The sequence below is a fragment of the Silene latifolia genome, chromosome X (genome assembly GCF_048544455.1).
Source record: "Silene latifolia isolate original U9 population chromosome X, ASM4854445v1, whole genome shotgun sequence".
In the NCBI taxonomy this organism is placed as follows: domain Eukaryota; kingdom Viridiplantae; phylum Streptophyta; class Magnoliopsida; order Caryophyllales; family Caryophyllaceae; genus Silene; species Silene latifolia.
The window spans coordinates 264,240,647-264,312,735 of NC_133537.1; the positions used below are offsets into that span (position 1 = coordinate 264,240,647).

The 72,089-nt window shown below is 36.7% G+C and overlaps 2 protein-coding genes, 2 long non-coding RNA genes and 1 pseudogene across 9 annotated transcripts; 1 reads left to right on the forward strand and 4 right to left on the reverse strand.

Moving 5' to 3' along the window:
- Positions 1 to 6,316: 6,316 nt before the first annotated feature.
- Positions 6,317 to 10,615, reverse strand: LOC141623963 (uncharacterized). Of its 4 annotated transcripts, none has more exons than XR_012533775.1 (4): positions 10,294 to 10,615; positions 9,831 to 9,954; positions 8,300 to 9,736; positions 6,317 to 6,531 (listed from the first exon to the last, which is right to left on the reverse strand). It is a non-coding gene; the product is annotated as an uncharacterized LOC141623963 (long non-coding RNA). The 4 variants fall into 4 exon arrangements; XR_012533776.1 differs by having other exon boundaries at positions 8,300 to 9,583; positions 9,664 to 9,954; XR_012533774.1 differs by having other exon boundaries at positions 8,300 to 8,409; positions 8,508 to 9,954.
- Positions 10,616 to 14,849: 4,234 nt separating this feature from the next.
- LOC141623964 (pentatricopeptide repeat-containing protein At5g61800-like) lies at positions 14,850 to 23,135 on the forward strand (annotated as a pseudogene).
- On the reverse strand, positions 17,368 to 18,568 carry LOC141623966 (uncharacterized). The gene is made up of 3 exons (XR_012533778.1): positions 18,473 to 18,568; positions 17,559 to 17,642; positions 17,368 to 17,473 (listed from the first exon to the last, which is right to left on the reverse strand). It is a non-coding gene; the product is annotated as an uncharacterized LOC141623966 (long non-coding RNA).
- LOC141623965 (wax ester synthase/diacylglycerol acyltransferase 4-like) lies at positions 18,641 to 22,781 on the reverse strand. The gene is made up of 5 exons (XM_074440124.1): positions 22,560 to 22,781; positions 21,722 to 22,297; positions 20,901 to 21,254; positions 19,638 to 19,775; positions 18,641 to 19,063 (listed from the first exon to the last, which is right to left on the reverse strand). The coding sequence occupies exons 1-5, from the start codon at positions 22,779 to 22,781 to the stop codon at positions 18,911 to 18,913; spliced, it is 1,443 nt and encodes a 480-aa protein (XP_074296225.1). The 3' UTR covers positions 18,641 to 18,910.
- Positions 23,136 to 36,604: 13,469 nt separating the features above from the next.
- LOC141623967 (transcription initiation factor TFIID subunit 14b-like) lies at positions 36,605 to 38,494 on the reverse strand. 3 transcript variants are annotated; one of them, XR_012533779.1, is made up of 3 exons: positions 38,167 to 38,470; positions 37,084 to 37,271; positions 36,605 to 37,001 (listed from the first exon to the last, which is right to left on the reverse strand). XR_012533779.1 is itself a non-coding variant. In XM_074440125.1 (3 exons), the coding sequence occupies exons 1-3, from the start codon at positions 38,210 to 38,212 to the stop codon at positions 36,889 to 36,891; spliced, it is 249 nt and encodes an 82-aa protein (XP_074296226.1). In that variant the 5' UTR covers positions 38,213 to 38,476; the 3' UTR covers positions 36,605 to 36,888. The 3 variants fall into 3 exon arrangements, 1 of the variants encoding a protein (XP_074296226.1); XM_074440125.1 differs by having other exon boundaries at positions 37,084 to 37,173; positions 38,167 to 38,476; XR_012533780.1 differs by having other exon boundaries at positions 36,605 to 37,301; positions 38,167 to 38,494.
- Positions 38,495 to 72,089: the final 33,595 nt, after the last annotated feature.

Consider the following 72,089-nt stretch of genomic DNA (forward strand, 5'->3'; position numbering starts at 1 on the left):
CCCATCCATGAAGGATAGTAATGCGTGGTATGCAGTATTGTCCACCAATATGTCGATGTGTGGTAGAGGGAAGTCGTCTTTGGGGCTTGCTTTGTTTAAGTCCCTAAAATCAACACAAACACGGATTCTCCCATCCTTTTTGGGTACAGGTACTATGTTGGCTACCCAGTCAGAATACTCGGAAACTTTGATGAACCCGGCTTTGAATTGCTTGTCAACTTCTTCCTTAATTTTGAGAGCCCATTCCGTTCTCATTCGTCGAAGCTTCTATTTTACAGGTTTGAAACCTGGCTTAATCGGGATTCTATGTTCGGCGATATCCCTGTCGATCCCTGGCATGTCTTTGTAGGACCAAGCGAAAACGTCTTTGAACTCGTTTAGGAGGTCTATGAAATCGGCCCTTTCGGTAGAGCTCAAGGTAGTCCCTTTCCTAAGTTCTTGGGGTTCTAGTTTGGTTCCTACATTGATGGGTTCGGTGTCCTCTATTACTGGTCCCCCTTCCCCTTCCTGTAGTATTTCTTTGGCTACGTAGGGAGGTATTTCGATCGAGTCTGGGTCTTGGTCATCCTCAGTATCATCGTAAACAGAATTGCACTCAAGATAACACAAAGAGTAAGCAGAACCTGATTTATTCATATTAAGGTTTGAGTAAAATTGAAACAAAGAAGCCATCTGATCCATGGTCAGTGGCGGCAAAGGGACAGTGGTTGGGACATTTCCCGAACTACTGTGACTACTCGAGGCTAAGCTAGGAGAAACAAAGGGAGTGGGGATGACGACAGGAGAAGACTCCCTAATGACTTCTCTAGACTCCGACTCTGACTCCGACTCCGACTCGGACTCATCGTCTTCTGGTTCTCCTTCGAACATCTCTCCTTCTCCAGTGGTGAGCTTGAAGCGTCTTCCTTGATTGTTGGTCCACTTGATTGATTTGCTCCATCCTTTCTGCTGACTTGCGTTGGTTTCTGTGTCCAGTGTGGCAATGATCTCATCTATGATGCTTTCGGCGCTCTTGAATAAGGGAAGATCTTGGAGGTAGACATCTTCTTCGTTATCCGCCCATATCCCATTGATCGCCTCCTCTTTTGGGAAGATAAGATGTGAGCAATCTAAGATAGATTCATCACTTGTGATCATCAGAACTCCAAGAGGATTCTGAGTGTTGTTGGGTTTACCTCCCGGCGGTATTGGTAGTCGGCCATCTTCAATCATGTCTTGAAGCACATTTTTCAACTTGTAGCATTTTTCTGTGTCATGCCCCTTACCCCTATGGTATTCACAGTACGAGTTCTCGTCCCAGAACTTGGATTTCCTTTCGGGTTCGGGAGTAGGTCCAATGGGTTGGAGTTTGCCTTGCTTCATTAACCTTTTTAGAGCGTTGGAGTAAGTGTCCCCAAGATTTGTGAATTTCCTTGGTGGGGTACTTTTCTTGGATGGCTCGAGAAGGTTAACTTCATCGGTCTTGCTAGTGGAGCCGTATGAACGACTTGTTGAGCCTTGATATCCTCGACCTACCGTTTTGGACAAGAGCCCTTTACGGATGTCATCTTCAATCCTTGTCCCTAGTACGGTTAAGTCCTTGAAAGTCTTGATGTTTTGGTATCTCAAATGATTGGCATAGATGGGTTTGAGATTGTCCACAAACTTCTCCACAAGGGTAGCCTCATCCGGGCGCTCAACTAGTTGGGTACTAGTCTTCCTCCACCTACTTAGAAAGTCGGTGAATCCTTATTTGTCATTTTGGGTAAGAACCTCTAGAGTGCGCATGTTAACTTGGATCTCGGCATTATCCGCATATTGCTTAGAAAACTCGATCGCGGCATCTTCCCAAGTAGCGACCTTCTTCTGTTCTAAGTAATAGAACCATTGCTTCGGGATGGTGTCAAGAGATGAAGGAAAGATCCTTAAGAACATCTCGGGTTTGATGCCTTTGATAGACATGTAGTCCTTGAAGGCACGGATGTGGTTCAAAGGGTTTTCGTGCCCCTTGAATTTAGGGATATCCGTCATGTTGAAGTTGGTTGGCAATTTGGAATTGACGGCCTCGTACTTGCGGTTATTCTCCCTATAAATATCATCCCCTTTAAGGTACACCAATTGCTCCTCTAAGTATTGGAGTCTTTTCTCGGCTACAGTTAGTCCCATGGGAGGATTTTCATCCCTGGATTCATCCGCAGAGTCACCCATTACTTCACTTTCATGAGGAGGCAACCTCCCCTCTATGGCATAGGTCCGGCCCTCGATGATTTCAAGGCGATCATGGACTTGGTCTTGGGTAACTTGGATTTGGGCTAGCGCGGCTAGGATTCGATCATTACCATCTTGAAGTTGGTGGAGGTTTGTTTCGCTGGATCCAGGCATCTTGAAAACTGGATAAGAGATCGATGACGAATCAAAACACGATCGACCATTCTAATACACTTGCTAAAAGAAGAAATGTTTTGACTCGTGAAGTGGTGTGTGCCACTTGTGTTGAGTGAGCTTTGAAGAAAGACAAGGATTTTGAAAATGTGTATCCTAGTCAACTATAGTGTAGTTGTAGGAGTGGACTCGAAGTGAGGTTTTGAAATGGGCTTGTGACCCGGATTTTGACTCGACAAATGGACAGAGTTTGACTGGGTTTTGCGCTTAATCAAATGGCCTTTTTCGAAATTTTGATTAAAAGAAGGATTTTGATTTTTTACAAAAATTGTCATGGTTTCGTTTAGAAATGGTGATCACGTAAGGTACAAACATTTATACAAGCATTATAACGGGATGCTGAGTGCATTAAAAGGGTTTTGGTTTAAAGAGTGGGTTGCCATACCGAACCATCAAACCCGAAGTCTGTGGAGAGGCTCGTACCAAACAAGAGTAAGGCCGATTCCTAGTCCATTTCCTCAAGTAGTGAAGGCCCTTGATACAAACAAGAGTAAGCATCATGGTATGGATGACGTCAATCGCTATCCATCCTTAGGCCCAAATAAGAATTAGGACCGTTTAGACGGGACGATTGGTCGAATGGGTTGGGTTGGGCCTAGGAAGGCCGAATGAAACGATCTAGGAAGACCGAGTTATGAAAACCGACAATTGTCTTGTACAAATTATTCCCTAACCTTGTTCAAGTTTCACCCTTGGCTACACGTAAGTGTATTATCCCCAGCGGAGTCGCCAAATTGTGGACAGCGGGGGGCCCACGGGGGCGCTTGGGAGGAAGAGAACAAGCGTTTGCATTTTTGTTGGAGTCGCCACCAATTTTTATGAGAAATTGGAACCGTTCGAATACCTCGTGCCATGTCAAGACACAAAGTAGAGACATGAATACTAAGCAATCGTTACCCTTAGCATTCTATGTCTAGAATGACTCTCGTGGATGCCAATGAACACGGGTGTTCACGGAGATCTGGAGTAAGGGGTGAGAGTACGTATTAGGAAGCTCTTTTGATCGAACACCTAATCCCGCCCGCCTCGATAGCGGCCTCTACTAATGATTAGGGACATCATTCGTACTCGATATATCGTCGGCTATATGCATGCAATGCTACATCCAAGTTTTAATCCTAGCATGTGAGAATTAACTAAGTCGGTGGACAATTAGTTTAACATACAATTGGGTCGAAGTAGGATTTAATGTTCAATTACATGTGAAAACATACAAATGATACAAGAAATAAGATAAATACAACAAAAGAAAATTACGATAATGAAAATTACAATAATTACATTGGGATAGGCGATTTATGTCGAAAATACCTTTAAAACGGATAATTTTGAGAAAACGAATAAAAGAATAAATCAACGAACAAAACAGAAGGCAATAATACGGATAATAGTCAATTATACGTAAACTAAATAAACTAAGTCAAGGCAACAACGGAGTTCAGAGGCAGAATTCAACTCGGAACAGGCGCAGCAGAACTGCGTCCTTTGGAATAGGCGCAGCAGTTGCTGCGTCTGTTCCTGACTTGAATTCTGGCTGTGAAGCCGGAATTGCGTGTTGTTAATGCTCGTCGGCAAATTTAATGATTGATTATGATTTTTACTCGGATGAAAGTGATTAATAGGTTAATTACATGTGATTAAGGGGTCATATAAAAGCAATAAACATGGATGAGACGGAATTAAACGAATTAATTATATGAAAGAATGATTGATTAATGACATAGGTGAACAAAATAGGCTAAGCATGACGAATTAATGACGAATATGCGACGAATATGACAATAGACAGACGTAAATATGTCAACGATGAATTCCAGAAACTCAATATTGATGAATTGAATTCCTAAAACCCGAATTGAGTTTAATGACGAAAACCCGCAAATATGAGATTATAAGGGATTTAAGTCTGATTTAACGATTAGATTACATGCTAATGAATGATAAATAACATACATATGAATTATTAGACTACTATGTCGAAGAATTAAAGAAAACAAACGAAACAAATAAAAGATTGACGAATTTCAGAGGACGAAGGAAGAAGAAAGGAAGCGAGAGGCTGCGGCGACCTCACGAAGAGGCGCGGCGAGAATGCGCTCCTTCAAGAGGCGCGGCGATTCTTGCGCGTCTTTTCTCGACGGTTTGTCTTCTGGAAGTCCGTAAAAAGAGGTTTTAAAGCATGGTTTTAGAAATCGGTTTTAAGAGGTGTTTTCGACATAAACCTTACATTAATGATTACAAAAAGTAAAGAACAATAATAAAAGAGAGATTTACACCCTCAGACTTACATGTTTGACGAAACGAGATGAACTAAGATATCGATTAGTGATGCTCGACGCGAATGTAAAGAAAGTACCCTCGTAAGAGGAAAACGATTAAGATTAGTTAAGTTGATTGATTGTGGAGTTGGTCAAATTGGTCGGTCATGCAAACGAGGCTGGTACTCAGAAGGATCCGAGCTTACGTTGTCGAAAGTTCAAGCACGTAGATGCCAAAAAGTAAGAACAAAGGTCTAGAATGCAAAGGGAGAAGAGAAGGGTGGACACTCGCGTGAGAAATATGAGGAGCGAAGGCTCCTATTTATACTACTCTTGTGAAGGAATAGGATTTCGGAGAGTATTTGGAAGTGAATCTCGGAAAGATATGAAAAAGATACGAAAAAAACGCAGAAAAGGACCTGGGAAGAGGCGCAGCAGCCACTGCGTCTCTTGGAAGAGGCGCAGCACTGCTGCGTCTGTTTCAAGTGGTTTCTCTGCGGAAGAAAGATTTTCGTGTTTAAGTTATGGTAGGACGGAATAATTTGGTTTTCCTTAATATTTTATGTGAATATTACGGGAAATTGTTTACCAAAGGATAAAGATTGTGAAATATTTATAAAAATATGGAATAGAAATATCCGGAACATTCCAGAACATTCTGACTCGGGATTTAACGGTTATCAGAAAATGAAGACGGTTTTAGGCCCGGACTCCAAATGTACTCTAATTATTTCAAAACGACCGTATCGGCACGTAGATGACAACTAAGAGGTAGACATTAGTATTTGAGCAATCACTTGACGATAAACTTACGAACTGTCACAAATCGTTCCGCGTAGCAAACATGTGGCCCAATCATCACCGGGTGGTTTGCGGGAGGTGCAGAAATGAGGTATCTACACAACCGATTGTATAAAAGTATTGATAACCAATTTAAATCTAATTGAGGCTATATATATTTTTTGGAGCTCTTAAAAAATTATGGGTTATAATTTAATTTTGTGACATCAAAACTAAAACTTGGTCCTCTTCATTACTTATTATACAACAGTATAAAAGTATTAAACCGTTTATAGGCTTAACAAAACCCAAATTTGATCTCGATTCCTCGTCATTCTCAAGCAAAGTGTTTTGATGTATAGCTACTTGTAAATTAACTTATGAATAAACCTAATAAATACTCCTCGCTGTGCAAATCTAGTAGCTTACTTGAGTGAATATGCAGATCCAGGAGGCATATTCACTGAGAGATATTTCCAAGATGTAAAATGCCAATACATTGCTACCTTCTTCTGTGAAGGTTTGCGCTAAAAAACATGGAAAAATATTTCCCATTAGCTGATCTTTGATTCCACACGTCCTTAAATTTTTATCCAATTAAACTTTGATCACCAAGAATAATGGAAGTATCATATTTTAATTACAATGTCGATGAAATACCCAAACGAATTTGTGACACCCTTAATCCTAGCCTTAAATAATTACGTAAATTCTACAGAAAAACTGGTAGGATATATTTGTAAATGGTTCAACTAATCAAAAACCTGCAATTTCAAAAATTTTCTTCCTAAACCATTCACAACCAATCCAACATTCCCAATAGACGGGTGCCAAAACCTGCAATTGCTACCATCTAACTTACTTAACGCCGCTAAAGATAGAAAATACATAATGATACAACCCAAAATGGAAAAGGGGGACATATGCCCCTTCAAATTATATACAAACCAAAACTTAAAAGGTTATTTACATAACCAAAAGATAAAAGGGTTACTATAAGAATAGCCAAAAACTAGGTCCAAGGTTCCTTGCTCACTAGCTCGTCTGTGACCCCCAACAAAGCATCAACAACCTGTCAATCGCATTTTATACAAACACGAAAGCCACAATTCAGTGGGGAGTAACTTCGAGTCCTCCCAGCCACGAATCGTCAAAATTAATGTACATGTAGTAAAACATGTAAACAAGATGATAAAGAATTCAATTATCAAACATTCTAACATATGAGCCCTAAACTGACCAAACTAAACTAACATGTGAAACATTTAACAAATTGTAATCCAAACTCTATCAACCATAGCCGGCTTGCATCTCACCTTCTATGATTCATAGAATCATCAAACAAGAAAGGGCAATATATCAAAGACAGCATAAGTTCTTAGTACGGTCAATAGTCACTTTGTAACTCGAGTCTATACCACGAGGTAGGGAAGGTAATCGAACCGGTATCTTGGCTCGGCGGTTACTATTAAGAAAACATGGCCAAGAGACAACACAACCCTAGCCTAAAATCTTGAGACCTAGACATGCGGATACACACCACCGCACCCAAGACCCACAACTTTTTTAAAACAAAGTGAAGTGAGTACCCTAAGGACACCACCGAAGGGTTGGCTAGTACTTAAGCCGACCCCATACTATCAAAATAAGTACCGAGGTCATGCCCCAACTTGGATATAAATCCACTAGTCAAGAACACAAAGGCTATCAAGCAGTGAACATATACTTTCGTCGGAGACTATAAAGAACTATCTATGATGAAGGCCGAAATACTCACCTAGGACCTAGTCCCAGCTAGTCCCAGCTTGAATACTTTAGCCCACACCACACACGACTCACCACACAAGTCAATTAAGACACCCACTTAACCATAAGAGAGCAAAAAGTCCCACTTACCAACATGAATTCTAACATTCTATCATGTGAAAGGCTATATAATATTGTCTATTCAGCAGATAAACCAACAGTTCCTCAATAAGTATTCAATACTAATTTCCAATCCTAGCAATTATAACAATATTTAAGGCTTTAGGGGAAACTAGGGCCATTACTACAAAATAAGAAGCTATTTAAATTCAACTAACTAAATAAGAAGCTATTTAAATTCAACTAATTACACATGTGAAATAGAGATATAATAAATGGCCTAAAACAAGAAAAAGGCCGATTATCTAATTCATTCAACCGAATTTTTTTACTCATGCAACCCCTGACTGCGACAGTACGGGTCAAATTGCGGCCGACCAATCACTCAATTAATCGACATCGCATCGTCAAAGGGACTAAAGGGACTAAGGCTCGCCAAGACAATCAACAAAACATTACAATTATCGCTATAAAATTCATTTTGAGCCTATTATTTACAAATTCATTTTGTAAACTATCCTAACATGTGACAACTATTAACATAAGCATAGTTTTATCATTAACATACTTTTTATTACTAGTATGAATCAATTCAAAATACTACCCCTTTGTTACTTATATTAGTTATAACATTACTCAACCTAAAATGACCAATAATATGCACGAAAACCGCAAAACAAGAACGGACCAACCCGGGCAGCCGTGGGCTAGCCGTGGGCCTGCCACGGCCTGCCGGCCTGCTGCCCGTCCCCTACACCACCTTATTTTTCCATTTTTGTTTAGTAAGAGACCGTCTGAAAATTAATTAATCGTCCCCAATTCAACTTTAATAATTTAAACTAACAAAAGGCACAAATTAAACATGCATACAACAAATTTATCATGTGAAAACTACTACTCAAGTAAAAATCACCAAACATACAAAAATCAAAAACATGTGACGATCTTTCGTCGAGTAACTCGAAATATGTTACCTTAAGCTAGAAAAAAGAGCAATTAGCACCTCAAACCCAAACCCTAACTAGCAACTCTCCGCTATCTTCGATAATATACGAGTCCCCGAACTCGTCCTCCAAATCTTCACCTAATTAAACAATAAAAACACCATAAATAAGCATATAAACCGAAATTACCGAATTTTGGTCTTAAAATAACTTAATGAAAACTGAAATTAGAACATACTAAGTTGTAGATCTCAGCGAGGGGATTCCGGAAAGGTAAATTTCGTGAAAAACCGATAAGAAACGAAGAAATTAGGGCGATTTTAGCTAGAAAAGGAACAAAAATGGTGTTTGGTTTGGGTTTTGCATGTTGAAGACGATGAACAACAGCAAAAATCAGAAAATAGAAGGGGAAGGGGCTGGTCACGCGGGAAAGGGAAGAGGAAAGGAGAAGAGCGGGATTTTTAGTCGGGATTTTTACGAGTCGGGTTTGACTCGTTTCAATAATAATTAAATCCGTAAGTCAAATGCAAATTCCGTCAAGACCAAAGTTTTTAAACACGAGATTACAATAAAATTGAGTATTCATACGACCCATTTCCAATTTCGTTTACCCAACGTTCAAACGAATTGTCATTTTCCCCCCGATACGCCCTTATTTCGAAATAAAAGATTTTACACGGTTTAAACTATTTTTAAACATTTCAAAACTATCAAAATAAATACTTTTCTTCAAAATATAATAAAATCATATTTCTTTGAATTATTTTTACTTTAAATACATTATTGTCAAATTTTACTTGATTAATTAATTATTTTCGAAATATATTAACGGTCCGAAATTTACGGGGCGTTACAGAATTGTTGTACAGAATAGTCAGAGCATATTATCCGGATTGTTGTACAAACCCAACTCCATCGCTTTGGCCTCCGCTATATCCGGATTCCAGCACTCCTTGACTTGTTGAACTCCTGCCGTAGAACATTTCCGCCATGGTCCCGAACTACAAACCTCAAGGACCAAGGGACAACCTGCTTTCCCTAAAACCGCCGCATCGACAGTCACTTCGTTATCCCTCCCCTGGTGGTTCTCATTTCCTACCATGTTCCCAACATGGGTGGGAATTTCTACACTGGACAGATTCTTTGTTACCTGATGCTCAGGTTCGCAGTTAAGAAGCAAGTATCGATGTTGAACAATGTTAACAAAGTGATATAGTGTATGATGATATAGTTACACTGTGACTCAAAAGCAATAAAAGAGAGATTCTGCAATGAAGTGCAACTACATTGTTCAACTTTGGGGTATGCTGATTGCTGCAAACAAACAAACGGGTATGAGATTACTATACCTCAAAAAGGGAGAAAATGCAAAAAATGAAAAGCATTCAACCCACTTTGAGTTTCTTGTGAATGTTGACAAATATCGAGGTATCAAACTCCCAAACATTTTTTTCTCCGCTCCAATAACTAAATTTTCAAAGCATTTCACCCGTGATTATTAGAATTAACTATTCGTATTTTACATAAAGGTAAACAAATAAATGAAAGTGAAAAGAAGGACCTGTGCAATCCTGCTTATTTTGAACACGAATGTAACTTTTCATATCTTGCTTGTCTTTGCCAACAACCTAAACACCTTCATTGAATCAGGCACTTGTATAAACTGACAAATGGGGGTGAAAAACCTTCATTGAATCGAAAAGCAAGAACTGAGCCAAATAAGTAAATACACAAAAAGAAAAGATAAAGAGATAACAGAGGGAATTGATGATGCTCAATATTGACAATAATCGAAAACACATATTGACTACTTAATTCAGTATTAATATAATAAACAGAGATTAAAGCATTATACTCTCAAAATAATCAGGTTCAAAATTGATAATAATCGAAAAACAGTCAAAATATGTACATACAAATCAATCTAGAAGTAATCGAACAATGAAAATGCAAGATGAAAGAGAACTGAGCGAAATTGATGCGTTCAAAATTCCGACCCATATCACCATATGCCATATTCTAACCTGATTGTTAAAAAACACCCGATCTTCATTCGGGGAAGCTGCTACTGTAATTGAAAAGTTTTTGCCTTTTTTGACAACTTATGCAGATGATGAAAAATTAGGGTGTAGATGTTTAGAATTAGAAGAATTAAAACATATTTTAGAATATTTGTCTTGAAGTATAATCTACTGTATCTTCTTTAGACGAAGTTTAGAAGAATTGGAATAGTAGCAGAAAATTTTAGATTTTGAAGAAGGCTACAAATTATGACGGCATGGAAAAATAAACAGAAGCATAAGAAAGAAAGAGTTTAGGTTTTGACATTAGTTGAGCGGGAAAAAAAAAAAAGCAACGTGAGAGAGCCACGTGTAAAGTCTGACGTGAGATGGTTAGATATATAGATATAGATATAGATAGATAAAAACAACTGTTACCTTAAGCAACTTTTTATTAGTTGAATATGCAACTCTTTTTACTATGAAGTTTCATGTGGCGGCCCTAAAACCCCATCTATAATCTATACAATCTAATTAAAGGGGTATTTAAAATGACAAATTTAATTAAATGTAACATGGAAATTTTAATGTGACGTGGATTATAAAGTTATAGTTACATGACATTGATTTCATTCACTCATCTATAAATAAATCTATACAATTTAATTAAATGGTACCTAAAATGACAAATTTTAATGTGACAAAAGAATGTAAATGTAATAAACTTTTTAGTTACCTCTAATCTTTATACCTATTAATAATTAATACATTCTACTAATTTAACATCTAACTTTTTTCTTAAATGATGAATTTTTGGCTTCCCTCTTCATTTATACTACCTATACATATTGTCATATTTTTGTCTACGATTATCATCTCTTGTGTTATCACAATATCTCTACTTGTCTACCTTAAACACCTTTGAGATTTTATTTTGTCGGTCTAAACACTCGCCTAAATATTTGTTGGAAAATAAACATTCATAGTCCATAATTTTTAAGCTTATTAAAACAATAAATTATTAACGATCCCGTGATTTTCACGGGCTCCAAAACTAGTTTTAAGATGAAAACCTTAATGTTTTATAAATGAAACTTTAATTTATGAGTGTAACTTTAATTATTTACAATTATAACTTTAATATTTAAGGTCATTTTATAAATAAAAATAAAAATTTATGTTATAAAATTTCATTTAAATATATAAAATTCATTTTTGAGTGTAACTTTAGTGTTTTATGAGTGAAACTTTAATGCTAAAATTTGAAACTTTATTTTTTTCCGACAATTTATAATATAAAAATTTGAATTTATTTAATTTTACTGATTTATAAATGTAACTTTAATGTTTTACGAGTGAAACTTTAATGCCAAAATTTAAAACTTTAATTTTCTTTTTGACAAAATCTAATATAAATATTTGAATTTATTTAATTTTTCTGATTTATAAATATAACTTTAATATTTTACGAGTGAAACTTTAATGCTAAAAATTGAAACTTTAATTTTTTTAGACAATTTCTAATATAAAAATTTGAGTTTATTTAATTTTACTGATTTTATAAATGTAACTTTAATGTTTTACGAGTGAAACTTTAATGCTAAAAATTGAAACTTTAATTTTTTTAGACAATTTCTAATATAAAAATTTGAATTTATTTAATTTTACTGATTTTAGTGATTTTATAAATTTTATGTAAATATTGTAATTTTATGGATGTAACTTTAATGTTTTACGATTGTAACTTTAGTCATAAAGTTTGAAACTTTATTTTTTTTAGGACGGTAACTTTATACTAATTTGAATTTATGTAATTTATGTCCTTGGCAAGTATAATTAGTCCATATCATAGCGTAACTTTAGTCCATATAAGCGTAACTTAGTTCATATAGCGTTGTAACTTTAACTCATGTCGCTGAAACTTCATTTTTATAACCACCCACAACCAACATCCTCACCTCCTCCAACCACCCGACCCAGGACCACCACCGCCGCCGCCTATGACCACCAGCCACCACATTCGCCACCATGACGCCCCCTGCAACAACCGCCACCACGCACCACCAATCTGGAAAAAAAAAGAGAGAAAGCCACGACATGACCACCACCACCATCCCCACAAATGGCCCCCTACAACCACCACCACAAGCCATCAGATCTGACCAAAAAAAAAGACAAGAACGACATCGACACCAACACCAAAAACAAAACCAAGCACCACCACAAAGCAACCACCATATCTGAAAAAAAGATAAAAAATAAATAAAAAAAGAAAAAGGAGAAAGGGGAAGGAGGGGCGGCAGTTGGCAGATCCAAGGAGAAACGACCCACCACCTCGACGACATCACCACCACCACCAGCCCCACACATGACACCTCAACAATAGATCTGGAAAAAAAAAAGACCCACCACCCATGACAACATCACCACCATCGAGAACTACCAACGACCACCTTCTTCTCCCTCGACCTTCCTTCACCACCAGCTGTTCTCCTCCCTCCACGACCACTCTCTTCTCCCACAACCTCCACGGCATCAACACCAACAAAATGCCACAACCTCCATGGCATCACCACCACCACCGTCAACAATAAACAATACCACCAATCACCCAACCACAAAAAAAAAATGAGATCTTAAAAAAAAAAGTTGACCAAAAACTGTGATCTGAAATGAGCGTGGGTCTAGGGGCGGTGTTGGTAGCAGTTGGGGACGGCGTCAGTGTGGTGGCGGCGTGGGCAGCAGATGGTGGCAGTGGTATTATCAGGTGGTGGCCGGAAATATTAGAGAAGAGGGAGTGATGTATAAGACAATAGTGAGTAGTGGCGGGGGGTGGTGGTGGTAGTAATCGTGTGGTGGGAGAGGGAGGGAGAAGAGGAGAGAGGAGGGAGTTAGAGAGAGGCAGAGAGAATGAAAGAGTGAGGGAGGAATTAGGGTTTCTTTGCCTTTTATATCTCTTCTCTTTTTTTTGTTTTAATCTTAGCCATCCATTTTCTTTGATCTAAGGGCTAAAAATAGGACTTAGAGACTCATCTAAGAGTAGTGAACTTACTTGATCCCATTCATATATATATATATATATATATATATATATATATATATATATATATATATATATATATATATATATATATATATATATATATTATAACGTTCACTTGTCATTATCAAAACATATCATATAACTATATGGTCCAACACAGCCTAAAAGAAATATGTCCAATGTGTGGGCGGGTATAACGTCTCAAGCTAAAACCATTGTGAGGGGGACAGCTACGGCCGTGGGCAACGGAAGACGGGACCTCTTTTTGGATCACTCTTGGGTGGATGGCATTTGTTTGTCCGACCATATTTTTGCTCCTATTCCAGATGATTCCCTCGGAGCAACAGTTAGTGACATGTGGTGTGAAAGTAATGGATGGAAATGAGACTTATTTGCCGACTTGTTACCGCAATCTATACTCCAAAAGATCGCTTCTATATCTCTCATTCATGATCCAGATTTAAAAGATACTCTTTCATTGGCAAGGGATATCATCTGGTAAATTTTCACTCCAGTCGGCTTTGGGTTATTTGCACGATAACAACATCACACAAGCACCCGAAACACCTTTATGGGGCACCATTTGGAGACTACCAGTTCAACAGCGCATCCGTATGTTTCCATGGCTTGCAGCACATGATCGTCTGATGGTTAATGTTAATCGGGTTAAACGGAATATGGGTGATAATCCTCTTTGCCCACGGTGTAATGAAGAAGAAGAGACTACCGAGCACCTTCTTCGGTCTTTCCAGGTTTCACGACATATTTGGCATCTTATTGGTATTAATCTCAGTAATAATTTCTTCTATAATACTCATTTTACCGATTGGCTAACGAAATGTGCGAGCAACGATGTCGAAGTGTCCGTCTTGAATTGGCCTATTCAATTCGCCGTCACTTGTTGATGGATATGGAGATGGCGCAATAATACTGTCTTCGGACGAGATAATGAAAATCCGACCTAGCCATGGTTGTTCTTTGTCCAGCAGTTCAAAAATACAAAGAAAGCCTTTGATAATTTTGATATTCTAATTCCTCCGCCAAGACCTTCGCATGTCGAGATTTTTGTTCAATGGACTCCCCCACCTCACAGGTGGATTTTGCTGAACACTGACGGAGCGTTAAAGGGTAATCTAGGGCGAGCATGAGGTGGTGGTATTTTTCGTGATGAGAAGGGTAATTTTGTTCCAGCGTACTACTTTTCGTGTGGAATTTGTACATCAATGAAAGCGGAATTATTTGCGCTACTAGCTGGATTGGAGATGGCTAAAAATATGAGTCTCTCGAGAGTACTAGTCAATATGGACAATTCTCCATGTGTGAAGCTAATTAATGAAGACCAATTGGTAAGCAACAACTTGAAGTTGATAGTTAAACGATGAAAGGATTTAATCCGACGCGCCAATTGAAATGTGAAGTTGGAGCATGTCTATCGAGAAGGCAATAAGGCAGCGGATATGTTAGCCAACAAAGGAATCAATTCAAGCACAATCCCTATTCATATAGATGCTTCTTTAGACGAGTTACGTCCCATCCTTCGGGAGGACATATTTGGGGTGGCTATTCCCCGTGTAATAGCTAAAACTTAATATTTTTTTCGGGGCTTTATTCCTCTTGAGCACCAAAAAAAAATTGAACACATTTTAGGTACGGGACGCAGGTCGAGATTTTCGGACTTGACCCTCGAAAAAACGGGTCGAGTTAATCTTAGTTGAGGAAAAACGGGTGGTTAACGAAGAAGAAACGATGCGTTTCGCGAGGACCCAGAGGCAGAGAAAGAAAAGCAGTGGTACGACGTACGACTACTCCCCTGGAGAAATTATGCGGACGGTGATGAATTTATCGGTAATCTTAGTTAATCATGTACTACATCATATCTTCAATTTCACTTTGTTTTAATGGTTGAATATATTGTATTTGCATAAATTAATAGTATGAATGAATTGTTTATCCTCATTGTCCTGAAAGTAGCTGATGGTTTCAACTTTCATGTTCTAAGGAATTTGCTTTTTTTTATCATGTTTTTGTTCCCTTTTCTTCCTTTCCTTTCTCTGATTTATAGTTTACTTGTGCAATCGTTATGTCACGGTTTCAAAGGATTATTCTTGTTAGCCGACCACAAATCATTTTGGGATTAAGGCTTTCTTCTTGTTATTTTGGTTTATTGTCAATTGAATTGTGGAAATTTGGTTCATTGTCAATCATAGTTAGGAATGGTCAAGGCATATCGCTTAGTTAACTTACACGGTATTTTGCTAAATACACAGGCTAGGATGGGTTTTCTTCATTGAGACTGCTTGATTTCTTGACAGGCTATATAGTATTAGGTGCATTCTGGTCTTTGTTTAAAGAATTGCTGGAAGCGAGGTAATTGGAAAAATATGATTATGTCAATGATAGAGCAACTCTTACTAAGATCTTTGAAGCTTTGCAAAACCTTTTCACAGGTCCATCAAACTCACGCGTATGGTATTACCACCGGTGTTCTCAGTCCGCGCAACTGTTTTCTCCTCTCTAACATTTTATCCACAGTTGCACAGCTTTCTGCAGCGACGAATGTCACAGCTTCCTCTGATGTTTTAAATTATGCCCTCTCAGTGTTCAATCACATTAACTCACCGACTTCTTTCAGCTACAATACGATGATGCGAGTCCAGATACTATTGTCCTCTCCTGCATCGGCCATATGCTTCTTTACTCAAATGCGCCGTGTTTCCATTCCTCCTGATTTCCATACGTACCCATTTGCCATTAAAGCCTCTGGGCTTCTCCACGCACCTTTGATTGCTGCCACCCTTCACTCAGAAATCTTGAAGTTTGGATTCATTTCTGATATATATGTTCTCAATTCCATAGTTCATGTATATGCTAAATTGAACTGCCTTAGTGATGCTAGCTCATTATTTGCATGTAGCGACCATAAAGATGTTGTATCCTACAATGCAATGATTGATGGTTTTGTAAAGGCTGGAGACTTTGAACAAGCACATGCACTTTTCGATAAAAATGACAATTCGTGATGAAGTGTCTTGGGGTACGCTAATTGCGGGCTATGCCCGCATGAACTTTTGTCAAGAGGCCATTGACCTCTTTAATAGTTTGCTTCATTCTTCCTACAGCACTAGCCCTGACAATGTTTCATTAGTGTCTGTTCTTTCTGCCTGCGCAAAACTTGGTGATCTAGAGCAAGGCAGAGAGATTCATAATTACATACTCCAGAACAAGATTAGAGTGGATTCATTCCTGTCAACCGGTTTGGTGGACTTTTATGCCAAGTCTGGCTGCATTGAAATTGCGATAAATATATTTGAATCGAGCTCTGCAAAAAATTTGTTTACATGGAATGCATTGTTAGTGGGCCTTGCTATGAATGGCCAAGGTAAAGTATGCTTGGAGTATTTTTTCAGGATGATGAAAAATGGAATTCAACCTGATGGAGTGAGCTTCTTAGGAGTCTTGGTTCGGTGCAGTCATGCTGGTCTAGTTTCTGAAGCTCGTAAGCTTTTCCAAGATATGGAAGCTATGTATGGAGTTCGTAAAGAGCTAAAGCACTATGGCTGCATGGCTGATTTGTATGGACGTGCTGGTTTAATTCGGGAAGCATTACAGATGATTGAACAAATGCCAATTCAGGGCGATATCTATACTTGGGGAGGTTTGCTTGCTGGCTGCAGAAAACATGGGATTATCGATGTTGCTGAGGAAGTTGCCAAGCATGTAAAGAAGTTGTGTCCTGACGATGGTGGGGTTTAGTCTGTGATGGTTGACATGTATGCTAATTCTGACTTATGGGATAATGTGCTCCAGACACGGCATTTGATAAAGACTAAAAGGGTGAAAAAGAATGCTGCTTGCAGTCTGATTAAACTAAATGGTACAACTCATGAGTTCGTAGCCGGGGACAGTTTGCATCCTCGTACTGATGATATACATTTGGTTCTGAGTGGGATACAAAATCATCAATTTGGAACATGATGGTTAACATTTCATAATATGGTCCAAATCATCAAATGGCTCATATCATCTGAATGAGATCCATGATCCTGTGCTTTTGTCTTGAAATATCAGTTGTTGTGACTTGCGATGTGTATGCTCCATGATACTTGATCTGCTCTTGCTACAATGCAGCTTGTTATATGTACTCTGCTACAAAGGAGCGAACTGGAGAATATTGCAACATATTTAAAGAACTGGGAGCTGGATTCTTGCTTTAATGAATACTGTTCATAATGAAGGTATCCTCTACCTGATGGTCGCTTTCAGCATTTTGTCTTCCTTCCTCCACTCCCCCATCCGTTCTCTGGGTCCAAAGTTGTTACAGAACTCAAACCTGGCATGATATCATTAAAATTTAGAACCATGGTTTTAAATATCAGCTGCGACATTTGTGCTAATTATGATGTATCATGTATGGGATAATAGTCCACCTAACTACCTAAGTTATAAGCTCATAAGTTACACTCACTTGTCTAATCTGTTTCAAAGAAACTTGTTGTGTGTGAATTATGCATCATCAATTATTCTTGTCTACATAGGCTGCAGTAACCAAAAATATTGATCTTTGTTTCCTATGTTTCTATGAAGTTGCACTGTTATTCTCTAACCTCTATAAAACAAACTCGCCAGATCAGTTTACTCAAACATCTTTCTTGATTTGGCAGCTTCAAACACCTGATTTCTGCAACTCACTCTTAGCTATTACTCTTGGATCAGCGTTTTCATTTCGTCTATGGTGTGAAGTTCACTGTTTCCGTTTCGCTAAAATTCCCCGTAACTTCATCTCAGGTTAATTGTCATAGAGCTTTCTAGGACTTTTTGCTATTATTCCATTATCAATTAATTTTATAATGCTCATCTAGAAAACTGGATTAACTCTCAAGTGATGATGGTAGATGTTGTGGCGCTTATCATGGAGATAGATCAATTGTTTTGTCAAGGTCAAAGGGCTTGTTGTGGTGGTATGAAAAGGAGACAGGAAATCAAGGGTGGAACTGTAGATGTTTACTATGTTCATGGTCATCTTTTGGGATAATCTTTCTCACTCTGGTTTCTCAGTGATGCCTTGTTTGAAATAAAAATTGGAGGGAAGGGGGAATGAGTAAGGAGGGAAGGGAAAGGGAAGAAAGGGATGAGGAGGGAGAATGGGGAGAGGAGTTTTACCTCCGAATCTTTCGTTTGTTGGAGGAGAACTAATTTGGCTTGGTAGAGGGAAATGGAGGGATCCATTTTCCCTGGCTTCCTCTAACTCCCTCCCTTCCCTTTCCCTTCAAATCCACCAATCCAAACAAGTCTGATAGAAAAATTAGAAGCTGTTAAATCAATAAAGAAGCCTAAGTGAACTAGGACTTCTCGTGAATGCTTGATAAATAATGTGAATACAGTGTAGTTGTGAATCATTACAATGGTGGCCTTTAAAGTTTCCTTCTATTATTGAGAAGACACGTAATCTATAATCTTTGATTAAAAAGAATACAAATTAATAATGTAGAATCTCCAAATAATGATCTAGGGGATGGTATGATAGTTACATTTATGTGATGTTTCTCATAAGCTGTATTCTTTTTATCCCAACATCCATGATTAGTGAATGCTTTGCTCTTAGACTCGGGCACCTTTCATGGCTGCTTTGTATATCAGTTGAAAAGCATGCTCTATGCAGGAGTTAAACTTCTGCACATCTATATGTCCCCTTTCAACGCCTACAGCAATCCTCAATGTCCGCATGTAACTCAGAATTGTAATTGTCAAGCTCTGCATTCACAAAAGCATTAAAGCCATCAATAATGCATGACAAATATGTTTGGCAATAATGCTTTTGAAATAATTCATTTTGGGGGGTATAGGTCTATATTTGTCTGTGAGGATGATGCGCTGACAGCGGATGGTGAATCCTCCAAATCCTCTTACTTAGGGGCAGCTGTCCATCTGCCCAACAACAGCGACAACAACAATAAAATCTTACTCCTCTATTTTACTCCATTAGTCACATTTAATTTTTTGGGAGGAAAAAAATTCAAATGAGGCTAATTGTGTAATTAGAGACAAATTTGTGAAACATAATTAAAACGAAAAAGGTTAAACTACAAGAACTGTTCTATCACCTATGGGAGTGCTTGGCTGTGAAGCAGTCATCTGAGATTCTAGATGGACGAGTATAGTTTGGAATAGATGAGCCATTCCGAAGCACTCGTTTATGTCATTGCCTTGAATAGTAAGCATGTCTCACTTGAGGGATAATGTCCTTGTGTATGGGGTAAACTAATTAAAAGTATTTTGTATTTCCAGTTACTGTTAAGGATATATTTCTCTTTTCCTCTTAACATACCTGGGGAACACCAACCACCATGAAGTACAAGCCTTTGCAAGGATGATTTGCTAATGACATTTGTTCAACTGGACCAATCATGTTTGATACTGTCATGCTTGAGTTCTTCAATGTTGTATGGATGTATTCAGCTGCAGCCTGACCACCCAGATGCCCAGGATTTCAGAAACTTCCAAGTGCAATTACAATTAAAATCTGAGCATCAAAACTATTGGATATTTCGTTGTTCATGTTTTGTGGATGGATTCAATTTTATCGGTTGAGTGAAGTGAAACTGGGAGAGAGAAAGGTATAGCCATTATTTTACAGCTATCATTGTAAGTAAAATCTTAGTGCTTTTTCGACGATTTAAAGTATACTCGATATAAAGAGAAAAAGAAGGAATGCTTCTAAATGCTGATTCATAATTGATGCTTATCTTGCAATTTCTGATTTCAATCTTTTTTTTTTTTTTGTGTGTTTGTGAGAAACTACTTGAAGATTTACAAATTTTGTGACACAGTTACGACCCTTAACAACCCCCAGTGCCCCACCACCTCAACCAACCTTCCTTTCATGGTACCCTCCTACCAAATTTGTGAAAGAATACAAAGTACGTACCTTTTTTTTTTTTTTTTTTTTTTGTGAAACACTACCTGATAACAGAAGCTAATGATACCCTTTTTGCTGCTGTGCAAATTTGGAATGCAAGTATGAATGCTTATGTTGTTCATATTGGTCTTCATCTATTAGTTAAGTAATCTGTATCTGACTAGTTAACCTTTTTCTTAGTATACTTCAAGCAAAATGATGAGCAGATTTCATTGAACTAGTTGGTGTTTTCCCCCTCAAATTTTTAGTTGTAAGTTGGCTGTTAAACATATATGCAATTCCTGTGGCCTTGTAAAGGTAGGAGCAGACTTGTGTCAGTTGGCCATTGCCCATGATTGAGGCTGGCAGCTATACAGGGTATTGGGGCCTGTGGGAAGGTAGTTGCAATAGGGGTCGTGGAAGGGGAATTAAATGTAAACTATTGACTGGGACGGAGAGAGTATTACTACATCATATGATGCTTTTCTGCTGCTTAGTTTTTTTAAGAACCAAGTGTTGTTTTCATTCTTGGGATAATAGGACTTGTTATGTGTCTGAAACTTAACGAGTTTAAGAAGCCAGCTTGAGCAGTTCAAGCTATATTCTCTGAGTTTGCATAGAAAATCTATGATAAATCTAACTGACGTATAATTGGAAGTGGATAACTGTAGCAAAGTTTTATATAAAAGTTACCTCAGAACCTTTACATTTCCTTATGGTATCTAAACTCTGCCCAGTGAGATAGACTGCCAGAGAATTTTTGTTTCTGTGGATGATTTCCTGAGCTTCAGAGATAAATTCAAGTGGGTCAGAAGATAAGTTATCACTTAATTCAGGCAGTCCAACGTGCAAAAAGGCGAATTGGTTTCCCCACTTTGTTCTGGAGTCAGGTTTAAGCATTTCATCCAGTGACTTGTAACCATTGATATTTCTTGTGTTAAGCAGCACCAATGCTGTAGATTGTGAACTGCCGAACTGTTTCCCAGTTGCCTGCATGTATAATCGAGTCCCAAGGAAAACTATGCCGGTAAGGACATCATTTATAGTCTGCAGGAGTAAATCATTCATTAGTGTTGGCATCTCAGAAGCAAAATATTTATATAAATTTTAGCTCTGCTGTTACTTTCATTCTTGATTTCCTAAATCTTGTAACCCATTTCATGTTCGTTCTCTATGTTTTGAGGTGAACATGGACACCATTCTTTATAAGCGAGTCAAGGAGTATCCCTTTCTTGCTGTATACACCCTCCTTCAGCCCTATTCGTGAGTCATGACTCATGATTGAGCTACGGAAGACTGAAGTTTCAAGTTTCAAGTGAAAGTGTAAATTTTCACTAGAATCATAATCATTTATGTGATGGATTCCCTTACTCTTTTAGAAATATGCTATTGATACTTCTCTGTCTGTTTATTCAGGGTAAGAATGAATTAGTTAGATAAGAGTACCAGAGTGAGCATGTTTGGAAATCAGTTACATGTTTTCAAAATTCCAATTCAAGTAAAGAAGTTCTTACAGCTCCTAACTCTGTCTTGATTTGTTTGATTAAATCCAATGACAATGCTACTGTGGATATCCTCACAGGCTGAAGCTCCACTGCCCCACAGTTGGATCTAATAGGCGTCTTGTCATCTGCAATCAAGCTGCTCTTAAGAACACTCCATGAAAAATCACATGTCGTATTGTAGATTGTCGACAATGTTCTTGGCACACAACCAGGAATAGCCTTGGGAATGTTACGAGGTTCTGAGCTTGGTTGAAGGGAAGGAAAAGTTAGTGGAAGTGATGGATCATCTGCTCTTTGCAAGCAGGACAGAAGTGCTCCCATCAAAGAAAACCCATCTCCAAGTGCGTGATGAAGCTTGAAAATACAGTGTCCAGCTGCCTTGCTAGTTGGGTATTTTGTGAGGTGAAGCTCCCATAGTGGCCGGTCTTGTGGCATCTGTTCCATGGCAATCTTGGTGAGGTATTTGTCGAATATGTCATCATATGACTCCATTGACAAACCATCCGGGACGTTGGGAACATGAATATGCTCTTGAAGGTCCACTTTCACCCTTTTCCATTGTTTTACACCTTTCTTATCATGTACCTGTGTTTGCATCAAGACCATGTCAAAACTCTGGTTGTTTTCGCATGACCCATTATGAAAATTACATTGTAAAATGCATTGACACACTGCTATTTCACGATACAAGTAGCATAAATTAGGGAGTCATATTGTTGTATTCCTAAGTATCCCATAGCCGAAGCATTGATCTTTGGCCTTGTTGGAAATGTGGAAACTCTCATGTTTTAGGGAAAATTGCAGATGTAAATCAGGGCAAAATGGGGAGGGAGAAAGATGAACTTACCATTATAGATGAAAATCTTGAGTTGATCGGCAAGAACACATCTTGAAGTAGTTTCATTGTGCCAGATATGTCAATGTGAATCGGAACTTCGGATTCCAAAACGCCAAGGACACAAATTGACAATTTTTTGCTGTTGAAGTACTGACCTGTAGGAGAAACAGGTTGTTCTACTTCTCTATCTGCTTCTTTGAATCTGGTTTTAATTTGCAAGGTCGAACTCATACTTTTGTTGCTGAAGCAGCTAAAATACAAGACAAGATATGGATACCCCCCAAGTTTGACGCTAAATGCTTGCAGTAATGTTGCAAGTTTTAGGGTTGTAGAAGAGATTGGGGAAAGGGTGAAGCTGTTTTAGTAGGCTTATTGGATGGAAGCTGAGAGCAAGAAGGCTCCAGGTAACCTCCTTTTTATGGTGCATTTGAACTGCATTAATGAAGTAGACATGGAGTTGAGAGTTTATAACTATTTTGATAAATAATTCGGCAAGATTAGATTGTAACCACCAGTTAAAAGGGTTTTTAATTCCCATTCCTTTGTCGACAACCAGGCATGTGATCATGTATCCGTTTTGTGAAAGGCTATTAATGTGTCTGGGTAAAAAAAGGTGTAGGTCATATTTACATCTTAATGTGTCTTACTGTGAACCATCAACTTATCTGTTTTCCCCACCCTACAACGAAATAACTCTATGTAAAAGTTGTGTATGAGCTAAATGTTTGTACTCTATTAGAGGCTTTTACGATGTTGATTGTGTTTTTGTTCTTTACAAATGCTTATAAACCATTGACAGATTTTGCAAGTCTTCCATAAGATTTCACCTTGTTTTGTCATTCAGTCTGGGTTTTTATCAATGCTTGGGTTTACAAGACCTTGAGCTCTCAAGTATTTTCAATAGTAAAGTACATCTAACCAACTATCCCAGGTACAGTAAATGCATTGGACAAGGAGTAAGTGTGTCTTAAAGCATAAACTTCCACCAAGTAGCTTTTTTGTTTTCTGATTTACAAGTACTATATTTGGCCTACATGTTAGTTAATGCATAAATCGCTTTTGTACCGAGTAATTTTTGTTATGAGGAGGGTCCAGTACCACCCTCTTATCTTTAGACACGTGGTGGAGGAACACTCCTAATCTTCTGTCCATTACCTCCTCATTAATGGCTGCTACCAAAGTCCAAAACAATCAGCCCAGAAATTCCATGACATTTTAAATTAATTTGGTTTAATCTTCATCAATGGCGATCCATGCAATTCTATTATATCAACGGAAAAATCGTCTAATCGTCGCCACTTCCAGACCATTACAAAATCATCACCATCACCACCAAATCCGTCGTCATTCATCAATGGTGATCCAAGGAATTAAATCATAGAGCCACAACCACAAATACTCTCTCCCCCTATGACTTGTTGAATCTATGTCTTTTCTTGTGCGTCATAAGTTTAGCAGTAAGGCACAATGTTTTATTAACATCGACATACAGTATGCTAGTATGATACGAAGTACAAAGCCTGCTATTAGAAGGGCGGCTGCTACTACTACTCTTTAGTCGCCTAGTATTGAACTCAACGCAAAAGGCTACTTTTCATACACAAGTTAATTAACATCTTCTCCAAAAATATACTATATGAAATTTTAAAAAAATAATGCTAAATTCGTCCATTCAACACGTAGGTTTTAAGCAGGGGCGAAGGCAGGATTTAATATATGGGGTAGCGAAATTTTTGTAACATTTCTTCAATCTCTTAGAAAATGCGCAAATGAACGTAATTTTGTTATAATAATTGTATTTTTCAATTTCAGAAAAGTAATTATGTTCGCATTTATGCTCTGAGGTTTTTTTATATTGCGCCTAGACCCTAAGACCCTACTAGTTTAGCGCTTATGGTGACCAACCGTTGTATACGTGAACAATTCCTAAACCATTAAGTGTTACTAACAAAGGTGACAACTTGTATAACAAAAAAATTTATACTTCGGTACATCATTTGTCTCAATCGTCAGGGGGATTAAAATATCACTCACAAGATTAAATACGTAAATTAATGATTGAAATGGGGGAGTACCAATTAATAATTTGTGAAATAATATATTTGTATATAATAGATAGTACTCATACTAAGTATAAATTATTGGTAGTAAAACAATATATAAAATCATGGAAACAAGAACGCAATTGCTACAATATCCCTCAATAGAAATGTCTTTCAAGTAAGCAAAAAAAAAATGAATAATGAAAAATTGCTTCCCATGAGGGTCGAACACGGGTGGTCATGCAGAAGTTTTAAAGCCACAAGTACTTTACCACTGCACCACCTAGATGATGATGCTATTATTTCAGTCCTATTTAATCTTATATTTGTACAACACTGGGGTAGCGAAAGTCATCTTCCTCCTTTTATTTTTCTGGTTTTTTCTGGATTTGGGGTAGCAACCGCTACCCCTTGCTACTCACTAGCTTCGCCTCTGGTTTTAAGTATATCTTGTTCTTATCACTCAACAGCTCAAAAGTCTGGAATTCTCGATAGTATTTCAGAGTTGTAGCTTTACTGATGTTATGGATGATTACTATCCTGTTCAATCTTTCGTACTCCCACCAATTTATGATAGTGGTTATTATAAGGGCCTAGAGATCCTTAACATTATGTAGTCGCAACTTATTTCCTACAATTGTCCAAGAAAAAAAAAAGTTGTATGTTTTAACTCAAAAAATAGCCTCAAATATTGATGTAATAGTTTTTACAGACATCTTCATTTAAGATGAGTATATCCGTCTTAAAACAAAAGTAGAATAACTTGCTCATATATATATATATATATATATATATATATATATATATATATATATATATATATATATATAGGGTCGGGATCCCATGGTAACACTTATGATAATGAGAACTACTTTAACCTCTATAATAAGAAGAACCCTCAGATAACACTTGATCGAAAGGCTGAAATTCACGCATTTGATAAGGGCCCAAAATAATTTGACTTATTATCTCCTCTTTCATTATCCTATTTCTAATATTATTATTATTATACTTTTCCCCCAAATTCCTTCTGATCTTCGAATAAGAACCATGCCACAAGAAGACAACGAATTCGACAACAACAATGTCGTAGATCACACCTTCTCCTTTCAACGAGGTTTGTCTTCAATTCAAGTCATATTTTAATTTGTGTTTTTTCGCCATAATCTGAATAACTAATATAGAAATTACCTGTTTATGTGCAAATTATTAAAAATAGGGTTTGAATAATGTTGACAATAATCGTTTTTCTTTGTAACAATAATCAAGTTGAATTTAATTCTTATGTTGGATGTAATGTTAACTTCGATGCTCTTATTATTGAAGCTATACAATGGAATTGAAAGATTCGAATATCATAAAGTGACTTCTATTCGATTATTGATGTATAAAGTGTTCAAGAGTAAACTTGCTCATATACCTTGGAGATATGTACACCGCATCGTAACATTGATATTGTCTCACAAAAGCACCAAATTATAGCCCAGATTGATACACTAGTTCCTTGTAGTAACACCAAATTATAGCTCATATACACTATTTCATACGAGTACTTTTTTTGTGTATTTGTGAGGTGCACTGGCGTATTTGAGCTAAAATTTGGTGTATATTTTAGATGATTTTGTGCTTCTAAGCTATGTTTCAGTGTATCTACGAAGTGAACTAGTGAAGAGATTAAGGTGAACTAGTGTATATGAGCTATTTGGTGTATCTGCAAGGTGAACTAGTGAATAGAGTTGATGTACTTGATCTATTTTTCTGTGTTCCTGTGAGGTGAAGTAGTGTATCTAAGCTATAATTTAGTGCATCTAGGAGGTGTAATAGTGTATCTGAGTTATAATTTGGTGTATATTTAAGACGAACTCGTGTATATGACCTATGTTTTGGTGTATCTACGAGGTGAGTTAGTGAAGAGAACTGATGTACGTGAACTATATTTTTGTGTTCCTAATAGGTGAAATAGTGTATATGATTTTGTGCCTAATTTATCAGTTGAACTGGTTAAGTTTATCAGCCTGTCTCATTAAAGACGGATACTATCCGTCTATAGCTATAGACGGATAGTGTCTCTCTCACAAATAAAAGTGGGTAGTGCAAGTGGGGGTATCCATTTCTCATCCACTTGCACCACCCATTTTCATTTGTGAGTGGGACACTATCCGTCTATAGCTATAGACAGATAGTGTCTGTCTATAATGAGAATTTGTTAAAGTTTATACCTATGCTCAACTAATGTATTTAGAGTCTCCAACTATGTTTGTGTGCCATCGTGAAGTTAGAATTGTTGAATTCTACTAGAAAAGTCTCTTTTTGGTCTATATTCTAGATGCTCACAAATGTTGATTTGTTATATACTCCGTACTTGATACACCAAAATTTTTAACTTGACAATCAAAACCACTATAGTAGAAGCCTAGAGCTGGTTTGGTGCCAAAATTCTTTTTTTGCGATGCCTATCAGTGACTCAGAGTGAATAATTATAAATTGGTATAGACTTCCACAAATGGTGATATTAAGGGGGTTGAAATACATAACCAATGGGTTAACATAAATTGCCAATTATGTGGATTTTTCTTAATCATGTTTTTTTTGCTATTTTATTTGTTTGCTTGGTCAATTTGGCGTTGTACGTGCATTATAGAAAGTTGTAAGTGCATTAAAAACTCCATTAGGTACATCAGTTAGTTCTAGGTACACCCGTCCCCTCGAAAGGGTTCACTCTAATGGTCTGGCCCCTTTAAGGTGTCTTTTTGTTCAACCGTCCTTTGAATAACTTCCCCGAAAAAGAGTTTTGTGTATGATGTGGGGTTGGCTAATCCTACCCGAAACCCTTTCTTTGCTTACATAGGTACAACTTTCACCCTAATTTAAACCGATTCCCATCATAAGGCAAATGGTTTGCGGTTGGATTAAAAGGGGGGGTCTGTTTAGCGGGGCCGACTAATCCAACCGTCGATCCTTTCCCACCCTACTTAAGGATACTATTTTCCTAATTTTAAATTCGTTTCCTCAAAAAAGTTCACTCTGGCCTCCTTAGGGTGTTGTTTTGTCTTTAGGTGCATGATAAGAAATTGTATGTGCATTAAAAAGTTCTTTAGGTACATCAGTTAGTTCTCGTTTAAGCCATCTCCTGACGTCTTAGGGTTCACTCTGAAAGAGTACATATTAGTGTTTTGAGCATTTAGGACTTGTTTTGGGGTCTCATAATTCTTTGTAAAATAATATCAGTGATTAATAGCTTAAAATGGGGTTGGTGAATGAGCTGAATGAATATGTATCTGAAACTCATGTGTCGAATATACTGATTACATGTGACCCATAACAACGACCGCATGGAGCCGGCGCAACATCAATCCCTATGTATGAAATTTTTTGGAGAGAGCCTATGTCAATAACTCTTTATTTTCTCATATAACGATATATTATTTGAAGAGTATTAAGCTTATTCCGTATCGCGGAATTAGGTATATCACAATTGTGATAGTGATGCATGGTAAATACATTTATGCTGACTTGGGTATCAAATTTGCTAGCTCTTTTTATTTCAAGCCAAGGTTAAAGTCCTTAAGTTTATGTAATGTATTTAAATGTGCTCCACACTTTATGAGCCTCCTTCTTTTTAATTAGTGTTTCCTATGCCACTGTTTGTTCTGTCATACTTGAGTTTTTACACTCATTTTCTAGAACTTTAAGTATGAGTTATGCCATTGAATGTATACTAGCCTAAAAGCATTTTCTCTTATGATACTACTTCAACGTATGCGTTGAATAAACTGATTAAGACACTGTTCATTCGTCGTTCGAATAACTTCTCTGAAAAAAGGGTTTAGAGTAGGGTGCGGGTTTGGCTACTCCTACCCTAAACCCCTTTTCGGCTTTACTTAGGGACAATATTCACCCTAATTTATACCCGCTCCCATCATAAGGAAAAGGGTTTAGGGTTGGATCCTGGTACTGCCTAATCAAAATGCAAACTCTCTTCTGTATTACTTAAGGACACTATTCCCCCTAATTTAAACCCGTCCCCTCGAAAGGGTTCACTCTGCCCTCTTTATGGTGACTTTTTGTCTTTAGATGCATGATGAGAAGTTGTATGTGCATTAAAAAGGTCTTTGGCTACATCAATTATTTATAGTTTCAGTTTGTCCTCTTTAAGGTGTCTTTTTGTTTGGAGGACGTTGAGTCCCAGTAAGTCTAACATATAATGGTGTTTTAGGTGCATGGTAATTAGGTATTTAAGTATGTGTTGAAGACTATCCTCTTAAAAGTATTTTTCTTTAACTTTGTTTGTATGTGTGTACTTATTATTTTTATGTGTATGATTAGATCATGTACGTGCATTAAAAAGTTCTCCAGTTATATCAGTTAGTTAGCTGTTAGATTTACCATATTTACCATTATTCGTTGCATATTACTACTCCACTTTGGTTTTATTCCATTTTGTTGTTGACTGATTGATTTTCTTTGGCTAGGATCTACCTTTTCTTATGCTTGGTTTAGATTATACTGTTTTTATGTCTTTGTCCGACCAATTTGATTTCGGTTTCTAGCAAATGTGGATGGAAGGGGTGGGAATTGAAGGGGTGGGGATGGAAGGGAAGGGAAGGGTAGAGGAAATGGAGGAAAGAAGTTTTTACTCCAAATCTTATTAGGCTTAGATGAGGGAAAATGGATTCCTCTAAATACCTCATCTCTATTTCCATGTCCAGTTGTTATCCAAATAATGGATTTTGTATCTCTCTCTCTCTCTCTCTCTCTCTCTCTCTCTCTCTCTCTCTCTCTCTCTCTCTCTCATTCCCCCAAAAGCTTCATCCTAACAAGCTCCTTGTGTAGATCAATAATCTCACTTTCAAAAATTATGTTCTATATCTAATTTCTTACTGATCACCAGTTTTTAATGCTTGTTTACCTTAATAAAAAGAAAATTTGCTCCAAAAGATCAATGTTATAGCTAAGCCTATTTTATTTCCTAAGTAAAATTGACAATATAGTGTAATATTATCATTTTATTTGTGTTTGTTTTAATTTAGCAAATGAAAGACGAAGTCATGATGCTTTAAGAAAACCCTCCCCCGGATCTTCACATATTTCTTCAGGCTTTTAGAATTTTGATTTGAGATAAACTGGACATTATGCTTTGCTAAGGAGCCCGAGTTCTGGCCGGTGAAGGGCCTGAGTTATGACGCAAGTGAGGGAGGTCTACTAACAGTTGTTGACAGACATTCCTGCCACATATTCTTGGGATATATATCGCGTGTTTGTGTTTGACTCTTCTAATTTCTGCAATACTCTACCATGATTGTTAGGATGCTTTTATTGATCTCTTTGGTGTAATTGTGTTATGTATACCCCTCTTCTAAATGCACTCAGGGAGCGGAATTGAGTCTTAGGATTCATCCTTTTTTAACGTATTTTAGAGGTTATTAGCTTAATGCTAGAGCGTAGTATATGCATGAAAAAGAAATATATGTGCATTAAACAACCTTGTACATGCATGAAATATATAAAATCTCGTTGTTACATTAAAATAAGCTAAGTTGGTGTGCTCCGAGTTGGATTATGGACTCCGTATAGCTGGCTGCCACTGCCTAATCCCACTCTTTTGAGCAATTGGTCTGCTGATATCTCTATTCATGTAACTACTAACCTTTTTACTATATCTACTACCTATTTTATAGTATGTTTTAAACATTTCGGCATGCCTATGATAAATAGTGTAATATTATCATTTTATTTGTGTTTGTTTTAATGTAGCAACTGAAAGACGAAGTCATGATACTTTAAGAAGACCACCCCCTGGATCTTCTCATATTTCTTCAGACTTTTATCCCGAGTTATCCCCCTGGATTCCTCTTTTTTTTTAACGTATTTTAGAGGCTATTAGCTCAATGGTAGAGCGATGTGCAAATTTTGCACAAAGGTATGGGTTCAAATCCCATATAGCCTATCAAATAATAAATCCTATAATTGCAACATGTCAAGATGTAACGATACACTGCAGCTAAGATTAAACATGACATAATCATACTTGAGCAAAAGACGAGCATGTCATAATTAGACTCGTGCGTGCTTGAGCGCCAAGGAGGCAATGTGATGACTTTGTAGTAATCATAACTTCATAGTAATCAGAAATTCAAAGACTAGATTATCATAGAGTTATGACCATATACTTCGGTCTTTGGCAATCTCAGTGTTAAACAAACACTAGTATTCCTAGCCAATGTGGGAGTTGAACCCACATCTTGTGCTTAGCACAATGCTCTGCCATTTGAGCTAATTGGCTTTTGAAATAAGTAAAATGTAAGTTTTCGTAGCGTAAAAATGGTAATATGATATCAAAGATGGTATAAATTAAACTCTTATGTTAATGCTTCATTAAATCATTCTCAACGAACATCTGCGATAAACTAACAACGAACGCAATCAATTAAAAGAAAAACTTGTTGGAAGTGCATGCCACTTGTATCAGATGATAAAATAAGTTGGGTATATAAATAAATGATAACTATACATCATTCATATGCACTAAATGCACTTTTATAAGAAAGTAGGGGATGTCAACGGGACTAAGAACAGATGTACACATCAATCTTTTATAATTTGAGCTTTGCAGACTTAGTTTTTCACAAAGGCAGTATTGTGCAGTAGAAAAGAACCTTAGATGCATAGAAATATTCAGTAGATAAACCAAAATAACCACTAAATGCACATTAAGGATTTTTCTATAAGATACTCCTTTGTTCAGTAACCCCCAAATCACCCTCAATCACCTACAAGAAGTTCACCTGCAATAAGTAGTTAATTACACAATTCATATGCACATATTGACAGATTACCAAATATTAACTATAAGAGAGACACATCATTGTACCATTTGAGTAGAGCCTGATGAACAATAGTCATAAGACTCATAACCACATAAGGCCATTAAATTTACAATTTGACAGTGGAGAATGCAAGATTACAGGAGAACTAAAAAGTAGATGTTGTCCCAATAAATCACTCCCTTGAATAAACAATGGGCATGGCATTAGACCGAAAAAATATGGCGCCCATGTAGAAAGAATTTATAATCGAGTAAATATCAAGTACCTGACAAAGCAAACTCGTCATTCTGATATTGTTCTAGCACACAACTCCTAGTGCCGGATAATCGCCTAGGCTTGAGCAATGAACCATATACTAACCGAACAAAAACTCAATCTGTGATGCTCTTCATCTTCCGACTGAACACAAACAAGTCAAGCCTTCAGATACACATATCGATTTGTAAAGGAAGTTCAAATGATCGACACAAGCTGATGAAAACGCTGATTTATGCTCTATTCTCTGTAAAAATTACATACATGAACAAATTAACAAAACAATAGACTACGATCCTCATTAAAGTACATAAAGTAACATTCAATTAGCGTAAATTTGGGACATTACTAGAAATTAGGGTTAAAAGCAGAACATAATCGAAAAAATTACAAGTGAATTTGCAGGAACAAATTAGAGAAAGAGTGGCTATAATTGGTATTAATTTGATAAGAATATTACCTGAAATTGTAGAATAAAACTCGGTTATGGCGATTGAAGCGAATTTGAGGAGCGAAATTGCTAGTTGTCGGATTTTGATGAATGAGTTCAATCGGACTGAGATGCGTCGGAATGTGAAGATAGAAGGGATAGAAAGAAAGAATGATGATTGGTGTGAGAGAAAAAAATAAAAAAAAAAAGAGTGAGATTGGGAAATTTAGTAAACTGACTGGGTTGGAAGGATTTAGGAGTTTGTTGACTTAATATCAGCCCTTCATTTAATTGAGATCTAACATGTATGAGTGGTTCTCACGGTTCTCATTATGTTAGTGGTTCTCATAGGATCTCAAATCTATATATATATATATATATATATATATATATATATATATATATATATATATATATATATAGAGGTAAGATCTAATGAGTCCTCCTCTACCATTGAGTCCATAAGTCCCTCTAAGGGCCATTGGATGGACTAAATGGAAGGTTGAGATGAATTTGATTAAAGGCCATTAAAAAGAAAAGGAAAAAAATGTGGATGGTTGGATTGAGATGGGTGGTTGAGATTGAAAATTACCAAAAACAATTACCACTAATCAAATTTCTATACACTAATTAATTTTTCTTTCTCTCTCTAGCCCCTAATTAATCAGTTTTGAGTTTTAGATTTCAGAAGTGTAAATGTAATGTTGTATGAGTTTTACAAGTGTAAATGTGACGGAAATTTTGAATTTATATAATTTTAACATTTTACAAGTGTAAATGTGATGTTTTACGAGTGTAAATGTAACATTTTAAGAGTGTAAAATTTATTTTTTGTGACGGAAATTTTGAATTTATATAATTTTAACACTTTACAAGTGTAAATGTGAAGTTTTACGAGTGTAAATGTAACATTTTTTGAGTGTAAATTTGATTTTTTGTGACGGGAATTTTGAATTTATATAATTTTAACATTTTACAAGTGTAAATGTGATGTTTTACGAGTGTAAATGTAACATTTTAAGAGTGTAAATTTGTTTTTTTTGTGACGGAAATTTTGAATTTATATAATTTTAACATTTTACAAGTGTAAATGTGATGTTTTACGAGTGTAAATGTAACATTTTAAGAGTGTAAATTTGTTTTTTTGTGACGGAAATTTTGAATTTATATAATTTTAACATTTTACAAGTGTAAATGTGAGGTTTTACGAGTGTAAATGTAACATTTTAAGAGTGTAAATTTGATTTTTTAGTCAATTTGAAGGTTTTAGAGTGTAAATTTTGTCCTTTGAGTGTGAATTTGGTCCTTTATAAGTGTAACTTTGTCCTTTACGAGTAAAACTTTAGTCCGACTACCAAAAAATGCCACCATCAACTTTGTCCTTTACGAGTAAAACTTTAGTCCGACTACCAAAAAATGCCACCATCATCGTCCTTCCCCACCAACTCATATCCACAAAAAATATGAGTGCAAATTTATATAATTTTAACGAGTGTAAATGTAAAGAAATACAAGTGTAAATGTAAAGAAATACGAGTGTAAATGTTAAGATATATGACTGTAAATGTTAAGAAATATGAGTGTAAATTTAAAGAAATACGAGTGTAAATGTGAGGAGATAGAAGTGTAAATTTAAGAGAAATACGAGTGTAAATGTGAGGAGATATAAGTGTAAATTTAAATAAAAACGAGTGTAAATGTGAGAAAATACAAGTGTAAATGTAAAGAAATAAAAGTGTAATTGTAAAGACATATGAGTGTAAATGTAAAGAAATATGAGTGTAAATGTAAAAAAGTACGATTGTAAATGTAAAAAAATATGCGTATAATAATAAATATATTTATTAGATCTAGAATAAAAATCATGATAAAACAACATCAACAACACTAGATCTAATAAAGAGAGATTGAAAAAAAAAACATCTAACAAAAATATAACATTAAAAATCTAATAATAATAACAATAATAATAGATATAACACCACTTTATTGTTGAAAAAAAAAAAGAAAAAGAAAAACAACGACAACAAACACAACAAAAACAACAAACACGGAAGAGGAAATCCTAAATAAAAGAAACACGGTAGAAGTGGGTGGAAATAAAAATCAAAAGCAATAAAAAAGACATTATAAACAAAAGAAACAAAGGCATTATAAACAAAAGAAACAAAGGAAATCTGACGAGATTCCTTTTTTTTCCAAGGCATTATTATAAAACAAAGAAACAAAACAATTAGAACCAGGAAGCAAACAAAGGAATGCATCACACACCCAGATTTGGAAAAAAAAAGAATAAATAAAATAAAAAGAGAGAAAGGAGAAACAGGAAGGAGCGGCAGAAGGAGGGGCGCGGTGGGGGTGTCGGGAATGTGGATGAAGGATGCACGGTGGGCGAGAGAGGCAGAGGGAGGCGGTGTTGGCCGACAATGACACCAAAAGCAACACCAATCAACCACCACGCAACCAGATTTGGAAAAAAAAAGGGAGAAACGGGAAGGAGGGGCGGCAGATGGAGGCGGTGTTGGTGTCGGGAAGGGAGGGAGGGAGGCGGTATTTTATGGTGGTGTTGTTGTCGTGGATGTTGTTGGTGGTGAGTGAGGGTGGCGGTGGCAGAAAGGGAGGGAGGGAGGTGGTTGGGGGTTTCGGCCATGGTGGTGTCGGGTGGTGGCGGATCTGGGGGCGTGAGGGAGAGTGAGGAACAGAGGAGGTTGTGTCGGGTCGGGGTTGTGGTGTTGTTGGTGGTGCGTGAGGGGTGTTTTTTTGGTATTTTTTGGTGTTGTGGTTGTGGTCGTGGATGTTGTTGGTGGTGCGTGAGGGTGGCGGTGGGAGAAAAGAAGGGAGGTGGTAGGGCTGATGGTGGAGATGGGGTCGTGGTGGTGGTTGTCGTGGGGAGTGGTGGTGGTTGTCGATGGTGGTGGCTGAAAGGAGATGTCGGTGGTGGTGAGTATGAGGGGGAAATTTTTTTTGAATTATTTGGTTTTGAATTTTGTTGAATTTTTGAGAGGAATTTGATTTTTTTGGTTTTTAGAGAGATAGAGATCTGATATTTGTGTGAAGGAGAGAGAAGTGAGTGGAAAAAGAAGGCTTTTATAGTGCAATTAGGGTTTGATTAGTAATGGTAGAGAGGGAAAGGGATTAATTAGCATTCATCCCCTTATTTTAGCCTTAATCCCCCCTTTTTCCCCTTCAATCTCAACCTCTCATCTCATCTTTTCAATGGCACTCTAAATGGGACTTATGGACTCAATGGGTTTGGGTGGACTCACTGATCCTCCTCTATATATATATATATATATATATATATATATATATATATATATATATATATATATATATATATATATATATATATATCATCTTGTGAGTTTTGTTTTTACATGGTGAGTTGTGAGTTTTGGGCACTTTGAAATCTCAAACCACTTAGATTATATTAGAGATGAATGGTCAAGATCTAATCTTACCTGTCATATAAAATCATTGTCATTTACTTATTTTCTCTTTTTTCTAGTGCAACTCTTTTTTTTTTACTTTAATTTTTTTATCTCCTTTTTTTACCTCGTGTTATTATATTTTTTTGACAACTTTGATTTTTTTTTTCTCTTATGTTTTTCTCTAATTTTCTCATTATGTTAACTTTTTTTCTTTTTCTTTTTGTACCAGATTTTTTTTTACTTGAATTTTTTTTACTCTTATTTTTTTTACCTCGCGTTATTATGCTTTTTTTTACTTTGATTTTTTTTCTCTTTTTTTTACCACATGTTATTGTGCTGTTATTGTTATTCCGCTGTTATTGTGATGTTATTTTGCTGTTACTTTGATTTTTTTTATGACTTTGATTTTTTTTTACCACGTGTTATTGTACTATTATTCTACTGTTATTCTGCTGTTATTGTGATGTTATTTCGGTGTCACTTTGATTTTTTTACAACTTTGATTTTTTTACTGCTTTGATTTTTTTTACTCTTTTTTTTACCGCATGTTATTGTGCTGTTATTCTGGTGTTATTCTGATGTTATTCCGGTGCCACTTCGATTTTTTTTACGATTTTGATTTTTTTTACCACGTGTTATTGTACTGTTATTCTGCTGTTATTGTGTTGTTATTCCGGTGTCACTTTGATTTTTTTTACGACTTTCATTTTTTTTTAACACGTGTTATTGTGCTGTTATTGTGATGTTATTCCGGTGTCATTTTAATTTTTTTAAAACTTGATTTTTTTACTACTTGGATATTTTTTCTCTTTTTTTTTTACCGCATGTTATTGTGCTATTATTCTGGTGTTATTGTGATGTTATTCCGGTGCCACTTTGATTTTTTTCACGACTTTGATTTTTTTTACCACGTATTATTGTGTTGTTATTCTACTGTTATTGGTGACCATATGACGACGTTTGGTATGGAAATTACCGACCACAAATCGACCATAGCTGGAGAAGACATTACAGTTCAACTACAAATTTCCAAATTCTTAATTTCCATACCAATTTTAAGCTAAAGACCTTTCTTTGACACCATCATTTCACACACTTTCTTAATTCATCATTCAATCTAACCGCAAATCGACCCCAGCTGGAGAAAACATTACAATTCACCTACATAATTCCAAATTCTCAATTTCCACACCAATTCAAAATGGTCCTTCACTAACATTTTCTAATTATCCTGAAATATAGCTCTTGGACGACACATTGTAGCTTAAACATTAAAAACAGCTTCAATCGCTATGGATTAAAATGTGAGGCCAAATATATAGTTCGCGAAAGCAAATGAATAATTCTTCAGTCCTAATTCCTAACCGACAAATATTTGGTATCTGCCTCTGAGAAATTTGTGAACCATTGAACAAGATGACTATCTTTTGTGCCCCCCTTCTTTCTCTTATCATTTTCAACAGGCACTGCAAAATTATAAAATCCGGTTGTATATATGTATCACTGGCAAAAAAAAAACTTGGGACACGAGAGACTAAAAGAACACACCTGGTACAGGCAAATGGATACCAGCAGATAGTCTTGGAATGTTCACAGCAGGATGATTATGCACACGCGCTATAAATGCATCCGAAGGCTCTGAAAAAATTACCTCATCATATGACTCTACCACAACAGGTTTCTTAGTTGATAATGGGTCAGAGTCATCTTCGGGATATAGCTTCAAATGGTGATATCTGTCAAATTCTTACCGTCATCACCACGAACTACAAAGAGCATATAAAAATGTAATAGCAACTAAGAGCATATAAAAATCACAGACTACGTTTTTTCCACTATCAGGTTAATGACATATTGACAGGTAATCAAGCTGTTGATTTGTCAACCATTGAATTTCCACTAGCAGGTTGAAACAATGCAACATAATTTATCCAATGATATACTACAAACCTAACACACTTGAATCGCAAATCCGAACCAGGCGGATAGGTACTACTATAACATAAACTACTCTCTCCGTCCTAATCATTTGTTTAATTTTTGTTCTCTGAAGGGGTATTTTAATCTAATCTAACCAAATAATTGCGATGGAGAGAGTAGCATCTAGCTAAAATTGTGCAATGATTGTAATCCTCGAGTTCCGACTCATAAACTCTTAGCCTTAGCTTCAACCTCTAGACAAACACAACTAACCATATACCTACGATAACAATCACACAATCGAAAACCAATTTTTCGACTGCATCTGGCTGAAATAGCGTAATGGTTGAAATCCTCGAGTTTCCGACTCACACACCCTCAGCCTTGGCTTCAACCTCTAAACAAACATAACTATATACCTAAGAATAACAATCACATGATCGAAAACAAAACAATTTATCGAAAAATCGACAATTCATCCTAAATCTATCACACAAGAATACGATCAACAATTCTACATCGTCATGCAACATAAATAATTACGCACTATCATTGATCAACACAAATCTCAAAAATTCAACCATAAATCAACAAATCACAATCACAATTCCATCACAAAACCACAAAATTGAATCAATATAACAAATTATGAACAGAAACACAAATAATCATACGGAAAAAACGAAAAAAATCGGGAGAAATGAGTTATACCGGTATCTCCAATGATGATGTACTTGAAAAGATAAGCGTACGACATAATTGATGAATCGAGATAGAGGAAACGTAAATGATTGATTGATTAGGATGGATCTGGGAAATTAGGGTTGAATCGAGAAGATTACGTGTTAGAGAAACCCAGAAAATTTGGACGAACAGGCGTGTTTTATGCAAGGCGTGGTTGATTCTTTTATTCAATCTTAGCCATCTATTTCCTCCTATCCAATGGTTGAGATTTTTCAAACTCACAACTCACCGTAAAAACCAAACTCACGAGATCCCGCCTCTCTCTCTCTCTCTCTCTCTCTCTCTCTCTCTCTCTCTCTCTATATATATATATATATATATATATATATATATATATATATATATATATATATATATATATATATATATTAGCGTAGATAGATAAAAAGATTCATAATGTTCACCCATAGCCCTTCGAGCAAGGTCATGATCTCTTCCGTTAAGGTTCCTATGCACAAAAATAAAACAAAAACAGTGGAAAGATGCAGATAGAGTAACAATATCATCGAGGATGCCTTTTATTTGATGATGCTTGCATTCCTTCCCCGCCCACTGTGTCAGCAATTGAAGACAATCGGATGAGACTTCTAAGTGCAAGATGCCCCGACTTCGGGCCCACTCCAACACTTTCATCACCCCCAGGGCCTCATCTTGTAACGAGGACTCAGCACGACCCTTAATATTTCCTTCAAAACAGATTTCCCCTAAGTCACCAAAAGCAACTCACCCAAAAGTTGCAGCACAAGAGATCTCCCAGCTTGCGTCTACCACCACTCTCACCATCCGACATGACCCAAAACCACCAATAATAAAGAAAGGTCTTCCCTCCCTAAGCATATTCACCTCGGCTGCATGTCCTTGAGACCCCTGTGAGTCATTTTGAGTTTCCACTCTGGTCCCATCTTCCTTTCTTGTGCCCTTCATAGCCAAAAAGACCAATTGTGAACAGCGGTTAAAGAAAATCTTTGGGATAAACCCTTCTCCTCGGAAAATAGAATTGTTGCGCATTGTCCAAATGCAAGCTAGAAGTGCTAGGAACTGCAGTATACAAGATTGACTATCCTCAAGGGTACTCATGTAAAGGATCCAATTTATAATCCAATCTCCGGCCCCCAAATCTGTGGCCTGCCCCGGATTGATGCCTAAAGAGGAACAAGCCCATATCCTAGATGTAATCTCACAGTCTCTAAAAAGGTGGTCCAGAGTCTCATACTTATCACTCTCCTGGTAGCACATGGGGCTAGACGAGTCTTGCCTTATATTTCGCTTGATAAACTCACTTCCAACCGGAAGAGAGTTTGTGATGATTTTCCATACCAGAATCTTCCAGGATTGAGGGACAGGTAGAGTCCATAATCGTGTTTTGCAGAACCGTTTTTTCTTCTGATTTAACCTTTCCTTATCCATTCTCGACCCCTTCTTTCAAAGGAATCTCCAAGTATCACCCCATATCCACTCTTGACTGTATAAACCCCCTTATTCGAAAATGGCCAAAAGACCTCATCTTTTTCCTGGGAGTTTCCGAGAGGGATAGCCATGATTCTATTTGCACTTTCTTCGCCGAACACCAAGTTAATCATCCCTTGATTCCAATTTGCGCCGTTATAGCAGAGGTCTTTCACCCGGAGATCTTTCATGAAGTTAAACTCCGGTTCTAGTAAACCATCCACCGGAACCGGTACTCTTCCGTTTACCCATCTTGTACTCCAGACGTTAGATTTGAATCAATCCTTGGTTTCCACGCAATATTATCCAAAACGAAGTTTAGCCCATGTATAATGCTTCTCACTCCCTATGATAAGTTTCCAGTACTTATGATCTTTAATCCATCCTCAAAAGTACCTTTTCCAAGTACTTTCTCTCTAAAGGTTAGACAAAAGAGGGTTTTTTAATCGGTAACAAGCCTCCACGCATGTTTAGCCAACAAAGCCTGGTTCAGGCATTCTATATTACGGATGCCAAGTCCACCCTCCCTTTTTGACAAACTAGTAAAGTTCCTACTGCACCAGTAAAGAGAATTTCCCGATCTGCACCCCGCCCACCAAAAATGTGACAAAAGAGAGTTAATCTTATTAGTCACACTTACCGGTATTTTGAACACCGATAGAAAGAAATTTCAGATGTTTGATAGAACGGAGGAGATAAGGGTTAATCTCCCAGCCGGCGATAGGAATATCCCATTCCATGAGGAGATACGCTTTAGAACATTTTTCACTAGCCCTTTAAAGACATCCTTTTTAGAAGCTTGGAATTCAATAGGCATCCCCAAATACATTCCTATACCTTTATTGTTTTTTATTTTAAGAACTCTCAAACAGGTCCTAACTTGCTCATATTTTAACCTTCAAAATTTGCAAAATTGGGTGGCTATCTTATTAATAATGGCATATAGTTTCTAACCTCTTAAATTAATATGACTTTCGTAATTTAGATATATATATATATATATATATATATATATATATATATATATATATATATATATATATATATATATATATATATATAGATTTAAAAGTTAATCTTAACATCATACTTGGTGCTTCCTTGGTCTCATCTCATTCTGTTTATACATTATAATGTATAATATTGACTTAAACCTATATTTTTTCTCCAATATATAATAATTCAATTTGTACTTAAATTTATGATTAATGATGTCATGAATTATACTTAGATTCAATTTTATAATGATATTGACTCAGGGGCGGACCCAGGATTTAAAATCTGGGGTAGCAAAAAAAAAATTAGCCAATATATATCAATAAATTTTAGGATCGAGAAAAATATACAGTACATAACTTGTTTAATCTAATTCACAATATGAATATGTGTAACGAATAAAATGACCGCTTGCATTTTGTTAATTAAATGCATTTAAGGAGAACAAAAAAAGAAGAAATATGCACTTCATGGGAATCAAACCCGGGACCATTGGTGTGATAACAAAGCCTTCACCACTAAACCACATGATTTTTCTTGTATATTTGATGCGCTAATATGTATTTATCCACTATTGAGCAATATTTGGGGTAGCAAAAATCGATCCGCTTAACCGATATTTTTACGTTTGGGGTAGCGGACGCCACCCCTTGCTACCAGGTGGGTCCGCCCCTGTATTGACTTAAACCTATTTTGCTCCACGTCTGTTTCCAAGTGGGGACGTGGTGGTTCCATGTCCATGCCCGAGTCCTGACGTGGTGGCTCGTCATGACTCATGGTGATGAAGATCATAATTATGATCATTAGTCGGTGATGATGCATGCTTGCCTGAGTCCGGATGTGAAGAAGTTGCCCATGGTGATGCAAATTTCTGACTAAGCTCCATAAATATGGTTATCAATGTTATTTTGTGTTGTTATTAAATTTGCGATCAGTGATGTTGTTATTAGCTTAATCTTTTTTTTTGGTGCAAAAGAGGGGTTAAACCCCGTTATTAGCTTAATCTTAATGTTATGTAATTCCCATATTCGAAGTTTAATCGGTCTTGGGTCCACCAAATTAATCTACCCCGCTTCATTACAGATTAGACTTGTCAAAAGTTGACAGACCCGAAAAACCGACCGATTCTCGCCCGAAAATAACCCGTTCTTTTCAACCTGAAACTAAAGACGACTACCATATAAATATTATTAAATTTTGTATTTAAAGCAAATAAAACTAATATAAAATGATAAAAAAATAATTTGAATTTTAAATTTTTTAGAATAAAATTAAGAATAATTAAAATTAAAATTAAAGAAAATAAATATTTGAAAAAAAGCGTTAATCAAACCTATTTCTGACACGAAATCCGATCCATACAAACTTATATTTTAAAAACTCGAAATAGACTCGACCCACATTTTATGCAAACCCAAAATAACCGAACTTGTAACCGGTATGTTCGACCCGTTTGACAGGTCTACTCTAGACCAATGATTGAAGAACACCGTTGTGCATTCCCTGGTTTTTGGTACCAAAACATGTGAATGTCCGTGGATATTACATGCTCCTCCAGGACAATAATAGCATTTTTCTGTTTCTTTTAATAGAAATATGTTTGTATTGTATATATTACACAGGGATCAAGTACTCATTGTTTAATGTAGTGTTTGCACCTGACTTAGACATGCAGGTGTGCTTTGTATAAGGAACCTATTTTTACGGCTGTCAAAAAAAAAAAAAAAAAAGTACTCATTGTTTTGTTGTCACTAAAACACATGTTATTTGTTGGCGGCTGGTTGTTGGCAAGTGATTGATACGGTGCAACTATTCACATATGACTTGGTCGTAATCAATCTGTTCGGATTCTCTCAATTACCTAAAAAGAAATGGACTTTTATTACTATTAAATGGTCTGAATTAAATATTGAGACGATTTAGTGGTTGTAATTATTTCATAAAAGTAATGTTTAAATGAATGGAGAGAGAAAATATATTAGGATGAGAGTGTATTAGAGAGGTAATTGAAAAGATCCAAATTCTAATCAATGCCTTTGTTTATTTGTAATTTCGTTATTCTTTTGGTGATCGCAATTAATGTCAACACACATTGTCGGAAAAAAAATTATATATCGGATGTACTACATCAGACTGTTGTAAAATAAAGAAAAGAGAGAATAGTAGAAAGAAGGTAGAGAGAAGAAAATAAGGGAGACAAAACTGTATATTATTCCATTATGAAGGGTATATATACACATACAATGAGGGCAGAGTTTTCATAAGATAATACACTCTATAATATTCTAAGATATGGACATCCATATAATATTATACTATAATATTTCATAACACTCCCCCCTGGATGTCCATCACTGAAAAAGATATCTTGTTAAAAACCTTCCTCGAAAAACCCCGTGGGAAAAACACTAGTGAAGGAAAAGAGTACACTAATCTTCAAACACGCATAACAAGCTGCCTCGTTAAAACTTTTCCATGGAAAACCTAGTGGGACAAACCATGGCTAAGAAAAAAGAGTACAGCGCGTGTCAACTCCCCCTGATGATTACATAACTTGATAAATCTTGAAATGAACCATGCTTTGACGTAACTTCTCGATCGTTGAATAAAATCCATTGTAGTTGATAAACTTGATATCTACAAATCCTTGATAATTTCAATCTTCATATTTCTTTAGAACTCACAATCTGGGTGTGTAGTCATTTGTGATGACTCTTAGATCTTCATTTCAAATAATATTTTTACAATAGTGATAGAGAACTTCTTGATAGATGACATAATATTATATGTTAAGAATAACTCATGTTAATAATCATAGCGTATCAATGCGCTTACTGTGCTACCTCGTTAAAAACCTTGCTAGGAAAAACCCATTGGGACAAAAAACCTAGTCGAAGGGAAAAATAGTGTAGCCATCATTCCTTAACTCCTTATCTTAAGAAGAATCAATCCGATAATTATTGAATAAATAATCCAATACCTTTAAGCGATTTTCTTTACTAGACCACATATGTATGAATTGGCATTCTCATTGTAGACTTTGACTACATTATTTTCCAATCGTTATGGTACTTCTGGACCATAAACTAATTTCACATGTTTAGCATGAAGCTCATTTAAATCATTATTCATATGCTTAAACTTCAAGTTGAGACAATATTAATTTCCTTCAAGTAAACTCTACATAACCAAGTGGTGTTAGTCCAGTGGTAGTCGGGTTAAACCTTGAAGCTTGCAGAAATACAGGAGTTGAGAGGTCCCGGGTTCGACTACCAGCTGGGGCGATGATCACTTGGCCACTGCAGCCCCCGAAGGGGGTGGCTTACATGGTCCATGTGGTGGTGCGGGAATGCATGGGCCCGGGGGGACTCAACCCCCTCGTCATAAAAAAAAAAAAAGTAAACTCTACATGAGTTTAAATATTCCATTTTGGAAATAATCACGATAACCTTTCAATCGTTTCGTAGAGATTAATATATAATCATGAGTTCCCAAAACTCAATTAATCAAACATCATCATTTGATGATTGTTTATAAGAGGCTCCTATAGGGAATTATCCTCGTTGGAGTATCTTATAAGATAACATTTCTCCCTTTTAAACCTTTATCAAAATATAACAATATAATTAATCATGTGCATGCATATGATATGTAATTAATTTTAAAAACATTTTAAAACAATGCAATAATGTATATATATTAAAACTAATTAATATGTAATGATGAACTTAATATCTAAATGCACATGATGATGACTCAAAATGCAAACTGTACAGTTTTCTTTTCCAATATTCATAATTTGAATTGACTTCAAGGTCAATAACTGGTCTTCTAGTCCATGAGCTCATTTATAATCATAGATTATATGTCGACAACCAAAATGGACTAAAATATAAGATCCTCATTTTCTAGTCCATTAAACTCCGCGCGCAAATGCATATCGGTTCCTTAACCATATCTATATAATTTCAACATCTCCTGATATTGTCAGTACTGATCAGTGATATCAGAATATATGGTACCATTTCTTTTCTATATAGGCCATCTATTATCATTCAGATATCTATGTCACTTCTAGGACATCCAAATTTCTTTACTCCACAGGAGTACCAACTGCCCATGCTTACCATTTTCGTGTTACCTGAAATATGTGAACCGGTATTACTTTCACACTACCTTTCAGGTGTGGTTATTGTTCAATTTGGCAAGAATCTACTTTTCATTTTATATATTTTCTATGACTAATTTATAGCTCGCTATACCACATATAAGGCTAATCTATCTATAATAGACCATAGATTTCGATGTATGAACATCTTTTGATAAGGTGATGAAAGTGGTATCATAATACATCTTCATAACCAAATGAATACCATGATTTCTAATTCCATGAACCTCTATTTGATGTATTTCATATTGAAAACAAACCACTGAACTTCAGGTCCAGTTGGGGATAATATACTTGTTTGTTTTTTTACCAGATTTTCCTTATCATATTCTCCCCCTAAGGTGGTAAAAACTATCTATATCAGATAGATTTAATGGGCAATAAATCATTATGTCCACCTTAATTGTCTTATGCAGTTGGTTTTTCAATGTGCTGAATCACAATGCCCAATTTGGAGACTAACGATTCCATATAATAATCAAACTGTGATCTCCAATATCAAATATACTCAGTCTTCGTGTATTGTCTTGCTTTTAATAAATTTACACGAGAAAGTTTCAGCACTTATATTTTCCTTAGGATAAACTTCAGGTTTATCAAAACGGGTATAAGAACCCGGATGGCCTTAAATGTCACATCTTAACCATTTCATGTCAATTAAAGTTTGCTTACAATCCATGGCAATCTTTCACAAAAATAAAATGTGTTCAATCACTTATCATACAGAACAATTTAGTTGACTATATTTCTCATGCTAATCTTCTGGTTAGCAATACTTTATTCAACCGGATAAATGATGTGATATAGGACACAATAGGTGTCTCATATATATATAGGCAAGACTTATCAAGGTTCCTTCGGGGAACATGAATTTCTTTTCTTTCAATTACTAGACTTAGCTTTGCTATTGCTAAGGGTGTGGGAGCCCAGATTGTCTCTCGGCTTCCCACCAATTTCATGTAAACCTTTATTTTTATTTTAATGAAAGCTGCGCGCATCCCTTTATAATAAAAAATAATAATAATAATAATAATAATAATAATAATAATAATAATTCCATATTATACATTGACAATGAAATATTAAATATGCAATACATTTAATACAACTTATATAATGCGACACATTTATAAAAGATAATATTCAATGTTGTGTATGACAAAATGGCAAATTTTCAATTGACCGCAACGAATAACACTCAAGTAAACCAAAACAGTGAACCAAAATTAAGGAAGTCAAATAGACAAGTAACCAAGTTAATAAATAAATGCAGGAGTAAATTAAACATGTGATATAATATTACCATTACACATAAGTAGAGTACATAGACAACATAACCACACAATACTCATTAATTGTTTAACACTAATTGAAGTTGACTTTTATAGATAAGGTTGACTTATAGAGAAGGTGAATTGAAATACAATGAATAAGTTCAAGGCTCCAAGCAATACTTAAACGTAAAATGTTTTAGAAGTTATGGATTAATAACAACTTTATATTTCCTATGGTTACCACAAACTATTCCATATACGATCAAGTATTTTGCAGTCCAAAAAAATAAAAACGAGTTAAAACATCATACCTAATAGGCATAGTATGAAAAATAAGCATCAAGTGACAAAATAGCAATGGCCAGAAAAAGTACACCAATCAAGTGCATAGATGTAGCAGAAGTATACAAAAGAGAACTTGTTTTACGTACACACTATGCAATCCTTTGTACGTACCCACTCAGCCAAAGTGACACCAATTTGTTTTACGTACGTACACTAATTCCTTTTAGCCAAATTTGTGTATTACTTCTTATACGTATTAAGTTGCCAAATATATGTAATCCATCGTTAATTTGGCACAATAGGCCTTAATGCCTCAATAAAAGCTCAAAAGGGCCATATTATTAGGCTCAATTTAGGCCGTAATATTAGATTTATCATAATGCCATGTTCACGTTTTCTGTCACGGACAGAGTCTTTATGAGATGTCACATTCACTTCCAGGAATGAATCAAATTTCGTATTTCATTATACTGTCAACTTCAGGTGAACAAGAATCAATTCAGAAATAATCTACTCTCTAATAAAGACCGCTTTATTATTCATTTGAAACTCAAAGGCGGCTAAAAAATTGCAGCCATGAACTTCTGGTCACTAGCCTTTACATGTGGACTTCTAGCCACTTGTACTTACACAATATGAATATATTGTATTGATGAGACGGTGTTAAATTATACAGCTTTAAAACTTTGAACTCCAGGCCAAAGTTATAATGTGGACATATCCTCTCATCTCTGTAAAATAAATCTTTTGGAATTTCGGACCCAAAAATATTGATATGCCCTTTTTTTCAAAACTCATATATCTCTTATAACTAATACTTCTTTTGAGTTACGGGAATCAAAACTTTAACGATTATCAAACAAAATAAAGTAAGTAATACTTTTTATGTATATGGAAGAAATTGTGCAAATAAAGTAAGTAATACTTTTTACGTATATGGAAGAAATTGTGCAAGGAAAACTTACCTTAACTTACCTTGGATGATATATGATAATACGAGGTGATTATCTTTGTGTATGGCTCGGCCATCTTAATTATTATGTCTTCCCCACTCGCACCTTTCCTCTTGTTGAATACTCTGAATTATCAGATCCAAAGAATACATGATCGTCGTTAATATCATGCTTAATTGGTTAGGGTTTTGTGCTGATAATGTGTTGTAAAATAAAGAAAAGAGAGAATAGTAGAAAGAAGGTAGAGAGAAGAAAATAAGGGAGACAAAACTGCATATTATTCCATTATGAAGGGGTATATATACACATACAATGAGGGCAGAGTTTCCATAAGATAATACACTCTAGAATATTCTAAGATATGGACATCCATATAATATTATACTATAATATTTCATAACACAGACTTAATATATAACTAGATATATGTGTATTTTTTGACCTTAAAACTCAAATTTTTCTTAGCTTATATGTATTGTTGCACATTATCATTAGTTCATAACTTGCGTGACACCATTAAGCCTTGATTAAGTTAGATATATGAAGTGAAATAATACTCTAAATTATTGACACTATTATTAGATGAATTTGTAAGATATATAATCAGGTGATCATTATTGATTGAGACGGTTACAATGTATAGTAGAATACTTTGGTAAACAATTTAAGGGTATTCCTAAAGAATAAAGATAATATCCTAACAAATCCCCTACCTACTAAAATACTTTGGTAAACAATTTAAGGGTATTCCTAAAGAATAAAGATAATATCCTAACAAATCACCTATCTACTAAATGAATAGACATTTTCACAAATTTTCCCTCCAACAAGTATCTTTCTAAATAAGGTAGTTAATAACAATTATGTATACATTGACTAAGTAAGGTAGCTAATCATATATTATATTAAAGCTGAAACCGGTATCCCCTTCAATTGCCACGTGTCATTGCCACGTGTGATTGTAATACTACGGTTTTATGAGTCTCTGGGTACTCTATTGAGTGGGCCTTACTCTGTCGAGTAAAGGTGTTTTGATTTACGAAACAGTATTCTGCCTGTAGGGTACTCGATCGAGTAGCCTTGGTACTCGATCGAGTAAGTGGCACTCGATCGAGTAAGTGGCACTCGATCGAGTACGTTAGTTACTCGATCGAGTAGGTCGGTTAACGGGTAATATTTTGACGCGTTTTGTTAATAATGCGGATTAGTACTTATATTACGTCGTCTACTTCCCTAAACACTTTATATAAACCTAATTCACTCAAAGGAGATTTTAAACTACGTTGTTCTCTTCATCCGTATTATTGACTAATCCCGGAGCTTGAGAGGTCGGATTTCATTGTTCTTTGTGTCTTTGTGATCCTTGCGTCAAGGGTAAGTCCTACATACCAATTTTATAGCTTTTGGTTAAGATTGTTTAAACCCTAATTTATGGGATTGGGCGTTTTATGATTAGTTGTGTATGTAGTAATTGTATGATTATGTGATAGGAGGAGGATTCGTAGAGGAGAGGTTTTGAGACAGCTGCTAAGATCGTCTGCTGTGTGTGTTTGCATTCCAGGTAGGGTTTCCCTACTCAGTACTAGTCACATGATGTGGATTGGTAATTTGATTATGATTGTTGATAAGTATAATGTTGGTAATGTGACGGTTGTTGGATTTTATCATTATTGATTGTTGTTGATTATATCTGTCTGTGATCTTTGGGGTGCGTCCCTGGCTGGGTGGAGTCACTTGCGGGAGTGGCTTCACGCCCATGATTCACCTTCTGTGGAACCCGCCACAGAAGGGATGTGCACCTTAATGGACTTGGGTTTATCGCTCGATGGAAATGAGCGGGGCTTAGGTGGGTACGGCTGCGGTCCCCCACTGGCGGTGTGGAGTACCTGTTGCGATGGGTACTCTGGCAGGGCTACACACTTTAGTGTGTAGTAAGTGATGAGGAGTTGATTATGGAGTTTCAGTTGATGTGACGGTTGAGCTGTTTTGTTACTTGTCTTATTGTGATTGTATTGTGTGATTAGTACTGACCCCGTCTTTGTTTTGTAAAACTGTGGTGATCCATTTGGGGATGGTGAGCAGTTGTTGAGCAGGTTTGATTAGAGGCATATGGGCTAGCTGGGGTGTGTCACCACGAGCTGATTAGAGTCTTCCGCTGTCATTCTTTAGTAGTTTTGAGACATTTGGTTTAAAAGAACATGTATCGTATTTTTATCAGTTTGGATTTGGAATTGTAATCACTTAAACTTTATTATTGTTTAAATTATGTTTCGTTATTGTCATTTGATTATCATTGCCTCGAGAAACCGGGATGGTGACGTTCTTATACCTGAGTGGTCCTGGTAAGGCACTTGGAGTATGGGGGTGTCACAAAGTGGTATCAGAGCGACGATCTTGAAACCTGTAACTAATGAATTTAATAAACATATGGAGTCAACTAAAATGAACCCGGGGTAGAAGTTGTAGGAGCTAATGCAAAGGCTTGGGAGACGTCCTAAAGCCGCGAACTCGCCCTGCAATTTTGAACCGGTCACATGAGGTATGTGTCAGGGTCGTATGTGTTGTCTTTTAGTTTGTATGTGTACATAGTGGCATGTGTAATGAATCGTTGGATGTTGAATGTGGAAAATTGGAAATATGGAGTAGAAGATGAAAGATGTGTGATTCGTATGTTGAAATGGATGAAAAGCATGATGTATGTTATAATATGGCATTTTGATAATATGAAGTAGATTGATTTGTTTATTTTACAAGGAGTTGTGTAGAAATGCATGCGTAGTTATGGTTATTTTGTTGAAATTATAAAACTTGTATATTATGTCTGGAAAGTGAGATAAACATTCGGGTAGTGTATGCGAGTCTGCATGACTCGATCGAGTGGGGGGCACTCGATCGAGTAGGTGAGGTGCTCGATCGAGTGGGTGTAACTCAGTCGAGTAGGTAGTTTGATGTTTTTCTAGTCAGAATCGTGTTTTTGGGTACTCGATCGAGTACATAGGGGCACTCGATCGAGTGGCTGGTCAGCTCGGTCGAGTATGTTTATGATCAGGAGGTCTGATTAGGTTTTGGAGTCGAGGCACTCGATCGAGTAGGGTGGGCACTCGATCGAGTGGGTCTGTGCAGGCTATATATGTAATACTACGGTTTTATGAGTCTTTGGGTACTCTATCGAGTGGGCCTTACTCTGTCGAGTAAGGGTGTGTTGCGTTTTAAAATAGTTTCTGACCTGTTGGGTACTCGATCGAGTAGCCTTGGCACTCGATCAAGTAGGGGGGCACTCGATCGAGTACCTCAGTTACTCGATCGAGTAGCCGGTTTACGGGGTGATGATTTGTCGGGTTTTGTTAATAATGCGATTGAATATATAAACAACTCCGTCACTTCCTTAATACATTTTATCAAACCTAATTACGTTCAAAGAGAAAACAAACTACGTTCTTCGCATCAATCACATTATTGACAAATCCCGGAGCTTGAGAGGTCGGATTTCATCGTTCTTTACATCTTTGTGATCCTTGCGTCGAGGGTAAGATCTATGTATCGAATTTGTTATATTTAATTAGGTTTCGTTAAACCCTAATTTTGGGAATTGGGGATTTGTGGTAGTTTTGTGTAATTAGTGATTATGTGATTATATGCTAGGAGGAGGATTCGTAGAAGAGGAATTGTGATACAGCTGTTGAGACCAAATCGATTGTGTTCTTTGTTCGGTAGGATTTCCCTACTCGTATTAGTTACATAATGTGTGGTGATTGTCTTGTAGTTAGTGATTGTTGATTGATTCGCAGACGGTTGTTCTTTGTTGTATTGTGATTGTGATTGTTTGTCTACGGTTCTCGAGATGCGTTCTCGGCTGAGTGGAGTCACTTGCGGGAGTGGCTTCACGCCCTAGTTTCGCCCTTCGTGGAACCCGCCACGGAAGGGGATGTACACATTAATGGGACAGGGTTATCGCTCGGTATGATGAGCGGGGCTTAGGTGGGAACAGTGCGGTCCCCAGCTGGCGTGGTGGTCCGGTGGACGATCGGTGACGGAGATTGATTGGAGTGGGTGTGATTGTGTGTGTGACCGTTTGAAATTTGTGTGTTGTTTGTTGTGTTGTTGGATTATATAAATTGTGTGATTAGTATTGACCCCGTTTAAATGTTTTAAAAATTGTGGTGATCCATTCGGGGTGGTGAGCGGTTTCTTGACGGTATATCTTAGATACGCGTGGGATCTAGTGGGGATGGAGTCATCACATATCGAGTCTTTAGTCTTCCATTTGTGTTTGTTAAGACAGTTCCATTCGAGTTGGTTTATAGTTTGAGAAACGATTTGTATTTTGCTTACGATTGGTTTTGTTATGTAATCACTTAAACTTATTTAATAAAGTACGTTTCCTTATTGTCTTATGATTATCATTGCCTCGGGTAACCGAGATGGTAGTATCCTTATACCTGAGTGGTCCTGGTAAGGCACTTGGAGTATGGGGGTGTTACAAATGGTATCAGAGCGACGATCCTGAAACCTGTAACCAATGAATTTAATGAATATATGGAGTCAATTAAAATGAACCCGGGGTAAAGGTTGTAGGAGCTAATGCAAAGACTTGGGAGACGTCCTAATGTCGCGAACTCGCCCTACAATTTTGAACCGGTCACCATGGGATATGAGTCGGGATCGCTATGTGTTTATCTTGTGAATTGTGTACCTAAATGGTGATGTGTGGCATGAATCAGTGGATGTATGTATGTGGAGAATGGGAATGTGTAGAAAAGATGGTGATGATGTGATTTCGTAAGTTATTGATTGAAAGCATGATAGTTGTTTTACGATATGGTATTATAGAGATACGGGAGGAAAATTTGTTTGATTTGAGTTATACATAGAGTTATGTATACATATATGTTGTTGGTAGTGTTGTACGAGTTTATATAGCTGAAAGTTTGAGTAAGAGCATGAATAATTGGTGGAAAAAGATGATAAGTGTTGCATGATAATATGATATTTTTTTTAAGCATGTTGTATGATGGAAGAGATGTTATAATTTTGTTATGCTAGTAACATGTGAATATGATACTTGATGTCATATAATTGTAATTTTGTTTACGTAAAGTTATATAATAAAAACATGTGGGTAATATGTGATTGGTAAGTTGAATGATATATGTGCATCGAGTTATTTGTTGCTTGGCTTTTGAAGATAGTAACATATGACTAGGAATACTGGTTTTATGAGTTTTGGATTGGTTTTGTTTGCTTGGTTGTTGTCTAAGTTGTTTGGAAGTAAAAATCAAATAGTTATGTCGTCGATTCTGACAAAGTTGTCTTTAAACTGTTATAACTTGAGATGCATAAATGATTTTGATGTGATTCCAATGGGAGGTGATATCTTGTCCTTTTACAATTCTAACGATAGGTCACACGCCCAAATCGACCAAGAAACGAGTGAGTTATGATCATTTTTACGAAAAACTGGACAATCTTTGAGAATTGCGTGGGTACTCGATCGAGTAGCCTTGGCACTCGATCGAGTAGGGGGCACTCGATCGAGTACCTCGATTACTCGATCGAGTAGCAATGGTGATTTGTTTTACGTGCTTCGACCTTCACCTACTCGATCGAGTAAGTCCCTTCTTGGATCGAGTGGCTCGTACTCGATCTAGTATTTTTGTTTTGGGTCATATGCTTATCTTTTGACTTCGTTGCATATTATGTTTAATTCAAAGTGGTTATTTTGCTTCTTTATGCATTGTTTTACATGTATGTTGGTCTTGATACGTAAGTTACCCAATCTTATGGGGTGGTGAGTGGCACCTTTTGGTGAGTATGAGTTTGGTGGGAGGAGATGAGCTATATGTGGTTGTGATAGATAGTGGAAAAGGAAAATAAAGATCGTTATGGCTTAATTGAGACATAGAGCATGTTTTCTGAGATGAGAAGAGTGATATGATTGTGTGTTGAGTAACGTAAAAGCAAGTGAATATGGGCAAGGGATGATGTGAGTCTAAGGAACGTGAGAATAAAAAGATTGAAAGTAAGGATGTGGATAGTGGCAGCTTGAGATGTGTAAAGAATTATGGAGGGAGATGGTTAGGAGTCGTGTGGGTTATGGATATATGTAGTGAAAGTTCGTTTTAAAGGGGGTTGAGAAGAGTGGTGAATAGTGAACTTTATAGAGACATATCGCGAGGTAGATTTGTACACAGTGAGTGAGTTTGGGAGATTTGGTTTATTAAGAGATGAAACTACTGTGGGATTTCCTTGGGCATTTAACGGTATGAAATGAATTCTAATTTCTAAAGAGGTACAAAGGAGATACAATTGTTTAAACAGTGAACGTTGATTTTATGGATAGTTTAGTGGCAAATGTGAGTGATAGCATAATAAGATAAGATCCATGGTAAGAAAGAGTGAGATGATATCGATATAAAATAATGGGATTTGAGTTTTGGAGCGATGAGAAGGTAATTGGTGCACTAAAGGGTTAGATAGAAGTAATAAGAAGTTGAGCTATTAAATGGTATTGTTGAGTATAAAGAGAAAAGAAGGATAAAAGTAAGCTGAGAAAAATGTTCACCGGAGTTATGTAACATAAAAGTAAGGAATCTTCGAGACGTATGATACTATCAAGAGTAAGTAAGTTAATGGTTATACAGAAGTTTTAGGACAACATGATTAATCATGAGTTTCGAGGAATTAAGGGAGTAAGAAGTTGGTAGAATATCTGCATGATATGAGATTTTGGTGGAGAGTTAGATGATGACATAATTAAGAATAGTATTGGGAAGAATGTTGAGGTAATTTTGTTGATGGATTCGATGTTCGTTATTTGGGATGTTAACCAAAGATAGGAAAGAAATCGTGATGTTTAGAGATGAGTGTAAGAGGTTTGATGTCGGACAAAGTGGTAGTGTTATGGTTTGTGACTAGTGGTTAAGGGTGATGGTATATTAGAAAGGTAACAATTCTAAAGAGGTTGATTTTGCAGTGACCAGATTGCTATGTATGGTTGTGAGAGAGTATAAGGTGTGGTTATATGAGGCGGTTGTTAGTAGTTGAGTATTACTAGTATGGTTATATTTGGCATGAGTTGATGGTTATGCGAATGGGAGAACGTGTTATGAGGGGCATACGAGTTAAGCTCGGGTGAGAGGTAACTTTTATAAGGTGGTAACTTACGTGATCGGGATTGATTTGGTTGGATGTGATTACGGGTCCGTGATATATATATAAATGTTTGTGTGAGGTTTTGACCTCACAAGACGTGATATGGTGTGATTATCATAAAGTTGTTATTTGAATATTCTGTAATGCATGTTGGGTACGCTAATCTAATTGAATGATGATTAAAAAGGTAATAATTTGAGTGATCCGGCATGGTGGTTATACTGTATATATTCATGATACATGTCAATCTGTGATATGGTAAGGGGATGATATTCATGAGGTTATTATCTTTTTAATTCATAAAATATATTGCGTTGTGATTTAGTAAAGTGGATTTGAGTAAGTTTTTTTTGTCCGAGAAGTTATTAAAGTCGGTGTTTATGGGAATTGTATGCGTTGTGATGTCTATCGATGTGGTTGTTGTGCCTCGGGTGGTGATCGGACACGGTACATAGTGTGGTAGTGCGGGTATTTTCGCACCTGCGGTGTGGTGTTGGTGGCGGTATTGCGATGCCGTCACGGTTGTGGTGGAGTAGGCGGGATGATTATGATACGAGTTCTCAAAAGTACATATCGATTATACATAGTTGTTTTTTTGTTTGTTGTTGTTTTAGGTGAGTTTCGATTTGACAGATAGATCGTTGTTTTGTTTGTTGATGTTTTCTTTACCAGGTTAAGTTTGGGAATGAGGGTAGAGTACGATATGAAATAGAGTTGTATATGTTTTCGTTGTTGTCATGGTATAGTGACATTCTGTTGATGGGACACGGTTGTGAGAGGTTGTTCTGATAATTCGATCTTGTTCTAGATAAGGCTTTCGTAGACATGGTAATGGCAAGTGATTCGTAAAACATGTGTGGTAATGACCTGAAAGATGCAGGTGGATCATAATCCTTTGTTGAGACAGTGAGTGTAGGGTGTTGGGGGAATTAGTGTCATGTTAAGTTATGTATGAGTTTTGCGGTAATCAAGGAAAGAACTTGAGGATCTAGTGTGAGTGTACATAACGAGTGTGGATCGTGAGTTATGCTTTTGGGAGATAGGTGCTTTACATAGAGAGGTATGTTGTTTTGCAGTAATAATGGAGAGTTAGTATGGTGATTTTGCTACGAGTTTTATGATTTAGGTTAGGTGATGGGCCGAATGAGTTGAGATATGAGAAATGTTTAAGTAAGAGAGCTTTGGATATATACATGGCGAGTGTTTAGATTATAGGTGGCTATCTTTGACATGCGATGGTGATGAGGATAATGAGACGATATAGCTAGGATTTAGTATTAGTGAGTTACGAGGACGTAACATTTATCTTAACAGGAGTAGGATGCGAGAAAAGAGATTTTGATGGTTGTACATATGGTGGTATATTTTTGGAAGTAGAGTGTTAGTGTAGCATAAAGGACGGATATTTGTTTTGATTTTATTAAAGGTCATGACAGTTGGATGATGATGTTATGAGTGTGAGTAAACTTCGAGGACAAAGTTCCTTTTAAGGGTGGTAGAATGTAACATTCCGTTTGATGTTTATGAGTGTCTTGATAGTGGATTTTCTAGTGGATAATAGGTTAGTGAAACGGAGCTAGCAGCGTTAGTGGACGGTAGTTGGTAGTGTATGGAGTTGATGTCGGGAGAGTCTATGACGTAGTTGATACGATATCGTGAGCCATGTTGTGGAGGTAGGAATAGTTGGTGGAGTTGGTGTTGAGAGTTCATGTTTTATAGGTTGGGGTTTTGTTTTGAGTTCTTAGTTGCGTTGTTGTGTCTTGATCGAGTCAGTATGTTTGTTTTATATATGGGTTGAACTTCGGGGACGAAGTTCTTTTTAAGGAGGGAAGACTGTAATACTACGGTTTTATGAGTCTTTGGGTACTCTATCGAGTGGGCCTTACTCTGTCGAGTAAGGGTGTGTTGCGTTTTAAAATAGTTTCTGACCTGTTGGGTACTCGATCGAGTAGCCTTGGCACTCGATTGAGTAGGGGGGCACTCGATCGAGTACCTCAGTTACTCGATCGAGTAGCCGGTTTACGGGGTGATGATTTGTCGGGTTTTGTTAATAATGCGATTGAATATATAAACAACTCCGTCACTTCCTTAATACATTTTATCAAACCTAATTACGTTCAAAGAGAAAACAAACTACGTTCTTCGCATCAGTCACATTATTGACAAATCCCGGAGCTTGAGAGGTCGGATTTCATCGTTCTTTACATCTTTGTGATCCTTGCGTCGAGGGTAAGATCTATGTATCGAATTTGTTATATTTAATTAGGTTTCGTTAAATCCTAATTTTGGGAATTGGGGATTTGTGGTAGTTTTGTGTAATTAGTGATTATGTGATTATATGCTAGGAGGAGGATTCGTAGAAGAGGAATTGTGATACGAAAATTTGTTGAAACCGTCGATTGTGTTCTTTGTTCAGGTAGGGTTTCCTACTCGTATTAGTTACATAATGTGTGGTGATTGTCTTGTAGTTAGTGATTGTTGATTGATTGACGGTTTGTTCTTTGTTGTATTGTGATTGTGATTGTTTGTCTGGTTCTCGAGATGCGTTATCGGCTGAGTGGAGTCACTTGCGGGAGTGGCTTCACGCCCTAGTTTCGCCCTTCGTGGAACCCGCCACGGAAGGGGATGTGCACATTAATGGGACAGGGTTATCGCTCGGTATGATGAGCGGGGCTTAGGTGGGAACGATTGCGGTCCCCCAGCTGGTGTGGCCGGGTCCGGTGGACGATCGGTGACGGAGATTGATTGGAGTGGGTGTGATTGTGTGTGTGACCGTTTGAAATTTGTGTTGTTTGTTGTGTTGTTGGATTATATAAATTGTGTGATTAGTCCTGACCCCGTTTAAATGTTTTAAAAATGTGGTGATCCATTCGGGGTGGTGAGCGGTTGCTTGACATGTATATCTTAGATACGCGTGGGATCTAGCTGGGGATGGAGTCATCACATATCGGAGTCTTTAGTCTTCCATTTGTGTTTGTTAAGACAGTTCCATTGATTGGTTTATAGTTTGAGAAACAGTTGTATTTTGCTTACGATTGGTTTTGTTATGTAATCACTTAAACTTATTTAATAAAGTACGTTTCCTTATTGTCTTATGATTATCATTGCCTCGGGTAACCGAGATGGTAGTATCCTTATACCTGAGTGGTCCTGGTAAGGCACTTGGAGTATGGGGGTGTTACAATATACGTGTTTTGGGTTATAGTATGCGTGTTTATATCTACCTTTTCTTATATAGGTACAAGATGTTGCCAAAGAGAAATGCCCTTTATGCTAGAGCTGAGAGTATGTCAGTCGATGACATAGTAAAGATGTTGGAGCACCAAGATGCTCTCACAGATGCGTTGAAGAGAATGGGAAAGGATAAGGAGGTTGATCATTCAAAGATTAGTCTCTACATAACGAGGTTTAACCCGAAAGAGTACAAGGGGACCGGGGAGCCAATTCTTCTAGATAATTGGCACAGAGAGATGGAGAACATCCTGGATTTGGTGCACTGCCCGGATGAGATGAAAGTGGAACAAGCTGCGTTCTACTTGAGGGAGGCGGCAAGAGAGTGGTGGGATAAGGTAAAGGTGAATGCTAGAGATATGTATGCGAAGCAGGGGTTACCTGCTATTCCTTGGGAAGAGTTTAGAAAGGCTATGAGGCGAGAGTTCGTACTGGAGCATGTGAGGAGTAAGCTGAGAGAGGAGTTTGATGGGTTTAAGATGGCATCTGATATGACGGTGACTGATTACTACCGACAGTTTAATGAGAAGGCTAGGTACGCTGAGGATATGGGGTTGAGTGAGGAGAACCTGACGTTGAGGTTTGAGAAGGGGTTGACCCCCAAGATAATGGAGAAGCTACCTGTGGGAGTCCTTACAGATGTTAAGGAAGCTTATGAGAGAGCTGGGAGAGCTGAGAGGTTGGTGGAGATGACCCGAGAGAGAGGTGCTGAGAAAAGAAAGGCTGAGAGCGAGGGTGGAGGCCAATCTAACTACAAGAAGGGCAACCACACTCAGGCTAGAGTATATTCATCTGGCTCGGGGTTTAGTGTTGGGGCTTCCTATGGGCGTGGCTGTGGGAATAGTAGCGATGGGCGGGGATGACTGTTTTAAGCGTGGCGGTGTAGGCCACAAGATCCATGAGTGCACCAGTGCGGTGAGTGGGGGTTTCCAGAGGCCGGGACAAGGAAGTTTTTCTCAGGGGCCGGCACAGAGTTATGCGAGCAGCAAACCGGCTGGGTCATGGAACAACAGGGGAGGCCAGAGCAACAACGGTGGGGGTAACCGCAATGGCGGTAATTCTTATCAAAAGCCAGCTACGAACACCAATAAGAACCAGGGGTCGGGTGCTAAGCCGACTACCTCAGCCAGTACTGTCCAAGGAGGTGGGCAGAAGACCAGTGGAAAGCTGTTTATGATGGAGAAGAAAGCAGCTGAGGACGACGCTCATGTTATCACTGGTACTTTTCTTGTTAATGGTGTTTATACCTTTGTTTTGTTTGATTCGAGGGCATCACAGTCGTTTGTATCTTCGAGTCATGTTAAAAGGTTGGGTTTGAGAGAGTATGAGTCTGTAAGAGAGGAAGTTTTTATACTTTCGGGTGAGTCTGTATCATGTGGGAGGTTTTATAGAGATGTATCCATGTTAGTTGGACAAGTTGATCTACCTGTAGACTTGCTAGAGTTTCCTTTAGACGGTTTTGAGATGATAGTCGGGATGGATTGGTTGGGAAAGTACAAAGCTAAGATAGACTGTCATCAAAAGAAAGTTTCTCTGAGAGGTCCTAAGGGGATTAGTGTGTCTTATCGTGGGTTTGTTGTCAAACCCAAAGTTAAGTTGATTGCAGCTGTGACCTTGAAGTCTTATCTGAGGAATGGGTGCCCGATGATCTTGTGCCATATGAGAGATGACAGGATGGAGAGTCCAACAGTTGAGCAGATACCAGTTGTGGGGGAGTTTCCAGATGTCTTTTCAGAGGAGATTCCGGAGTTGCCACCGAAGAGGGAGATAGATTTCGGTGTTGAGCTGAAACCGGGGACGGGGCCAATTTCTAAGGCACCGTACCAGATGGGTCCTAAGGAGTTGGAGGAGCTCAGGAAGCAGTTAGATGATCTGATTGAGAGGGGATACATTAGACCTAGTACATCACCGTGGGGAGCACCAGTTCTGTTTGTGAAAAAGAAAGATGGGAGCTTGAGGTTGTGCATAGATTCAGGGAGCTGAACAGGGTGACGGTGAAGAACAAGTATCCTTTGCCAAGGATAGATGACCTGTTTGATCAGTTGAGTGGTGCAGCAGTCTTTTCTAAAATTGATTTGAGGTTGGGGTACCATCAGGTGAAGATTAGAGAGGAGGATATACCAAAGACAGCTTTCACGTCGAGGTATGGCCATTATGAGTATGTGGTGATGCCGTTTGGGTTATCTAATGCACCGGCTGTGTTTATGGATTTGATGAACAGTGTCTTCAGTTAGTTTTTGGACAAGTTTGTGGTGGTTTTCATAGATGACATCTTAGTCTTTTCCAAGACTAAGGAGGAGCATGAGGAGCATCTCAGGATTGTGTTACAGACCTTGAGGGAGCATGAGTTGTATGCAACATTCTCCAAGTGTGAGTTCTGGTTGGAGAAAGTTGCTTTTCTGGGGCATGTGATTTCTAAAGAAGGGGTAGCTGTGGATCCTGCAAAGATTGAGGCAATTACCAAGTGGGAAGCACCAAAGAATGTAGTTGAGATCATGAGTTTCTTGAGTTTAGCTGGGTACTACAGACGGTTTGTGAAAGATTTCTCCAAGATTGCTAGACCTATGACGGCTTTGATGAGTAAAGATAACAGGTTTCATTGGGATGAGAGTTGTGAGACGGCGTTCCAAACATTAAAGGAGCGTTTGACCACAACTCCAATCTTAGCACTGCCTGAAGGGAGTGAGAACTTTGAAGTGTATATAGATGCTTCAAAGAATGGTTTGGGATGTGTGTGGATGCAAAACGGTAAAGTCATTGCCTATGCTTCTAGGCAATTGAAGCCTTATGAGGAGAATTATCCTACACACGATCTGGAGTTGGGTGCAGTTGTGTTTGCTCTCAAGATTTGGAAACATTACCTATATGGGATGACCTTTAAGGTATTTTCAGAGCACAAGAGTCTCAAGTACATATTCACTCAAAAGGAGTTGAACATGAGACAGAGGAGGTGGATGGAGTTGATTGGCGATTATGACATGGATATTATCTACCATGAAGGGAAGGCCAATGTAGTTGCAGATGCTTTGAACAAGAAGAGTGTACATTCTTTGTGTACAGCTTTATCGTTGATGAGATTGAGAGATGAGGTTGGGAGGTTTGGGATACATATGATCCAGAAAGGGGATGCCATGGGAGATTTGACAGCGCAACCTGATCTCTATGATGATATTTGCGGTAAACAGGAGTTGTATCCCAAGATGGTGGAGTGGAGAGCTGGAGTAGAGAAAGGGACAGTGTCTAGATTCTCTATTCATACAGATGGTAGTTTGAGGTTTGATGGGAGGTGGTGTGTCCCTAATGATGAGGAGCTAAAAAAGACAATCATGACAGAGGCACATTGTACACCATATTCGGTACATCCAGGGGATGACAAGCTGTACACGGATTTAAAGAAGACTTTCTGGTGGCCTGGGATGAAGAAAGAAACAGCTGAGTTTGTGGCCCGTTGTTTGACATGTCAGAGAGTTAAAGGGGAGCAGCGACGATCACAAGGTAAGATTCAGTCTTTAGAGGTACCTGAGTAGAAGTGGGAGTCCATCTCTATGGATTTTATCGTGGGTTTGCCAAAGAGTCAGCAGGGTAACAACATGATATGGGTTATAGTGGATCGACTGACCAAGTCAACTCATTTTGTGCCAATGAAAGATACGTGGACTAAGGCACAATTAGCTATGGCTTATCGAAAGAATGTGTTGAGATTGCATAGAGTGCCTAAAGACATAGTATCCGACAGAGATTCAAGATTTATCTCAAGGTTTTGGAAAGAGTTGCCGGGGTCCTTGGAAACTACATTGAAGATGAGTACAACATTTCATCCTGCGACAGATGGTCAGACTGAGAGGACAATCAAGACTCTTGAGGATATGTTACGAGCTTGTGTAATAGATTTTGGTGGTAGCTGGGAACAGAGGTTCGATTTGATTGAGTTTTCTTACAACAACAACTATCACACCAGTATTGGCATGGCGCCATTTGAGGCTTTATATGGGAGGAGATGTAGGAGTCCGATTTGTTGGGACGACAGTGCTGAGACAATGGTTTTAGGACCAGAGATGGTACATGAGATGGTTGAGCAGATTAAGCTGATCAGGGAAAGGATGAGAGCGGCTCAGGATAGACAAAAGAGTTATGCAGATCTACATCGCCGGGATATAGAGTTTTAGGTTGGGGACAAGGTTCTTCTGAAAGTGTCTCCTATGCGTGGGGTCATGAGATTTGGGAAGAAAGGCAAGCTGAGTCAGAAGTTCATAGGACCATATGAGATCTTAGACCGGGTTGGAGAGGTTGCTTATCGTTTGGCTTTACCGTCTGCTTTGGATAGGGTACACAATGTGTTTCATGTATCGCAGCTGCGGAAGTATGTGAGTGATCCGTCACATGTGTTAGAGGTGGAGAACATAGAGCTAGATGAGTCCTTGTCTTATCTTGAGGTGCCTAAGCAGATTCTTGACCGGAAGGTTAAGAAGACTAGACATGGTGAGATAGTCTTGCTTAAGATTATTTGGTCTAATCATGAGGTTGAGGAAGCTACATGGGAGGCGGAGGAGGCCATGAGAGAGCGATATTCGTTCCTTTTTGATCAGGTATGTATGGTTACGGGGACGTAACCTTGTTTCGTTTAGGGAGGTAGGAGATGATCGCGAAGAGTTTTTGCATCTTTTTATGTTGTTTTTGGTATAGTTAGTAGTGGTTTGAGTCGGGTTGAGTTTGGTTGGTAGTATGTATCAGAGTTTTTATGTTGTGTTTTGTTTTGGTTTTTGTGTCGGGAGTGTGGTAGTATGTTTTATTTTGTTGTGGTTTGAACTTCGGGGACGAAGTTCTTTTTAAGGAGGGAAGACTGTAATACTACGGTTTTATGAGTTTCTGGGTACTCTATCGAGTGGGCCTTACTCTGTCGAGTAAGGGTGTTTTGATTTACGAAACAGTATTCTGCTTGTAGGGTACTCGATCGAGTAGCCTTGGTACTCGATCGAGTAAGTGGCACTTGATCGAGTACGTTAGTTACTCGAGCGAGTAGGTCGGTTAACGGGTAATATTTTGACGGGTTTTGTTAATAATGCGGATTAGTACTTATATTACGTCGTCTTCTTCCCTAAACACTTTTTATAAACCTAATTCACTCAAAGGAGATTTCAAACTACGTTGTTCTCTTCATCCTCATTATTGACTAATCCCGGAGCTTGAGAGGCCGGATTTCATTGTTCTTTGTGTCTTTGTGATCCTTGCGTCAACGGTAAGTCCTACATACCAATTTTATAGTTTTTGGTTAAGATTGTTTAAACCTTAATTTATGGGATTGGGGGTTTTATGATTAGTTGTGTATGGTAATTGTATGATTATGTGATAGGAGGAGGATTCGTAGAGGAGAGGTTTTGAGACAGCTGCTAAGATCGTCTGCTGTGTGTGTTTGCATTCCAGGTAGGGTTTCCCTACTCAGTATTAGTCACATGATGTGGGATTGGTGATTTGATTATGATTGTTGATAAGTATAATGTTGGTAATGTGACGGTTGTTGGATTTTATCATTATTGTTTGTTGTTGATTGTATCTGTCTGTGATCTTCGGGGTGCGTCTCTGGCTGAGTGGAGTCACTTGCGGGAGTGGCTTCACGCCCATGATTCGCCTTCTGTGGAACCCGCCACAGAAGGGATGTGCACATTAATGGACTTGGGTTTATCGCTCGATGGAGATGAGCGGGGCTTAGGTGGGAACGGCTGCGGTCCCCCACTGGCGGTGTGGAGTACCTGTTGCAATGGGTACTCTGGCAGGGCTACACACTTTAGTGTGTAGTAAGTGATGAGGAGTTGATTATGGAGTTTGGGTTGATGTGACGGTTGAGCTGTTTTGTTACTTGTCTTATGTGATTGTATTGTGTGATTAGTACTGACCCCGTCTTTGTTTTGTAAAACTGTGGTGATCCATTCGGGGATGGTGAGCAGTTGTTGAGCAGGTTTGATTAGAGGCGTATGGGCTAGCTGGGATGTGTCACCACGAGCTGATTAGAGTCTTCCGCTGTCATTCATTAGTAGTTTTGAGACATTTGGTTTAAAAGAACATGTATCGTATTTTTATCAGTTTGGATTTGGAATTGTAATCACTTAAATTTTATTACTGTTTAAATTATGTTTCGTTATTGTCATTTGATTATCATTGCCTCGGGAAACCGGGATGGTGACGTTCTTATACCTGAGTGGTCCTGGTAAGACACTTGGAGTATGGGGGTGTCACAGTCATTCCCATAAAAAAAGGCTGAATTATGTTCAAATTATTTTTACTAAAAATATAGCTAAATGGCTAAATCATTGATTATTCCTAAATAATCACCATGAATATTTGTTAAAAAAAAGTTTCCCATAATACGGGATGGTTTTAGAAGGAAATTCTATATTCCTACCGTGATTTTAGGAGGAAAATTATGTGTGATTAGCCATTTACCATATAATTTAAGATTTAATAGATCTTATCAATAATACAATATCACAAGGGAAAAAATATCACGGTTGCTCTATATTATGCACTTTCAAGATGATAGTAGATTACGAAGAATTTTTGACGAAAATATTAGGAAATATATTCATCTTATATGTGTGAGATAATTCACCACCATTTTTATGGTTGCGTAAAAACGCCACTTGCGGTCACCATCATCTTCCCGCCTCTACTGGGCAAAGAGTCCTCTCAGATAGTTTGAGGTATGATTTTCCGCCGCAAGCCATAACAAGTTAACAACTATCAGGCCGGGGAACTTCACTGTTCTGTTTTAGTCTTTATTTGCTTACATGTTTTTATTACTTTTTTAAAGACTTACATTTTATTTCATTTTGGAGTAGTATTACTATCAGAGTATCATGACAGCAAAATATTAGTTAGTTTTTACAAAGTATTATTATGTATGTTCTATTACTTACTCTTCAACATTGTTTTTCAAGTAGTTTTCTGTAAAATGTTAGTAATTTTCTATCAAATGTTGCAGGGTTGTTATTAACTCTTCAACATCGATGTTATGCAGTTGTGGCACAATCATAATTTCGAGACATTAGAAATTTACAAAGTTAATATTCAGTTCCATTAATTTTTTCATCTAATGATAAATTATTTTTAACCGTTTAAGAGTTAGTCTTTGCAAGACGGTTTTATCCTAATATAGTTGTTAAATGCATCCAAATACTACCTTATTAATAGTAAAAGTAGTTATTAAAGGTTCCGGTTTTACGATAAATATATGTAAAATGGCCTTACCCAAGTACTCGTGTTTAATTGTTTTAAATGAATTTATAAGTTACAGAGTACTGTACTTTTTATTTACTACAGACTACTTACAATTGTTTGCTTCCTTTGTTTTTTTTTTTTTTTTTTTTTTTTTTTTTTTTTTTGAGATCTACATTCAACAAGTGTACGAGTACATTAGAGAAAAAGAAATATATGGGTCATGTACTTCTTTATTGCTTAATATGATGCCACGTGTCAATAGCCTTATAGTGTGCCATGTGTTATTTGCATATTTTTAAGACGTAAATTTAAAAAAAAAAAACTGGTATATTAATTATGACAAATACATATAAGACGTAATTTAAGAAAAAAAATATTATGATACATTAGTTATGGCAAATACATATAAGACGCAAATTAAGAAAAATATATTATGGTACATTATTTATGGCAAAAATATATTCCAAAATCTAAAAATGAGGCAATAATATTATATTTTCATAACAATCAATTACCACCATAAAGGAGGAAACAATATCTTTTAGAGTATTATTTTGAGCCATTTAACAATTAATTTCGAGTCAATCACGTAAAAGATTAGATATTGTATTATTTCGAGCCATTTAACAATTATTTCGAGCCAATCACGTAAAAGATTAGATATTTTTAGTTGGAGTAGGAGAAACTTAAGTAAATCAATCTTTGGAAATATTCTTATTTCTCTAAATCTAAGTTATCAGTTATTCCTGTTTAATTCAATCATAATAATAGTTTAAAATAAGTCCGGGATCTATTAACTTGAACAAACGATATTTACTTGAACAAACGTACCTTGAACAAACAATATTAACTTGAACAAACAATAATAGTTTAAAAGATTAAATATCAAATCAATATTTTTGAACAAACGTACCCTTTAAATCCGGGATCTATTAACTTGATTAATACCGATGTGAGCGGTTAATTTAGCTATTTTGTAAGTGCTAATTGATTTAAGGCCATATATGGATACTGTATACACAATTGTAAAAAAAAACATGGAAATCAAATTACGGTAACTAATGACCCTCCAAAAAATATGCGTAAAAAAATATGTTTTCCTACCATTAGTGCCATGTCAGATTACCAAATCTTAATATTTTGATGCTTTTACGGTTTAATTATTATTAAACAAACTAGAAGGGTTGAGAAATGAAAGATCAAGATATATGATTGAAATTTGGCATTTCAGTGAGACTAGGTGAGAAAAAGTTACCCTCTCATTCATCTTCATCTTATTTTCCCATGCTTGCTTAACAAATTTTCGTTGCTTGCGCAGTTGCACTATTGTTACTGCCCGCCGGTTGCTACAGTCTTACTCCCATCCATATATAATTATAATAGGAAATAAACATAACTGTTGGACCTCAACCATCACCTTAAGGTTTTGGTTGAGATGGTTCATCTATCAAATTATTGGTACGAAACTATCTACTTTTTCTTATTCGACATCATAATTCATTTTGATAATTTAAATGTTTCTTCTGTAATGAAACTTAATGTATTCAACTTTTGTATTTTGGTTTCTCCTGGTTCTTATTAGAAGCATTGATTATTTTTTAGATTAAGAAGCAGCACCATAAAGTGAGAGATAGACTATGAAAATAGAGGTTAGTAAGAATTGTTTTCTAAATGTGTTGAGATGGGTTCGATTATGTGGATTGATTTGCTAAACGTGTTACTTTCTTCAATATTATTGTTGGTGAAAAAGGCAATTTATATTCTGACATTGCTTAATCTTCGATTTTAAATATCTCAAATTAACTGTGTTGTATGACAAAATGATTACAATATTGAAACGCAAGAGTCAACATAACTCAATAAACAAAATAAAAGAAATAAAAAATTTAGTATTTGACGACTTGAAGAACGAATGAATAGGCGGTGTTGGTGGTGGGAGGTCGTGATATAAGAGGGGTCGCGATGGATGGGTAATGATGGGGTGTGGAGTCGCATAAGGTTGCAAGAAGGGCTTGGGGTCATATATGGGGTGGGGATGGGATGATGGTTATGATAGAGATACGGGACGTACGAGATAAGGGGGAGGGGGGCAAGGAGGGGTATGGTAATTGGAGGATGTATGATATGGTTTAAAGGTTGGTGGTTTGGGTGTAAGGGGCTGCTATGATAGGGGTTGAGTGAGACGTCGTGGTCCAATGTTAGGTGTGGTCACCACTGCGGTGGAGGGCCTGCTGGTAGATCTCGAGTTAGTCGGTTAGTGATGTCCGGACAATTATGGGTGGGAGAGGAAATGAGAGAGAAGGTAAGGATTTGAGAGGTAAAACAAGAGAGGTAATATGATAAAAAAATGTAAGACAATGAGTAAAAATAATTGCTTATTGCGTAAATGAACATGTTATGAAATTTAAAATGATTTTGTATTCACCTCTCATAAGTAAAAAAGTCGAGAACAAAAAAAAGCAGAATACTTTGAATAAAACTAATTCAACATAAACTCATCAAAGATGTATGGGTAGACAAAGTATTTCTTAAATTTAGTTATTTACTAAATATAAAAATTACGCAAGTTTTAACCTTCAATAAAACTTTTCGTTGCCACCCGTGCAGTGCACGGGTTCAAAAACTAGTAATTATAATAATTTATTTCATTAATTTATTATCTTTTCATTAAAATTAATCTTTTCATCAAATTATTTTTTTTACTAAACTCTAAACTCTAATCTTTTAATTAAAATATTTTAATAAAAAAATTGTATCAAACTGTGATTTACTAAGTATTTTACTGATTCTATTATTTGAGAAAGACTTGACTCATACTATATAAAAAACAAAATTATAAACCGTTTTAATTACGTTCGAGACAAAAAATTGAGAAAATTTATAAATTGGAATCATTAGCTTTGCGGTATAAAAAAATATTACGGTAAATTCACGTAGTACCCCCAAACCATGCCATTTTGCACGTGGTACCCAACTTTTTAAGTTTGTGCACGAAGTACTCTTGAAGTTTGATTTTCAAGCATGACGTGCCTTTTTTTTATGGTTCTTATAATTTTCAATTGAGCATAAATCAAAACCAGAAATCGGATTTTGACAATTCTTTTTTTCAAATTGATTAACTTTTCGAGAACTATAATTTGACAAACCGAAATTGGTTATTCGGAAATTTAAGATCGAAGTTATAGTTGATTTGAGATTTTCGTACAAAAAAAAACCCGACAAAACCTCACCCAACATTTCCCCCCCTCAAATCATAGAGTATGATAAGATAATCATTCTAGAACAAAAATTGGCCGATTCTGAATTTCAGTCTAGGAGTTATGGTCAATTGAGTTTTTTTATAGCGACAAAAAAGGTAAGTTATGCACGAAAATTAAACATAAAGGGTACTATGTATATAAACTTAAAATATTGGGTACTATGTGGAAAGTGGTAAAGTTCAGGGGTACCACGTGAACTATCCGAAAATATTATTTACAAAAATACATTTCTACATGCTATTCAATTTTTTTAATTAGTTTTCAGTTTGAACTTTTTATTTCTCAAAGCAAAATGCAATGATGAGAAAAATGAACAACAAATGAGATACCACTATTATATATCTAATTTAGTAGAAATAACAAAAAACTTTATAAGCCGTGCATTTAATGCACGGGGTCTAACCTAGTATATTATCAAATGATAATGTATTCTCCTCTAACTAGTTTTAAACCCGTGCAAAAATGCACAGGATTGCTCGTTAAGCAGTTATTATCATTACAATGTGAATAAATGGATCGATAAATGGGTAAATGTTGTCAAAAATATATTTGCCAAATACTCTCTTTATTTTTCTATATAAGTCATCTTTACATTTTGAAAATTTAATTCTGTCCTTAATATCTTTGAAAATATATCTAAATACTATGAAATGTGTATTCATAGAAAATAATTAATAATCATGGATTAAATAATATTTCCTCCATTCCATTGAGTTATTTACTTATTCCATTTAAGGCCGGTCCATTTGGTTCTTTACGTTTCTATTTGTAGTCACTTACAAGCTTTCTAACTATGATACCTTAACTACTCGACTTGTTTAGGGGTAATATACTCTTTTCATTGTTAAATGTTGCCTTACCCAGTTGTTTTGATCTTTGCTTAATATTTAGGGTCATTTCATAATAATAATCCATCTTATTGGTGGTATGTTATAATCACTCCATCCTATCAATAATCCCAATTAAATCCAACCTAAATACCATACCTTCTAATAACGAACCAGCTGATATTTTGTGATGTTTACGTGTATCAAATAAACCAAGTTCTTGATTCATCACTTGAAAATATTATACATAAACTTCATATATATCATCTAGGTTGTCCAAAAACTATCAAATATTCCAACATAAACTTCAAAAAATATTAGCCGGTTCATTATTAGAAGGTATGGTGCTTAGGTTGGATTTAATTGGGATTATTGATAGGATGGAGTGATTATTGCAGACCACCAATATGATGGATTATTATTATGAAATAACCCTAATATTTATATAAAAGTAAATTGAGGAGAAGTTCGAAGAGGATCCCGAGGATGAGTCGGGTTTTGATGTCGACGCCTAGGCGGCCAAGTGGATGGCTTGCCTTGCTCCCTTATCAATCCAAAGCATAAGTTTGACTCCTTAAATCCAAATCTCTCATGCATAACTAGAATAGTTTGCATTTAGTTTACTTGTAATATATTAGAAATATTTTCATATAATTGCATTCATATAGGATTGCATTAGAATTTATATTCATATAATATATTGTCACATATAGGATTGCATTCATGTAGTATAATTTGCATTGTATTTCAATTTTTTCATTTAGTTAGAATCATGCATTGCATCCTTATTTAAAAATACAAAAAAATTGAAAAATTATCAAAAACACGCATTTACATTCCAAAATTCCTCCACTTATTTATTTCTTTTGGAAATTATGTAAATAAATAAGTGTGGGGAGGAAATTCAATTAGTTAAAAATACAAAATATGTTATTTATTTTCAAATATCTAAAAATATGTTTATTTCATAACAATAATCCATCCTATTAGTGGTCTGCAATAATCACTCCAGCCTATCAATAATCCTAATTAAATCCAGCCTAAGCACCATACCTTGCAATAACGAACCAGCTGATATTTTTTGAAGTTTATGTTGAATATTTGATAGTTTTTGGACAACCTAGCTGGTATATGTGAAGTTTATATGTAATATTTTCAAGTGATAAATCAAGAACTTGGTTTCTTTGATACACATAAACATCACAAAATATTAGCTGGTTCGTTATTAGAAGGTATGGTGTTTAGGCTGGATTTAATTGGGATTATTGATAGGATGAAGTGATTATTGCAGACCACCAATAGGATGGATTATTATGATGAAATATCCCTTTTTTTTTATTTCAAAAATTGCCTCTTAACCACACTTCATCCGTCATTGGATATTGTAAATATCAAGTGTGGGGAGGAGGCCCAAAAAAACAATAACAAAAACTAGTTTTTCATTTCAAAAAATTTTCAAAAATACAAAAACACGTCTTTTATTTTTCCTATTTCTTCCCTACATTTCGTTCCATCGAGGACGATGTATATTTTAAGTGTGGGGATGAAAATATCCATTTTGTATTTACTTGTTTGAGAAAATTTCAAAAAAAAAATGCCTAAAAGTTTAAAAAATTTCAAAATTTCAAAAACATATGCATTGTATATATATATATATATATATATATATATATATATATATATATATATATATATATATATATATATATATATATATATATATATATATATATATATATATATATATATGTTTTGTCTAATAAGTGGCACATGCATTTGGAACATTTGAAGCAAAAGGAGACTAGAAGACGCTTGGTATAACTGTCCTATCTCTTTCTCCTTTACTACCCTTTTCCTTTATTTTGTTAAATATATGGAGGAGGACGGGATTTTGTGCAGTGGATGTTCCCTTGGGGAACTTGTGGTTTCTGTTGTTGATGTGCTGTTAGGATTTAGACAAATTTGTTGCATGTTTCAATTTCGTGTCATTCACATTTCCGCATGCATTTGTAACATGTAAATATGTGTAGTATTTCCTTATATTTGCATCTAGTTTGTATATAAATGTTTTGAGCCAAATGTGGTCTAGGGAAGAAGATGATACCCCTATGCTGAGATACGTCCCAACTGTGCCTTCCCCCTTCCCATGGCTCGCACCCGTGTTCACATGGCTAGATTTTTGGAAAAGGGCATGTCTAACAAGTCTCGACCGCCCTGTGAGACCAAGAGACCGTAGGCTAGACCTAGACTTTGACCTAACTACTTATAAGTGAGGAATAGAGCCTCCTTTGGGGTCGGTACATCCATACATGACCTCCGTTTAGGATTCTGAGTAGGTCTCCTCGCGAGACGTGTCATGTCAAGACACATAAATGTATCATTCGCTCCTTAGACCGTGAGTTGTCCTATTTTTGTGCACACTTTATGAAACAAACTCGTTTCTCATAATTGTTTTAGCCTCACATTGCCAAACTAGCCCTTGCTTCGACCCTTTAGTTTAGGACACACCTTTTGTAATACCCGCCCTGTTTAGGGACCCGTTGACCGACCCTTTGACTAAAACAGAGCCTTAGCAAGGGATACGGGAGAGATTAGTTGATCAACGTAGCTTTCTACTCGACCTTGTTAGGGTTACTCGGCCGAGTAACTGTGATACTCGACCGAGTAGGGCGTACTCGGCCGAGTATGTCTTTACTCGACCGAGTACCTCGTCAGTCAACGCGTTATTATAAAACGCGGAGTCTAAAATGTAATTCACTTTTCGATGGTTCCTTTCTCTTTCTAACCCTAATCTCTCTCTCTCCCAATCATCTCATATCACCCTATACTTCTCACATGACCGTGGACACTAACCCAAGAAGGGAGATGATTTGTGCATGAAGTCATCGAGTCGGTTGTCGCCGTCGTCAGCATCGGTTGCGTCTCAAGGTGAGTTTGTGTTTAGTGGTTATTTTTCAGTAGATCTTGATTAGTTTAGTAATAGGATATGGTTGTTACTTGTAGGGTTCGTCTTAGAGTCTTGCGTGGCTTGTTTGATGGACGCACTGTCATGGAATAGCGAAAAGGTAGGGTTTCCCTACTCAGTT

Coding starts and splice junctions, on each gene's coding strand:
- LOC141623965 (XM_074440124.1), bottom strand. CDS start 22,781: ATGAGTTCGACCTTGCAAATTAAAACCAGATTCAAAGAAGCAGATAGA. Junction 22,298..22,559: donor CAAGATTTTCATCTATAATG/GTAAGTTCATCT, acceptor ATGCAAACACAG/GTACATGATAAGAAAGGTGT. Junction 19,064..19,637: donor TGGTGGTTGGTGTTCCCCAG/GTATGTTAAGAG, acceptor TTGTGAATGCAG/AGCTTGACAATTACAATTCT.
- LOC141623967 (XM_074440125.1), bottom strand. CDS start 38,212: ATGTCGTACGCTTATCTTTTCAAGTACATCATCATTGGAGATACCG. Junction 37,174..38,166: donor CATCATCATTGGAGATACCG/GTATAACTCATT, acceptor TAATTTTTTCAG/AGCCTTCGGATGCATTTATA. Junction 37,002..37,083: donor TATCCATTTGCCTGTACCAG/GTGTGTTCTTTT, acceptor ATAATTTTGCAG/TGCCTGTTGAAAATGATAAG.